Raw genomic sequence first — 72,089 nt, 5'->3', positions numbered from 1 at the left:
AGCTCCATGGATCATCCATGGACTTCCATATAAGCTTAGCCCATTCCAAATGAGTGTTAGCCCACACCATATAAATATAATAGCCCATGATTTAATTAGTCTTCCTTTTAATCACTAAATTAATTCATAATTAATTCAAGATTAAAACTAATTAAGTAACATGACTTTACATTAATATATTATAACTTATAATATATTAATAAATCGTAAGTATACAACTCTCATAAAATTATCCATAACTAGTTCGGGTGAAGTGCAACCCAAATGGACCATGCCGGGTCGGGTCAAGTATATACCAAATAAGTTATGGACTTAGACACCTTATCCAACAGACTCCCACTTGGATAAGTCTAATAACTATATTTGCCTATATTACTTCAGGAACCAACCGGCAATCATAGCTCTCGAAAAATCTTGTGAACTATGAAGCGCCATTTTAGATAAGTGATCATATAATCCTCTGCTCTCATGATATCAGCCGGACAAATACATGGAACAATGTCTTACTTATTGTCTAGCAGTTGTTTCTCGATTTCCGATTTGTTTGACAAAGAACTTAACTGAACACATCAATTTAGTTCTGACCCGGCCCGGTACATGGGTCAACACAAAATCATCGAGGGGCCCAGATATCGCTTCTATTTCTAGAAGGAACAGATAAACTTCGACTCATATGCTTGTTCTACTACTTATTGAATTGCACACAAAGGCACGTTTTATAACATCAAGTTACTGATGCGTTTACGTGCAATCAATGCACAACCAACTCATAGGTAACAACTCATATCTCTAGGTTTGAAGAATTATATGATATTATCGTCTCACGATCACTCGAGATAAATTCCATGAAGTGATACAAGTGAGCGTGGGTTTATTCCAATACTCATAACTTATGAGCACTCATGAACGTTGTAGCAACCATTGCTATTTCTAAACACCTTTAGCCATCTACAAACCCAATTCATGACAATCTTGATTTATACCTACTTCCGACGTATGACCGATTGTGGAGGTTTGAATAAATTAATTATTCTGGAAGTCAAAACATGCAAAACTGAAACAATAGTAAATAATTGACAATGATAGTAACACTTTACTCATAAATAAATCACACATTTTATTCATCATCAAACGTCGATTACATTTTACAAGTTTCAGAAAAATTATCTAATCTGTAAAACTAATATCGTCCCTCAGCCCGATGCGCCTCGCATGCTGCAAATGCTTAACCCTCGTCAGTCCCTTCGTAAGGGGATCTGCAGGGTTCTCATCTGACGATACCCTCTTTGCCACGAGGAGTTCTTCTTCTATCTTGTGTCTTATGAAGTGATATTTTCTGTCAATGTGTCGGGATCTTCCATGATCTCTCGGTTCCTTGGCTAAGGCAACCACACTATTGCTGTCACAGAAAATCTCCATAGGTTCCTTAATGGCTGGTACAACTCCAAGGTCTTCGATGAAGTTCCTCAGCCATATCGCCTCCTTTGCCGCTTCACTCGCTGCTATGTACTCTGATTCACAAGTCGAATCAGCTATAGTCTCCTGTTTGGAACTCTTCCAAGTGATTGCCCCTCCATTTAAGGTAAAGACCCAGCCAGACTGAGAGCGGAAGTTATCCCTATCAGTCTGAAAGCTAGCATCACTATACCCTACTACTCTCAAGTCATCACTCCCACCAAGGGTAAGGATCTAATCCTTAGTCCTCCGCAGGTACTTGAGAATATTCTTTACCGTAGTCCAATGAGCCTTGCCAGGGTTCCCCTGATATCTGCTGACCATGCTCAAAGCGAAGGCCACATCAGGACGGGTACAAGTCATAGCATACATGATCGAACCAACAGCGAAAGCATAAGGTAATCGACTCATTTCAGCTATCTCATCTTCTGTACTCGGGCTCTGAGCCTTGCTCAGTTTGGCATTGCTTTGGATCGGTAATTCTCCTTTCTTGGAATTCTGCATGTTGAACCTTTTCAACACCTTATCCAAGTAGATACTCTGACTAAGTCCAATTAGTCTTTTACTCCTTTCTCTTAATATCCTTATCCCTAGGATATAGGTAGCTTCTCCAAGGTCCTTCATAGCAAAGCACTTCCCAAGCCAGGACTTAACCTCCTGCAAGGTTGGGATGTCATTTCCTATGAGTAGTATGTCATCCACATACAGTACCAAAAAGCTAACTATACTCCCACTAGCTCTGACATACACGCAGGACTCATCTTCACTTCTTGAGAAACCAAACTCTTTGACCTTCTCATCGAAACAAAGATTCCAACTTCGAGATGCTTGTTTCAATCCATAAATGGATTTCTCAAGCTTGCACACTCTATTGGGGTACTCTGCACTGACAAAACCTTCTGGCTGATTCATGTAAACATCCTCAGCCAACTTTCCGTTAAGGAAAGCGGTTTTGACATCCATTTTCCATATTTCATAATCATGAAATGCAGCAATGGCTAGCATAACCCTAATAGACTTAATCTTTGCCACTGGTGAAAAGGTTTCATCATAATCAATACCCTGAGTCTGAGTAAACCCCTTCGCAACCAGTCGAGCCTTATAAGTGTGCACCTTCCCATCCATGTCGGTCTTCTTCTTGAAGATCCATTTGCACCCGACTGTCTTACGGCCTGGTACATTGTCAACCAAGTTCCAAACTTGATTGTCATACATGGACTGTATCTCGCTGTCCATAGCCTCCTTCCATTTAGCAGACTCTGGGCCTGCCATGGCTTCCTTAACACTGTTAGGTTCATCCAGATTTACCAGTGTACTGTCACTGATAAATGTATCACCTTCCGTAGTAATATGAAATCCATAATAAAACTCAGGTGTGTTCCTAACCCTTGTGGAACGCCTCGGAAGTATAGACTCGTCAGCTGGATCAACAGGAATTTCCTCCTCAAGTTGATTGCTAGTGTCTGAGGTTCCTTCACCAATTGAGTCTTGAATTTCTTCAAGGTCAATTTGCCTCCCACTGTCTCCTTGGTTTATAAATTCTCTCTCTAGAAAGACCCCTCTCCTAGCCACAAAGACCACATTCTCACTGGGTCTGTAGAAGAGGTAACCAAAGGATTTTTGTGGGTAGCCGATGAAAATACACCTTTCACTTCGAGGTTCGAGCTTGTCATGAGTTTCGCGCCTCACGAAAGCCTCGCAACCCCAAATCTTGATATGGTCCAAATTGGGAACTTTCCCAGTCCACATTTCATGAGGTGTTTTGGCAACCTTATTTGTAGGGACTAGATTAAGGATGTGGGCGACAGTCTTTAAGGCATACCCCCAAAAAGAGATTGGTAGCGAAGCTCGACTCATCATAGAGCGAACCATGTCCAACAAAGTTTGATTGCGCCTCTCAGCTACACCATTCAGCTGTGGTGTCCTGGGAGGTGTCAATTGTAAGACAATCCCACACTCCTTAAGATAGTCGAGGAACTCAGTACTAAGATACTCACCACCTCGATCGGATCGAAGCATCTTAATGTTCCTGCCCAATTGATTTTCTACTTCCTGTTTAAACTCTTTAAACCTTTCAAAAGTTTCTGACTTATGTTTGATTAAGTAGACATAACCATATCTACTAAAATCATCAATAAAAGTCACATAATAGCGATTAGCATCCCTTGTGGCGGTTTTGAATGGTCCACATACATCAGTATGTGTAAGGTCTAACAAACCCTCACCCCTTGCACAAGTACCAGTGAAGGGTGATTTTGTCATTTTTCCAAGTAGACAAGACTCACAACTATCATCCGACTTGAGGTCGAACGACTCCAAGACTCCATCCTTTTGGAGCTGGCCTATGCGTTTCTTGCTTACATGTCCAAGACGACAATGCCACAAAGATGCTTTATCCAAGCTAGTAGAAGAATCAATACATAATACATTATTTCCTAAATTATCTACAACCGATACAGCTTCATACACACCATCACAAGGTAATGCTTTAAAATAAAGAACATTATTAAAGAAAGCATTAATACTACCAACTTCATTATCAAAAGAAAAGGTAAAACCTTGTTTGTACAAAGCATGAAAGGAAATAATATTCCTCGCCATTTCAGACGAGTACACACATTTATTCAAATCTAACTTTAACCCACTATCTAGCAACAAAGTATAAACTCCAATCTTGGTAACAGGTGCAACCTTCTTGTTCCCCATGATTAAGTTTATCTTTCCGTGCTCCACATCCTCACTTCTTCTTAGGCCCTGCAAGTCACAACAGATGTGAATACCACAACCTGTATCAAGAACCCAAGAATTAGAATATGGTGAGTTATTAGACAATATAGTGTAAATACCTGCATGGGATGGTTTCACTTTCCCATCCTTGACATCGTGCAAGTACTTTGGGCAGTTTCGCTTCCAGTGCCCCTTATTCTGACAGTAGAAGCATTCAGCATCCTTAGGGATGGCAGAAGGAGTGATAGAACCACCTTTGGTTCCAGATGAGGAGCCTTCAAGGGACTTTCCCTTGGTACCCTTCGAAGGGTGCTTCCTCTTCTTCCCTTTGCCTTGCCCGATAGCCAAAACAGGGGTAGTAGTAGGAGTAGGAGTAGCAACCGACTTACTCTTAAGACCACTTTCGGCAGTCTTCAGAAGTCCTTGAAGCTTACTGGGTGTGACTTCCTCCTTGTTCATGTGGTATGTCATACGAAATTGATCATAACATGATGGCAAGGAGTGCAAAATGATATCAATTGCCAACTCCTCATGGAAGTTCACATTCAGTTTCATTAGACGGTCCACATACCTTTGCATTTTCTGCATGTGGCTCGTGATTGGTTCGCTATCCTTCATACGGGTAGTGATCATGGAGGAGATTATTTCATACCGCTCTTGACGAGCACTCTGATGGTACCTTTCCATCAGATCCTGATGCATCTCAAAAGGGTAATAGTCCTCATAGGACTTTTGGAGTTCAGCTGTCATGGTGGCCATCATGATGCATGCCACCTTGGTGGCATCTCTTTCATGTGCCTGATACTCAGCGACCTCCTCAGGAGTAGCAGTGGACTCATCAAGCTCCTTTAGCTCCTTATCGAGGACATATTCCTTGTCCTCGTAACGAGTAACCATCCTGATGTTCTGGATCCAATCCATGAATTTGGAACCATCAAAGATGACCCTCCCACAAAGGTTCATGAGGGAAAAGGAGCCAGTAGGGTTAGAGCCCGAAGCTTTGTTGTTGGAAGACATCTGAAAAGAAGAAAACAAGTTTAGATTAGATATATCGAATCCTTAATAATACACCCAAATGTAATATTAAGGCTAGGATCCAACACAATATATTATAACTTAGAAGAGGGATGCCGTAATCTAAGCTATAATATATTTGAAGGTAGGTGAATGACGATTCACCAATTTCCACCATGAAAACGAAATGAATTATTAGGTTTAATTGGTTTTTGAAATTCCTAGATTCTTTTGAGATTCATTGAACTTTTCAATGGCATGTTTCAATCTCGATTGTGCCCTTCAAGTTTTGTGACTGGGATGCCGAGGATCACAAAACAAGGTGTGAATAACCATGCAAATTCACTTGGTACCCTTAATATTATCACCTAATCAATGTGCCGGTTAACCACACACGCTCCACCGATCTATGATAAACATTAAGTCACCCTTCGTGATCCTTACTAGTCCAAGTTAGTGTGCCGGTTAACCACACACGCTCCACCAACGACTTGGTAAGGTACAAAGTGTGAATTTCATGGGTTAGCACCATATTCACATTTTCCTAAAGTAACTAAGATTTGGAATTTATAAAAGGTTTAGTTACTTTATAATATTCATCATACTTTTAATGAGAATTTATAAGTCCTTGTCCTACCCGTTCGGCTAACGACCCTCCACCAGTCAAGCAAGCGGTGGGTGAGAGTGGACACCCATTAAATTGCCATTTTATAGGCAACAACCTTATACTCACCTTATAGACTGGCTTCGTGAATGAGGCGTACTAGCGGTAAGACGACTTTGATCTTATACATATATATAATAATTAACCATTAATGTTATAAATAGTATAAGGGTTGGATTTTAACTTTTAAAACTCTAAGGGTTTGGAATTAAAGTATATTAAAGTGTGTGTAACTTTACAAATTCCAAAACTTGAGGACAAGTTTTGAAACTATTCAAAACTTTTCATTTCATAACTTATGAATTAAAGGTTCATAAAAATGAAGACTCTTCATTTCCATGTAACTTATGTGTTTTAAGTGTGTGTTTAAAAGAAGTGACCTTTGGATATCCATAACTTGAGGACAAATTATGGACTCCATTAAAACACATAAATGATCAAGAATTAATCCTAAACAATTCAGCAAATAATTCCTATCATCTTCTAAATTCATAAGAACATGAACATGATCATCAAAGTTTCAAGAATTATATGAACACATACAAAGCATGAAATTTTGATATAAGCTATTGTAAATGGATTAGAACAACCATTACACCAACTAAAACAAGTTTTAAAACACCAAAACAGTTTAGGGTAATGTTTCTAGTCCATTTCCAGCAGCAAACGTCGAAAATATGCATTCTGAGGCTCCTACTCGCCGAGTGCACGAACCTACTCGCCGAGTAGGATGAGTTTACTCATGAACTCGGCGAGTCCCCACATGGCCTCGGCGAGTTCATAAGGCAGACAGCAAAAAATTCGACTTTTTTCACTATTTTGCATCAAGTATCAAACAAACAAGCCTAGGCTCTGATACCACTGTTGGGTTTTGAGCATTCTAACACTTCCTAAGTGTACATGCAACCCTATTAAACCTTGGATCTATGTTTGTCTAAGATACATGCAAAATATTATTTTCCAAGATTTATAACCTATCTAGCATGGCATGGGGTACTTTTAACCATAAAAGAACTAGATGAATTACATACCTTTTGTTGATTGTTGATTCCTTGGAGTTTGAGAGCCAAGCACCAATAATGTGAATGCCTCAAATGGAAATCACAAATCACCACAAACTTGGAAAATGTATGAGAGAGTATACTAACTCTTGATTTTGGCCGCCACACTTACACACACATTAGTGTCATTTTCATGCAACATAAGCTTGTTTATATAGTGTACATGGTTAGGGTGAAACCCTAATAACCCATGTCTTTTCCTCTTCCAAGGATCCATGGGTAAAAGCTCCATGGATCATCCATGGACTTCCATATAAGCTTAGCCCATTCCAAATGAGTGTTAGCCCACACCATATAAATATAATAGCCCATGATTTAATTAGTCTTCCTTTTAATCACTAAATTAATTCATAATTAATTCAAGATTAAAACTAATTAAGTAACATGACTTTACATTAATATATTATAACTTATAATATATTAATAAATCGTAAGTATATATTTTAACCCCCAAACCAAATATGCTTTCAAAACTAGTCCTAAGGCATTAAAACTTCAATTAAAATGTACACAACTTACCCCTCTCCTAGAAATGCTTCTAAACCAAGTCGTAAAGCCGAAACTAATATTTCACTTATTTATATTTAACCCTATCATGAGATTTATTTGCAAATAAATCCAAGATTTAATCTTATAAATTAAATGAATCTTTTTTAGTCCTTATTTGGAAATTATGAACACTATTAGTCCATTTAATTTATCTAAATTAGTAATTGGACCCTGTACTTTGGTTAAGTTACCAAACTAGCCTCCACATATTAATTTATGTTAATATTTCCTTACGAAACTAAATCGTCTCAGAGTATCGTGTTCACGGTGATACATCTCGGTTTCTCGTGTCAATTCTCGAAAACAAATCGACAATCACACTAAGATGAGTGTTACGACCCCTATTTTGTATTTACTTATTTTGGGGGAGAACACATGTATTAAGTATTATAAAATTATACAAAAATATTACCACACTACCTTTTGACTACTTATGGTACGAGGAATCTGGTTTCAAATGCCGCATAGGGTTGTTGGATTCAGAACGGCTTAATTGCTAAAATGATCCTGCCTTCCGGTGTTTCATGTCTGGCCCTCGTCTGTACATAGTAGTTGCAAAACATTGTTTAACACGTATATACTATAAGTAAACAATATTGTTTTTAACTTCAATATCCTAGTATGTTATGTTGTTAGAATAATACAACTATTGAAATCACATATGCCTTTTTACTATGGAGTTTATAAAATAAATATACTTTGTTATTAAAGTTAGTGTCTTATACTTTACATACATGTCAGACATACTCGACTTTTATAAACTTGATACCATGAAATTCATTATACCTAGAACTTATCCACAATTAAGTTAGAGTTGAGAGTTATTCAGATACTTTTTAGTTAAAGGCTTTTTAGTGATATGTTATTCATTAGCTGAACACTTAGCATACCCATACTACTACAACCGTTAATCTTCGGAGCGAGATACATATGTATAGATCTGTACGGGGTTGACATCCCCACTTGCGGTTTCTAGCTACAACCTCGACTGATCAATTGAAGCGGGTGATAAGTGCCTATGATCATTACTACAACGCCCAATGAAGCGTTGTAGCAGGGTACACTCAGTCACATAGCTCGGTTATAGAACTCACTATATACATTAACTTAAATCTCTCTCTCTCTCTCTCTCTCTCACGCTAACTCGTAAATTTGATTCATTTAAAAACTGTTTTAAGCATGAATTTACTTATACCAAGACACCTTTTGGATTTTTCAAAATCTTATTTAAATATGGTTTACTTATAATGAAAATACCTTTTGAAATGCTTTTAAAAGTATGATTACTACTGGTAGTAGAAAATTTGTGATATTCACCAGCCTTGTGTTGATCCTCAAAACTACATGTATTCTCAGGGAATCAGTATTCACGCGATTTCAGACGACGAATAGTCATGGATCTCAGGCAATTTAGTTTACTAATTTTTGTTATATCTGCCTACCTATTTAAGGCAATTTATATATTATATTATTATTTGTAAGAACCCTGTATTTAAACTTAAAGATGGAATACATATGTTGTTTTGTTCATTGTTGTAATTGTGCTATATATTCAGTTTATTTGTGATCCATGAACTTAGTCGCACAACCGGCAAGTTCCGCCGCCTTGGTCGGGGGTGTGACAGATTGGTATCAGAGCTAAATTGGCCATAGAGAACTCGTATCCTCGAAAGAGGAAATACAACTATAGAAACAAGCTTCTATTAAAAGTATTATTATTAATTACACTACTTCTTGGCTGCGTACGGTACGAGGAATCTGGTTTTAAGGCATAGTGATCTTGATTATGATGATATGTGCATAATTGAAAAGATCTAGTGAATCATACAAACATCAAGAATACCAAGAATAAATAATCATGTTTAAGCTCTATTAAAATAGTAAGAGTACAAGCGAGTTTGTTCTTTCTCTCATTAAACTAACTCTCCAAATGGGTCTCTAACATAATGGGAGTCACTCACTTCCTAATTATAGGAAAGACTAAACCCATTTACACATACAAGAGTGTAAGCCTACACTCCACATCCAAGGAGAACTTTGCACCCTAACATTCTCCCCCTCAAAGTTAGGATTAGATGTCATGGCTACAGTTTCCAACCGAGATTGCGCGATCAAGACCAACTCCCCCTCGAAGTAACACCGGTGTTCAAATCTGCAAATAAATACCCGAGAAGCTTCGAATACCATTTCTTCATTCTCCCCCTTTTTATAATGAACAAGTGATTATAAAACCCACAAAGGACGAGAAGCACTCAAGGAATAAACTTGTCAAATATCCCCCTCGATGTGTGCCAAAAATGCAACCGCGAAAAACTTGCACGAAAAAGAATCACGAAAAGTCATGAAAAATTTCCAATTTTTGTGAAAATTTTCGACTTTTGGGTGAAAGTTGCAAGAATTTCCAAAATCCAGGTAAAATTTGTCAACTTCGTAATTCTGCAAGGACCCGTTGCGCCAAAACAACTTCAAATGCAAAACTTTACCCCAAATGCAAAACTGGGCATAAAGTGTCAATTTGCATAAACTGCGGGGACTGGACTCGGAAAATCTTCCCATGTCACAGAAAATTACCCCAATGTCGAAACTGGGTAATTTATGCCAATTCGTTGAAACTTCAAGATGCGAAACAAAAATTCTGTATTCTTCTCAAAACTTTACACCAATGTCGAATGTGGGTGAATTTTGCCATTTCGTTAAAAGTTCAGGGACTCAAAATGCAATTTTTTGTTTTCTTCCCCAATCTTGTTTTCCAGATGATAGAAAACGAATCATCACAAGTTGAATGCACATTACCAGTCAAACATGAGTTCGAACCTAAGCCTTGCTTGTTCGATTCTAAGAATTTTCCTGTTCGACTCAAAGCTACAAAGACCAACACCCTACACTTCGAACTCCTCCAATATACACATCGAATATGCTACCCACATGTCGAAACTACTTTCTACAAATCAAACGACTCGTTTGACCATTAGTCTTCGAAGCGAACGATCCCAAAATCAGTCCAATAGCAAACCATCTCCTTCCCATTCGATCCCAAATGACATTTGACATCCAAGCGCAACTTTCTTATGTTGAACCAAATCAACCGATAGCGAAGATCAAATTTTGACTTCCAAGTATAAGCTTTAGATGTCGACTGAAAAATCAACTATTCGAAATCAACCTACTCATTATCAGCCTTCGCGTTCTTATTTATTATTTACCCCAAATTTTCGTTAACATCCATCAACATCAAACAAACACATTCGACCCTGAGAATTGCTTTGTTCGACCTCAACATTCCATCTGTTCGACTAACGAAAAACTCAAAGCACCAATTCAACTCTAATTCTTTGTTTCCAGATTGCTAACAAAACACAGTCGATTCCCAAAACCATATCGAATTCAAGAGACTTTCTCACACATCTAACACACACTCCGCTGATGTGAACTCATAGCGAAGACTCGATTTTGATTTTGACTTCAACTAAAAAATGTTTGACTTGTGCTTAGCACCTATCGCCTTCGAAATCAGGAGACTAGACTCACAAAATCGATACCAACCCAAAATTAACTTCGATCCCAAAAACATAAGTTCCTGCTACAAACGAGAACCAATTCAAACATCGAAATCACAAATCACACTTCGAACTTCCCAAGTCCAATTCCAAACAACATAAATTCGATTTCGATTGCAACCATGACAGGATATCAAAAATTAAAACTGACTTCAAACTCTTTTGATTCGAAATCAATTAACACAAATTTGATTTTGTGATTCCATTTAGAACTCCAACCAAATACGAAACATACGATACGAACAGTCAGAGTCAAACAAAATCAGTTGGACTCCAAACAACTACGCTTTTGAATCAGTCAACGAACAGAAATCGAATTCCAACGAACTCAAAATTCTTTCGATTCATCAAGAACTCCTTCGATTTTGACTTTTAAGGTTGACGGTTCTTCATCGGATTTCATTAACTCTCAAGCAATAGTTCGAGTATGAGATTTAATGTAAGGTGAATTGGGCATGATAAATGTGAAGTATCTGTATTTGTTAAAATGGGCTCGATGAACAGTGAAGGTTTAGGAGTATTGGGCCAAAAAAACAATTGATTTCAAAAGTAAAAAAAAAATTGTGAGAATATGATTTTGATTTTTGGGCTTTGATCTAAACAAAAAATAATTGGATCAACAATGGGGTTTGAAACAGATTATATCCAATGAATCAAAATGATTAAAAATTAAAAACGAAACACACGATTTAAAAAATAAATTGGTTAAATTCGAGTTTTGGGAAAAACCTTGATCTTTCATCGTCGATCTCAACATGATTTATTTGGAATCCCCTTGAGAATTTGAGACATCTTCTTGATGATTTTTTTCCGTTTGACCCACACACAAATCAATCATTCAAGATCTTGGTTCTTTTATTGGAACAATAGAAATCACCAATCTTCACATTGTATCACCCACGATGCGTGTTGTACAACCCGTTCTTCGTGTTCTTCAACGATCTAGCATCATCTTCATAAGAACCATCAACACTTTTGGGTTTTGAATTCAAATTCATTGCAACAATTGATAATTGTTGCTTTGGAACCCAAATTTGTTTAATAGATTGCGGCTTCACAACAATATTTGAAGATTTTTGTGAAGAAACCCATTTATTCTTACTTTTGATCTTCTTCTTCTTTTTCTTCCTTTTCATCTTTTTGGATCTTGAAGTTTTGAATTCACGAACAACTTCATTATTGACAACTTCAACTTTGCAAGTTTGAATCAAATATTTTGGAGTTTGATATTTGTGAATTTCTTGGATTGATGGCTTTCGATAAGGAATCATTCCTTCAAATGAATCACAAGAACAGAAAATATCATCGGTTTGAACTCTAATCGAGCAAAAATCTTTTTCTTCTTCATGAAAATCAACTTGAATCTTCTTATCTTGAACTTCAAGAGCATCATGAACATGAAGAACTTCTTCAAGAACCTCCTTATGATCTTCATGAACATCCGGGTTAATTAAAGCACATTGAAACCATATTTGGGATCATCAATACGAATTCCTTGAATGTTTCATCTTCTTTATTCTTCCTTCTTCTCTCATGATAAGTTGCAACCAAACGATTAAGCAAAAATTTATTCTTTACATGACCAATTTCATATCCAATCATATTTCCAAATCCATATTTTTCACCACAAGAAATGATTGAATAACTTTTGATTGATCCAACTACCAAAGAATAGAGAATTTTTTCAAATTGTATGAATATGGATAACATCTATCTTTCAATACAAACCATTGTTCACAAATTGGTTCTTCCATTTCAAATAAATGATGAAAAATCGGAAGAGCTTGAATTTTTCTAGATAGAGAAAGTGAATTCAAATGGGTTTTTAGAGAGACAAAGTGAAAATCACATGAATTCTTGTGAAGAAAATCGAATTTTTGAATCAAAATTCAAGTAGTAATTCGATTTATAGAACCATAAACTCTCTAAAACACGAAGATCAAATCACAAAGAAGATACACCAAATCAAAAATGTCATCATGGGTCAGTTCTTGAGAAATTCAAAAACAACCTCTCTGATACCAATTGTAGTGATCCTGATTATGATGACTTTTGCAGAATTGAAAAGATCTAGTGAATCATACAAACATCAAGAACACCAAGAGTAAATAATGATGTTTAAGCTCTATTAGAATAGTAAGAGTACAAGTGGGTTTATTCTTTCTCTCACTAAACAAACTCTATAAATTCGTCTCTCACATAATGGGAGTCACTCACTTCCTAATTATAGGAAAGACTCAACCCATTTACACATACAAGAGGGTAATGATATAAACTTTATTGACCATAGTTTTAGAAACACGATAAAACATAAATTATGCAAACTTAATAAGACTTACAGAATAGAAATTGCAATCAGCCCAATTAGAAAACACTTTAGAAATAATCACCAATTGCCTTCTCACCCTTAATAACCACGTCTTTCACATCAACCTAATTCGTATGGCCATTGGAAGTTCAATGTGATCATCAAAATGGATTGGTCATCACCACATTGAACGAAGGTTTAATGATACAAAAAAATCTGTTTGACTACCCATACCAAACGATGAATCCCTTGTGATTTACGAAGACAAGGTAGAAAAGAACCCAAGAGTCATCACTTTCATGAAGGCAAGGAAGTATTTACAGAAGAGATGCTATGCTTTCTTGGCCCACGTGGTGGATATGCAAGACAAGGGTAAGGAAATCATAGATATACCGCAAGTGTGTGACTACCCGGATGTATTTCCAGAAAATCTACCTGGAGTACCTCCAGTCAGACAGGTTGAATTCTGAATCGACCTAACCCCGGGTGCAACACCAGTGGCACAATCACCTTATCGTTTGGCTCCATCGGAAATACAAGAACTATCTAGTCAACTTCGAGAACTTCTTGACAAAAGTTTTATTCTGCCAAGCTTCTCTCCATGGGGAGCCCCAATATTGTTTATCAAAAAGAAGAATGGATCATTCAGGATATGCATCGACTATCGAGAGTTGAACAAACTCACCATCAAAAACTGGTATCCACTCCCGAGGATCGATGACTTGTTCGACCAGATGCAAGGATCCCGTTACGACTCAAAGATCGATATACGATATACGATCCGACTACCATCAACTTAAAGTTCAAGAAATAGATATTCCAAAGACATCATTCGAAACTAGGTATGGCCACTACGAGTTTCTGGTTATTCCATTTGGACACATGGACCTTATGAATCGGGTGTGTAAACCCTACTTGGATAAATTCAAGATTGTGTTCATCAACGACATATTGATACACTCATGAAACAAGGAAGAACATGGCCAACACTTGCGTTTACTTCTGGAGCTGTTAAGAAAAGAGAAACTTTATGCAAAGTTTTGTAAATTTGAGTTTTGGATTAACAAAGTGCAATTCCTCAACCATGTGGTCGGCAGAAAAGGGATTCATGTCGATCCCGCAAAGATTAAAGCAGTTAAGAATTGGAAATCACCAATAACACCATCCGAAATACGCCAATTCTTAGGGCTTACAGGCTACTATCAGAGATTCATCGAGAACTTCTCCCAGATAGCCAAGCCTCTCACCGTACTAACCCTTAAAGACAAAAAGTTTGATTGGTGAGACAACCAATAGTCTGTCTTCCAGAAATTAAAACAATTGTTGTGCAATGCACTAATTTTGTCTCTTCTAGAGGGAACATAAGGCTTTGTAGTATTCTACGACACCTCTCACCAAGGTTTAAGATATTTATTGATACAATGAAATAAATGCATTGCATAAGAATCTAGACAATCTAAGCCAAATAGGACAAACTACACCACCCCAGGAAACGAACTAGACATGAGTAATTCATGTCACCCTCAAACAAATGAACAAAGTAAAAGGACGATACAAACCCTAGAAAACATGCTCCATGTTTGTGTGATAGACTTCGGTAATACATGGGATACTCACTTGCCATTAGTCGAATTTTCATACAACAATAGCTAACATGATAGCATCAAGACCGCTCCATTCGAGGCCTTGTACGGGCACAAACGTTGTTCTCCGCTATGCTGGGCAGAAGTTGGAGATACTCAACTAGATAAAAAGCATGTTGGAGACACTCTACTTACTGGTCCCGAGATCATTCATGAAATGGAGGAGAAGATCGTTCAGATAATGGGACAATTAAAGACCACACATAGTCGACAAAAGAGTTATTTTGACATCAGATGTAAACCATTGGAATTCAAAGTAGGAGACCATGTCCTACTAAAGGTTGCTCCGTAGAAGGGTGTAGGAACCCATTTTTATACGAACGGTGGATGCGGAAGAAAAATATCTCGAGATTTATCGGGTATAAAATATAAACATGAAGAACATATGATGAAAATTCTTAGAAAGATAAGAAACAAAAGAGAGATAATAATAATATTCATGAAGAACAATGGTGGGAGAGATCCCACCACTTTCTCTCTTTTTAGGAATACATTGTAAGAAAAGTGTGTACTTAAGAAAGTGACCACCTCTCCCTTTATATAGGAGGGAGAGATAAAATACACCAACAATACAATAAAGGGAAAAATAAAACCTAACTATCACTCATTATTTGTAGAGCATTTTCATGCTCCAACAATCTCTCCCTAAATGCTTACAAATGATGAGAGATACAATAAGTGATACAAGGCTATACTACAGTAATCCGACTAGCAAGTGTGGTAATAAAATGAAACATAATGAGAACCAAGTGTTGAAATGTCTCTGAAACTTTGAAGTGTCTGTGAAGTCTGAAACTGGCCATGAATCTCTAAACAATGAAGGTCTTCAGCTTCAATGCACAACTAATGAAGCAGAAAAAATAAGATCCAATTCTTCAAAGTAGTCATAATCATCGGAAGAAGAAGATCACCATGAGCAACTAGAAGATCCAATAAAAGAAACACTTCGGCTTCAAAAAGTCTGAAAAACATCTCGAGTTCTCGAATCATAATACACCAAAATTCTTCAAAGAATAACTTGATAACAATGTGAAGCATCCAAAAAGTGAATTCCGGATAATAAATAATGTGAATCCAAAGACATGGTTAGCAATGCTAAAAATTTGATCAACCGATCAAAAATAAGTGCCACGTCACATCGCCAAAATAATCTTCGTCTTCAAAATATCACAAATCCAAACACGAACAATCATAAGATCTGAACCGGATGCAAACACAAAATCATCCTGTGGTGGAGTCCGAATAATAAGTACTTTGGAGCCGGTAAACATCTAGTAATGCCAAAAATTTGATCCGTGAAGACCAAAAATCAGTGTCACATCACATCACTAAATAAATCATCGTGTTCAGAAGTCTTCAAAAATCCAAACTCAAACAATCATAAAACCATATCCGGATGATATCATAATATTATGTCCCTATTTTTTATAACCAAAGATCGGATATCAAAAATAAATATATCATCGGGATGGAGAGTATCGGATACCAAGAGCAAAGAGGGCTCTCCCTAGATGTATGAAGGGTCTCGATAAGACACGAGAAATCGAGTAAAGAAGATACTCTATGGTCATGAGAAGCCGGGTGATTTAGTTACTGGAAGCTGCTTGAACAAAATACCATAGAAAGAAGAATCACTCTACATGAAAAATCGTTGTTGTGTCGAACAAATATCAATATACCCAAACTGCGGTGTTGGAAACTCTCGAAGTGGTCTTCAATAGAAAAATAAAGTCCACATGCTCAAGATACATGATTCGTCAACCAAATATCAAAACCGACAAGTCATAAAATTCCATAGAGTGAAGAATGCGAAACAACTTTGTTGATCAATCGCCGTTGCGGTACAGACATCACCAAGAATAATATGAAGTCTGACTGCGGTATGTAGTAATCATCCAAAATAATCGGCATGAAATGAACCAATGTGACTATCTAAGGTTGTGGCAAAAATTGGTGTTGAAAAAATAATTGGTTTTAAAAAAAAATTGGTTTTTAAAAAAATAATTGGTTTTAAATAAAAAAATTGGCTAAATAAAAAAATTGGTGTTAAAAAAAAATTGGCTAAATACAAAAAATGGCTGAAAAAAATAATTAAAAAAAAGGATGTAGTAGTAAAACGAGCAAACATTGCGAAGTTGAAAAGGGGGCTCAATGTAGTGGGGACCGAAGTTTAGGGGTCAAAAATGAAACTTCGGTATAGGGAAGGTCTGTAGTATAGAAAATGAAAGTGGGACCGCAGGTTTTTTTTTTTAAATAAACTGCCGTGGAGGAGGGGGGCGTTTCTGTGGTATATACCGAAGTGCAGGGGATGAAAAAGAAACTTCGGTATAAATGGGCTAACTGCGGTACAAATATGGAAGTGTGGACCGCAGTGGATTATTTATTTATTTATTTAAAGAGGCTGCGGTATTGGGTAGAAATGAGAAGTCTCAGGTTTAAACGGGTATAAGCCAAAACAAATAAAAGTAAAAGTAAAAAGGTGATGGGAGTTGTCGGGTGGTTGATGAAGAGTTAGCAGGTCACGTGGGTATAGGAGAGGCGTGTGAGGGTAGTCTTCATTTAGTGGAAGATGGGACTAGGCAGGACCATGCGGCTGTCTTTAACTTTTTGGACGCTCAAACATTAAATGCAGGTGGGGCCCGACGTCAAAATGAAATTTCTCTAGAAATAAGGTGGATCTGGATGACGTGTGTGTTGCAAGATCATTGGAACGTGGCTTACACACTTAGATGAAGCAAATGCCGACAACTATTTTCTTGCATGTGTCCCCATTCTTGGAATTAAACAAAAAGCATAAAGCAAGCTAAAGCATTAACAATTTTAACGTATGCATGTATGAGGCTTTCAATACCCACGCATCCAAACCTTGTTCCTCCACCAATGAGACTTGTATTTTCCATTTAAAGTAATACCAGCTATAGATTAAATCCGGAAAAACATACCTTTCGTCGTGATTTTTCTATTCAACGATATGATCTTCAAGAAAAATGTTGGTATCTTCTTTAATAATCAGGTCATCTCCAAAAAATCAAGTCTTCTCCAAAATAACCAAGATATTTTTTGTCTCTTCCATAACATGGAATAAAATCAAGTGAGCTTTTTAGACAAAAATATCATTTTTATCCCTTTCCAGCAGCAAGAAAAATAACTTTATAAACCCGGATTTTCAGTAGAAACTTATGAACGAACATCAGCAACTTTTTATCCTTGAAAGCTTGAATCAACACCCAAAAATAGAAGAACTCATCATAAACTTTCAGGTTTGGACCCGAATTTTTTTGCAAAAACACGAAAAATCTCCAAGATAATCACCGAACGGGAGTCGTTCCCTTGAAATAATCGTGAGATCTTCAAGGTACGGCTCTGATACCAATTGTAGGAACCCATTTTTATACGAACGGTGGATGAGGAAGAAAAATATCTCGAGATTTATCGGGTATAAAATATAAACATGAAGAACATATGATGAAAATTCTTAGAAAGATAAGAAAGAAAAGAGAGATAATAATAATATTCATGAAGAACAATGGTGGGAGAGATCCCACCACTTTCTCTCTTTTTAGGAATACATTGTAAGAAAAGTGTGTACTTAAGAAAGTGACCACCTCTCCCTTTATATAGGAGGGCGAGATAAAACCTAACTATCACTCATTATTTGTAGAACATTTTCATGCTCCAACAAAGGGCGTCATCATATTTGGAAAAAGTGGAAAGCTAAACCCCCATTACATTGGACCTTTCGAAATCCTGGAAAGGGTTGGTCTGGTACCTTACAAGCTCAAATTACCTCAAGAACTCAGCAAGGTTCACGATACCTTCCACGTGTGTAATCTTAAAAAATGTCTAGTTGATGAGAACCTCGTCATTCCACTCGATGAGATCCATGTCAACACTAAGCTTCACTTCGTGGAAGAACAGTGGAGATCATGGATCAGGAAATCAAAAGACTCAAGCAAACTTACATACCTATAGTAAAAGTCCGATGGATCTCTCATAGAGGTTTGGAGTTTACTTGGGAATTCGAGGATCAAATGAAAGAGAAATACCCACATTTGTTAAGTGATGCTCACTCCACTAGTGGAACGACTTAATAATAGAACTTAATAACTTTGGGACGAAATTCCCTTAACGGGGAGGTAATGTGACATCCCGTAATTTAGGTCATAGACTACGAACGACTAAATTACATTAAATCTGTTTGTAATTTAACTCATTCAATTTTAGTGCATCTAATGTAAAATAAATGAGTTCATTTCAAATATTATAAGATGTTAGATGATACCTTACTTCCAAATGTGTAAACTGATGAGTTGAAAAACTCTTAGATCGATTAGATCTTCAACAGGCTAAACAATAAAAGCAAACAAACACAATAAACACGATATAGAATCAAGTAATACTTAATGATTCAAATGTAGTCATGCCTCAGCAGAGTTCGATGAAGAACTTCCACTGTAGAGGCGAGCTAGGGTTTGTAGTACAATGATAAGAATAATAATTAAAGCGCTACCAATAAAGGATGCATGCATGCACCTTAAATACTAAACCCTAATAAAATAAACACGGTTGGATAGGCCCAAACCGGATAACAAAATTGGGCTAAGGACCGAGCCCAAGGACGCAACACTACTAGACCCAACAATCTCCCCCTTTGCGTCAAATGGGGCGAGACTTCACTTCGGTGGAGGTTGAGGAGTTCGCTTCACAACCTTGAACAATTTTGGAATGATGGCAAGAAGAGTTTGTCTGAAAGCCATATACCACCGAAGCATATCTGAGAACAGCTTCTTGTCTTCTTCACTATTTTGATCACACCCATGGATAAGCTCAAGAATGTGCTCCAAACAGGAATTGGAGAATAGATGTTTGTCAGCCAGAGCAAATAAGCATCTTTGACCTTCGCCTCTAAGAAACATGACAGTGTGAGAATGTGGATCAATTTTTCCCTTCACCATTAGCTTAGTGTCACCAGCCTTCCCAACAGGCTTGATTAAGGGCCTCTTGCGTACAGCAGTGGCAATCTCCTGATCCATCTTTGCCACTTCATGAATGTAACACACTAGCATATGCTTGATGTGATCAATGATGGGCTCATATTCTTTCTGATTGGAGAGTAGGATGTTGTTCAGAAGAATCCAATCGTGTGGATTCAGATTTGGCACATCAGCAAGGGAAATCATATGGACCGAACCATCTGATCCTCGGGTCACATTGAACTTGATGTTAATGAACTTCCCTACTGCAGTAGGTTTCAGCACCTTAATTGTTGTGATCTTCTTGTTACTCCAGGTAAGGTACTGAGGTTGAGAGAATTCAGGATAATATTCAAACAAGTCTTGATCAACCTTCGGGTCAGGAGAAGGAACCACCACTATAGACTCGAAGCAGTGAAAGATGAAGGCTCTACGAGTGATTGGCATGTCAAATTGAAAATCTTTAGAATTATCGACATTAAATGAAAGAACGGGCTCCAACCAATGTGAACTTGGAGTTTCAATAACCTCCTTTCGTAGCCTTTCCAACGTCCACAGAGGAAACATCGATTTCCTCTGGTTAAGCAGATTCGCTTCTCTATTCTCATTCTCCTTATTAATGGCATCAGTGACTTTTTCCTTAATCTCATGAGCAGTAGGCTTTGCTTTGAGAGAACTTGGTTTAGGAACCATTTCTTCAATATCAACATCATCCTCATCATCAATATCATCAGCAACTCCTTTTCCTGTATCCTACATGCCCGAACCTGAAGCTTCTTTCCCCTTCGGTTCAGTAACCACCTTCGGTTGTTGTGGTTTCGGTTTCGGTTGTTGAGGGTTCGGTTGATGTGGTTTCGGTGGTTGAGATGAAGACTTCGTCTCTCTCCCCCTTGTTGCGGAGAGACAACAGACTCCGGAACACCCTCTATCCGACTTAGAATATCCAGAGCAGGCCGTAACTTCTTAGCCAAATGACGTCGAACCGGGATGGTAAGAACGGAATCGTAGGCTTCAAGAAGATGAAGGAGAATAGAGTGAACATTACCAATAGAGCTTTTAACCACAAACCGCTCCGAACGCAGTGCTTCAAGTTCCTTGTTCGCTTGATTAAGCTTGAGAGTCTGGGTTTTGAGTTGAGTGGTCCTCAGAGCAAGTTCATCCATCACTCTGTTTTCCAAGGCAAGATCTGCCTGAAGTTTATTCAAATGTTCAGAGACAGAAGCTTGATGTTTGATGTGATCAGAGGTGAGGTTCTTGCGAAGCACCTCAAATAGCTCTTTCTCTTGTTGAAGAGATTGAGTGAGGGTCTGAACCGAGGCATTGACCTTGTTAGCATTCTGCTCTGCAGCTCCGTGTAAAGATTCAAGGAAAATGTTTGCGTTAGAAATTAGTTTATCGACTTTTTCGGTCGCCTCCGTGCATACTTTTGTTGAAGCATCAATAGCGGAAGTGGATTTGGTGATGGAACTTGGAAGCTTCGTGTTCTTTGACCCAGGTGGCCATCAAGCCTTTTATAGCAGACTCAGAAGAGGAATCCTGAGTAGAGGAGGAGGCCATCAGCTTATCTAGCTTCTCATTCAGCTCCTTGAGATGGTGCTTGGTGACAGGGGCATCATCATCATCGTCGCTTTGCACCCTGTAGGGACTATAGTAGAAGGTGTCATAATCAACATTTTCACCACCAAGAACAGTATTGGTCTCTGTCGATTGGGTAGGTGATGGAGGTTTGGTCGTAACAGGGGTTTCGGGTGCTGAAGTACGAACCCCCGTATTAGATACGTTGGTCTGAACTCCAGTGGTGGTTGTAGTTGTAGCTTCAGAGAAAATAGGTGTAGGAATGGGAATGGTAGAGGAAGGTTGAGATGTGATTATTGGGAAAGTGTGAGGTAAGTAAATAGGAATGGAAACAAGTGGAGAAGAAGGTGCTTGGGAGAGAACATGTACCTCTGGTGTAGGCGAACGAGGTGGTGTACCACCACGAGCCGAACCTTCATCATCTGAGCTTTCGCTCTCAGATTCGCTAGGAATGGTGGGTTGATGACCAGTAGGCACGTACTCGGAGTCGGAGTCGCTTGATGATTGAAGAATAAGCTTCTGATCAGGTTTCTTGAACTTCTTCTGTTTGGGCTGGGAAGGTGCTGCCTTCTCAGACTTTTGCTTCTTTGGAGTCTGAACCTTTGATACTCGACCTCCTTTATCCCCCTTTTTCGCTTCTTGCTTCTTGCCCTGCTTAGCAGGTTTGTCTGCTTCCTTAATAGATTTTAACATTTCAGGAGTAAGTTCCCTTGGACCAGAAGAGGGGAGCTTCTTGTACTCCTGAATAATCTTGCTCGCAGGGAACACACAAGCATACATTGACTCAGGAATTGAGCCAACGAAGATAAACTTTGACGGATGAGTGACAATGATGTTAGTGGTATGAAATGTAGCAATGGAGGAGAGTAGTGAGTCTGCCATGATAGGAACATGATAACGCTCCATAATCCATTGAGTGATAATGGTCCAAAACCGAGCACATGAAATTTCTGTGTGGCGAGAAGCAGATGACAAACTTTGGACAAGTTGAAGCCACAAAACCAAACCATAATCAAGGTTGACACCATGGTACAGCCCATAAAGCAGAGTCATGAAAGACTTGCTAGCACCATCAGATCCTGCACTTCGTTCGGAAAGTCCTTTGAAAAGAAGGGTGAAGAGGCCATTCCATTGAGGAGGAAGGCATGATTTGTTGAACTTGGTCACAGTAGTTAGGGTTTCAATGTACCCCACGTTGTAGAACATCGAGAAAAGCTGACCTGTGGAGATGGAATCAGGATTCACCATGGATTCGTCATAAGTGAGCCCTAGCAACGAGCAAAATCGGCTCTTGGAGATTGAAGCCTTCTGGTTGAGAATGTCGAAGTAAATCTTCTCTGCACCTTTGTCGTACGTAGCAGTGGAATAGATTTGTGAGAGGCATGCCATTGGTACGACTTCCACCGTTGATAGAGCTTTGATGAGTGGGGAATACTTTAGACATTCCACCACTTGATACATGTAAGTATCATAGAGGAACGGTGTAAGATCGATCAACAAGTTCTGGTTGGGCTTGATTGCGAGAAGAGTGGAGCGTGCAGTGGTTTCTTGAACGGAGGAAGATTCTGCCATTGTTGAAGCTTGATGAAGAAGAAGATGAACAGTGAATACTAAATCGCCTTCTTTTGCTTGAGAGAGGTGAAGTGTGGTAGAGAAGAATCCTACAGAAATCAATCCCTTATATACAATTTTGAAGATAGAGAAAAATCACGAGCAATGATTCCATTAATTTGGGAAACGACGCCTAAAAGACGTGATTGGACAACTAGCAACCCCGATAAAATAGCCGATGAAGCATGATTAGGTAACGATTCAAGTTCACGCGCATTTCCATACTTATCCTCTTTCCAAATCACCAATCGATTAGACTTCCTGCTGTGTCACCGCTTGAACCTTTAATCGAATTTTTATTACCATAATTACCAAAGGCTTTATACCGACGCATCCCTTCGTTTGGAAATAACTGCATTACATCGTTAGGAACCGAAGCTATATATTTATGAATAGCTTATGAATAACCAAACAAGACTTTTGGAAAATTCAAGATTTTCGTGCAAGATAGTGTCAAAGATAAAGAAATAAATCAAACTATTTGTGGGAAATTGTGATGTCATTTAAGACATAAAGCAGTGGATCCCGGGCACGAATCTCTTCCTTCAAAGTCAAGAGAGACTTCAAAGTGCTTGTTTGGATTCCCGTTGAATTACGATCAAGTACTTGTTGAGAAGCATTGAAAGGCATCTTTTATATATAAGGCTATTAAGGGTGGCTTTCGCTTCAATTCTGGTTTCCGATACTTGACATAAGACCGAAATAGAACGAAGTACTTGTGAGACCGATGTGGCCTGTTAAACAAGTAGGTTTGGAACATATTCAGTGACTTGTTGATAACTGTTAATTAGAAACCTTAAAAAAAACCTGGATCCTTTGGGAAGAAAAGTCTTGGTGAAAGACATTTTCATAAGGATCTCTCAAAAATAAAAGGAGATTTCAGGGTACTTTCATATAAGTGGTTTCGTTAATTTAAAAGGTGAAATCCAGAACATTTAATTGTTCACCGTCAATGCTTTAAAGGTTTTGAATTTTGGGTTTCACTTAGCACGTAGTGGCACGAAACTAAGATCATTAACACAGAAGTTGTGTAACTGTAAACCTCAGTGGTAATGCTGAGAGTCTCAAGGGTTACATTTATGAGATGAAGTATGATGGAGAATAAATAGGAGGTGGTTAAAGAACCGAATGTACCTCTGCTATAAAAGATAGACTAAGCAGAAAAAATCTTAACTCAATTTGAGAAGAGTAAGGTAGCTCATGATTAGAGTGAATTTGACAGCCTGATTGGGAAAACATGATTTGTATATATCAAGTCATTAAGGCTTCACTCAAAATCTTTTGAGGCTTGGGTCAACATGCAGCAGCATGCTTCTAGGGACACTTAGCTAGTACATAGATAAAGAATTATACCTGACCCAGCTCCATCATTGAGAATAGTCCTTATACACAAATTATATTAAGAGTGAAGCAAATTGCAATAAAATGAAAGAAAATATTTTTAAGTTTTGAAGTTTCTGAAAAGAAATAAAACAGAAAAGAAAAATGTTTTTGGATTTTATAAGATTTTCTGGAAAGAATTAAAACAAAAAGAAAAATATATTTGAATTTTCTGAAAATAAAAGGAAAAACATAAAATAAATTGCGAGAAAAGAGTATACATACTATACAACCGAAACCATCATTTGGAGATGAGAGGCGAACCGAGCCCGGTGAGACCGAACCTGAAATAGGCCGACCGTTCGGTTCATTTCGGTTCCCGGAAGAACCGAACCCGAAATGGACCGAGCGTTCGCTCTATATCGCTTCCAACTTTTATTGAGACAAAAGAGATTTCGGTACAGATTCAGCTTCCATCATTCCTAAGCCTTGTAGGATTTTATTAAAACTTGCTTCAGGAAAGGCCTTAGTGAAGATGTCAGCCAATTGATCAGTGGTTCTTACGAAATGAATTTCAACGTTACCATCTTCCACATGATCTTTGATAAAGTGATACCTCAGTGCTATGTGTTTCGTCTTTGAGTGTTGCACTGGGTTATGACAAATCCTAATTGCACTCTCTGAGTCACAATATAGTGGGATTTTCTTCATGTTCAGGCCGTAGTCTCGAAGTTGACTTTGTATCCAAATGACCTGAGATGTCCATGATGTTGCGGCTATATATTCTGCTTTGGCAGTGGAGAGTAACACACAAGTTTGTTTCTTGGATTGCCAGCTAACAAGTTTGCCGTCCAGAAGAGAAACACACAAGTTTGTTCCCAAGAAGTTCATCACTTCTTCCCTATCTCTTTGCAAATAAATTGTTTCATCCCTAGACCTAATCAACTCCTTCTCCTTCTTCTCAATCCATATACGCCTCTCCTCACTCTTCGATGATACCCTGCTGAATTGATCAGTTAGGTTAGAGTTTGTGACGCGAATTTGAGTTAAACTACCACTTATACTAGAAAATTTAGATTTTAATCCATTTAGTTCTTTTTCATAGTTTGTGATGGGAATTTGTAAGGAAACAAGAATAGATTGTACCTTCTTGATCAACTCATCACATTCGTTGATCTGCTCACTGACAGGTTTCACTGCAAAACACCTGTCTTCTCGCTCCTTTGCTTCATCCAGTCCCCCATCAGTGGTATAGCCTCTCATTTGTGACACCCCAGAAGTCACCATTAGACACTTTCCTGCAACGTCCTCTTCTTTCACCAACAAAGCCCTGCCATGAGTGAGCTTCCTCACTTCTTCATCTTCTGATTCAGTGGACCAAACTTCAACACCTCCGAACCATCGTCAACAATATTTCCCTGTACAATAAGAGCATTCATAGTGTTATTAGATCCGGCTTTCTTCTTCTTGATTTCTTCCAAATATCGTGTGAGGTTCGCTTCCTCGTCCTCATCTTCATTCTTTTATGACATCTTTCTCAGCATACAATCTTTGGCGAAGTGATTTTTGCCTCCGCAGTAGTGACAATTAATGCCCGAGTCATCACCAAGTTTTACTTCCTTCTTTGGTTCTTCAGTCTGAGAAATACTCTTCGGTTCCTCCTTTGCTTTCTCGGCACTGTAGCTACCTTGCCAGTTTCGGTTCTTATTTGTTGGGAACCTTCTTTTGATGAACTTCTTGGGATTTGACACCATCAAAGCATACTCTTCACTTGTTAGATAATATTCAGAAAGATCCAAATCTTCTTCTTCTTCAGCAGCATTCTTTTCTTTGGAGATTAGGGCCAAGGAACCCATGCCAGAGACCACATTCGTTTCTTTAGTCACGACACTCTCATGTGACTTTAATATTCCCAATAGTTTTGCTAGAGAATAAGTCTTGAATTGTTCATCTGCCTTCACAGTAGACACCACAACCATCCATTCGGGTCTAAGGCCATTCATGAATGTCACCTTCTGTTCAATAACTTTCCTTTCAATCCCATGCTTTATCATCTTACTAAGGAGATGATTGAAGCGATCGAAGGCTTGAATAAGCTTCTCTTCGGGCTTCTGCTTGAAGTCACCAAATTCTGAGAGCAACAATGTTTGGATTGAATGCTCAAGATCTTCATCCGTAGAATACAATTCCTTCAATCTGTCCCATATTTCTTTTGCCGTTGTGCATGAGCTTACTAACCGAAACGTGTCCGATTGTCAAGCAAACCTAATCATTCTTAAAGCTTTGATGTTGCACTGAAACTTTTCCTTCTCATCTTGGGGAATGTCTTTCACATCATTGACGAGTTGATTGTACTCCTTTTGAGTTTTAACAATTCTTGAAGTGCTTGAGTGAGCGAATGGACCTACAGTAATCGTCTCCCAGATCAAGTATCCATTGTCTTCTGAGCCAATCACGTAGTCTTCAAAGTGATGCGTCCAGACCTCATAATCCTGAGTGTACAATATAGGAATCCTTGTCGTCGATCCTATGCTGTTGGAGATATTGATTGGGTTTGACTGAGAATCATCCATGGACATGACTATGTTTGTTCAAAAACCTGCTTAAGATCAGACTTGTAAATAACGTTAGGGTAAGATCGAATATTTAAAGAACTACGTCAATAGCAAATGATGGCTTTAACAATATCAATCAAAGCGGAAAACCCTAAGTTCTTCTTCAACAGAAGAGATGTGTATAAATTACACAGTCTCCTGCTCTGATACCAATTGATGAGTTGAAAAACTCTTAGATCGATTAGATCTTCAACAGGCTAAACAATAAAAGCAAACAAACACAATAAACACGGTATAGAATCAAGTAATACTTAATGATTCAAATGTAGTCACGCCTCAGCAGAGCTCGATGAAGAACTTCCACTGTAGAGGCGAGCTAGGGTTTGTAGTACAATGATAAGAATAATAATTAAAGCGCTACCAATAAAGGATGCATGCATGCACCTTAAATACTAAAACCTAATAAAATAAACACGATTGGATAGGCCCAAACCGGATAACAAATTTGGGCTAAGGACCGAGCCCAAGGACGCAACACTACTAGACCCAACATAAATTGTCAAACGAATCAAACAACTTAAACTGCAACACTAGTTAATGCGTATGAAAAACTGAAAAATTGTATTAAGTAGTTATGAACCAGGAAAACATTAAAACCTTATCGTACATGTTCCCTTCTTTCCGAAAATATAAAGAACGTCCAAAACGGAGTTCGTATGCAAAAGATACTACAGTTTAAGAAAACAGACAGTAAAACACAGAGTTTCTTTAATCGAGGAAAACCGAATCGATCCGTTGAGGCACTTACACACCTCTGATGGAAATTTCGAGAGCGTTTTTGGACACAAGATATAGCCTAATATTTAATTTCATATTCAAAATATTTTTAGCAAAAGTATTCGCGAAAATCACTAAAATCGAGCGTTACAGGCTATTTAGACGCATAACTTTAAACGCGATTTCCCGGAGTTCCGTAACTCGAAAAATTAATCCGTTTGAGTTTTTGGAATCCTTGAATCAAAATCTATTGAACGACATGTTCGAGAAAAATTCTTGACAGTTGGATCCCGATGCACCCGATTATGAGTGTTTTTGAGCACTTAATGAGGGTATACCCTCATGTGGAGTCAAAATATGATCCAAGAAGCTAAATGATCAGATTTTTGGCCTCTACTCTTGTCTATTCCGACATGGTTTCTTTCCTTCCTCTCCCCTTGCTTGCATACAACACCAAAAGGGTACAAGGTATGGATGTGTGAGGTACGAATCAAAAAGGGTAGCCTCAAGACACACACCGCAACCTGCAGCTTCTCTTCTAACTCTCTCAATCCCGATCTCTCTCTCTCTAAACTCTCTCTAATCTCTCTCTCGGTATACTAATTAACCCCACCAACACACTAATTAACCCCACCAACACACCATCATTTAACCGGTAACTTGCCTAGCATATCAGGGTGCTGGCCTACCCCTTCGGTCCTCTCGACCGGTACCTTGCCTAGCATATCAGGGTGCTGGCCTACCCCTTCGGTCCTTTCGACCGATACCAGGGACTGTTTCACCCCCTACTTCTACCATATAACATCCTAGTACATAATCACCTAAGTCACATACTGCCTAGCATATCAGGGTGTTGGCCTACCCCTTTAGTCCTTTCGACCGGTACTGGGGCCTATCCTACCCCTCCTACCACTATCACATAATATCATAACATACTAGCATATAAAGCATAACAGATAGTGGCATACCAGATAATTATCACAAAGACAATCATCTCTACTATAACACTTACTAGTGGGCCGATATTTGTGCCTTCGACCCACTCTTACTGGAAGGTAATTCACCTAAAATGTCGTGAAGTAGTTGAACTGTCCTCGACTCTGGAAATCAACTCCCTCAAACTCCTACACATAAAAATCTCCTTTAATTACACTTTCAAACTCATAACCCTTTTAAGGGTCACTCTAGTCAAAGTCCAAGTCAAAGTCAACCTTCTGGTCAAAGTCAACGTTCTGGGTTGACTCAACTAGCCGAGTTGGTCCATCAACTCGCCGGGTTACATAAATCATAAACCCTAAAATCGCAACCCAACTCGTCAAGTTCTTTCCTGAACTCGCCGAGTTCCTTCCTGTAAAAGAATCAGGACATTTCGCTATAACTCGTCGAGCCCTTCCTTGAACTCGTCGAGTTCTTTAATCTTCAAAACTCGGAAAACCTTAACCAACTCACTGAGTAGTCTACTAAACTCACTGCGTTTGCTCAAGAATCAGAAAGGTTGGGGGACTGTCACAACTAGCAATTGAGGGTTAAGATGTGAAGCTTGTTGACAACAAATTCCTCTATTTAACCTTGTTGCATCCTATTAATAAAATTCAAACTACAATGTTATTTGAATTCATACATGCATACATTGTGATTCAAGTCGAAATAGCCTCATGTAAGCCCAAAAACCCGATCCAATGGCTAAGCCCAATCAATTTTGGACCTTGATCCAAGAATTCTCGGCCTAACACCCTATTGGGCCAAAAACTCTTTCTTGGGCCTTATTGGGCTTAAAACTTCTCCTTGGGCCTTATTGGGCCGAAAACTTCTTTGGAGCCTTCCATTTGGGCCGAAAACTTCTTTGGAGCCTTCAAAGTCAAGAGAGACTTCAAAGTGCTTGTTTGGATTCCCGTTGAATTACGATCAAGTACTTGTTGAGAAGCATTGAAAGGCATCTTTTATATATAAGGCTATTAAGGGTGGCTTTCGCTTCAATTCTGGTTTCCGATACTTGACATAAGACCGAAATAGAACGAAGTACTTGTGAGACCGATGTGGCCTGTTAAACAAGTAGGTTTGGAACATATTCAGTGACTTATTGATAACTGTTAATTAGAAACCTTAAAAAAAACCTGGATCCTTTGGGAAGAAAAGTCTTGGTGAAAGACATTTTCATAAGGATCTCTAAAAAATAAAAGGAGATTTCAGGGTACTTTCGTAAAAGTGGTTTCGTTAATTCAAAGGGTGAAATCCAGAACATTTAATTGTTCACCGTTAATGCTTTAAAGGTTTTGAATTTTGGGTTTCACTTAGCACGTAGTGGCACGAAACTAAGATCATTAACACAGAAGTTGTGTAACCGTAAACCTCAGTGGTAATGCTGAGAGTCTCAAGGGTTACATTTATGAGATGAAGTATGATGGAGAATAAATAGGAGGTGGTTAAAGAACCGAATGTACCTCTGCTATAAAAGATAGACTAAGCAGAAAAAATCTTAACTCAATTTGAGAAGAGTAAGGTAGCTCATGATTAGAGTGAATTTGACAGCCTGATTGGGAAAACATGATTTGTATATATCAAGTCATTAAGGCTTCACTCAAAATCTTTTGAGGCTTGGGTCAACATGCAGCAGCATGCTTCTAGGGACACTTAGCTAGTACATAGATAAAGAATTATACCTGACCCACCTCCATCATTGAGAATAGTCCTTATACACAAATTATATTAAGAGTGAAGCAAATTGCAATAAAATGAAAGAAAATATTTTTGAGTTTTGAAGTTTCTGAAAAGAAATAAAACAGAAAAGAAAAATGTTTTTGGATTTTATAAGATTTTCTGAAAAGAATTAAAACAGAAAGAAAAATATTTTTGAATTTTATGAAAATAAAAGGAAAAACATAAAATAAATTGCGAGAAAAGAGTATACATACTATACAACCGAAACCATCATTAGGAGATGAGAGGCGAACCGAGCCCGATGAGACCGAACCTGAAATAGGCCGACCGTTCGGTTCATTTCGGTTCCCGGAAGAACCGAACCCGAAATGGACCGAGCGTTCGCTCTATATCGCTTCCAACTTTTATTGAGACAAAAGAGATTTCGGTACAGATTCAGCTTCCATCATTCCTAAGCCTTGTAGGATTTTATTAAAACTTGCTTCAGGCAAGGCCTTGGTGAAGATGTCAGCCAATTGATCAGTGGTTCTTACGAAATGAATTTCAACGTTACCATCTTCCACATGATCTTTGATAAAGTGATACCTCAGTGCTATGTGTTTCGTCTTTGAGTGTTGCACTGGGTTATGACAAATCCTAATTGCACTCTCTGAGTCACAATATAGTGGGATTTTCTTCATGTTCAGGCCGTAGTCTCGAAGTTGACTTTGTATCCAAATGACTTGAGATGTGCATGATGCTGCAGCTATATATTCTGCTTTGGCAGTGGAGAGAGACACACAAGTTTGTTTCTTGGATTTCCAGCTAACAAGTTTGCCGTCCAGAAATTGGCATCCTCCAGTGATACTCTTTCGGTCCAGTCCACATCCCCCAAGATCAGCATATGAGAATGCTTGGACAAAGAACCCTGATTTGGCTGGGTACCACAAACTGAGAGAAGAGGTTCGCTTCAGGTACCGAAAGATGTTCTTCACAGCTAGCAGGTGAGGTTCACGTGGATTAGCTTGAAACCTGGCACAATAACCAACAGAGAACATTATGTCTGGTCGACTTGCTGTTAGATACATTAGAGACCCTATCATATGATGATAAAGGGTCATGTCAGCAGCCGGTTTGTCCAGAGAAGGTGTTAGCTTTGTGCCAAACGCCATAGGAACCTTTACTTTCGAATCTCCCATCATTCCAAACTTGGCGAGCAAGGTCTTCGTGTAAGCCTCTTGATTAATGAAAATGCCTTCGGGTCCCTGTCTTATATTCAAGCCAAGGAAAAAGTTAATAGGACCCATTGAGCTCATTTCAAATTTAGTCTCCATCAACTTCCGAAATTCAGCTGTTAAGCTAGGATTTGTGGAACCGAAGATGATATCATCAACGTAAATCTGAACGATCATAAGGTGGTCACCCACTTATTTGTTGGGAACCTTCTTTTGATGAACTTCTTGGGATTTGACACCATCAAAGCATACTCTTCACTTGTTAGATAATATTCAGAAAGATCCAAATCTTCTTCTTCTTCAGCAACATTCTTTTCTTTGGAGATTAGGTCTAGGGATGAAACAATTTATTTGCAAAGAGATAGGGAAGAAGTGATGAACTTCTTGCCAGTTTCGGTTCTTATTTGTTGGGAACCTTCTTTTGATGAACTTCTTGGGATTTGACACCATCAAAGCATACTCTTCACTTGTTAGATAATATTCAGAAAGATCCAAATCTTCTTCTTCTTCAGCAACATTCTTTTCTTTGGAGATTAGGGCCAAGGAACCCATGCCAGAGACCACATTCGTTTCTTTAGTCACGGCACTCTCATGTGACTTTAATATTCCCAATAGTTTTGCTAGAGAATAAGTCTTGAATTGTTCATCTGCCTTCACAGTAGACACCACAACCATCCATTCGGGTCTAAGGCCATTCATGAATGTCACCTTCTGTTCAATAACTTTCCTTTCAATCCCATGCTTTATCATCTTACTAAGGAGATGATTGAAGCGATCGAAGGCTTGAATAAGCTTCTCTTCGGGCTTCTGCTTGAAGTCACCAAATTCTGAGAGCAACAATGTTTGGATTGAATGCTCAAGATCTTCATCCGTAGAATACAATTCCTTCAATCTGTCACATATTTCTTTTGCCGTTGTGCATGAGCTTACTAACCGAAACGTGTCCTATTGTCAAGCAAACCTAATCATTCTTAAAGCTTTGATGTTGCACTGAAACTTTTCCTTCTCATCTTGGGGAATGTCTTTCACATCATTGACGAGTTGATTGTACTCCTTTTGAGTTTTAACAATTCTTGAAGTGCTTGAGTGAGCGAATGGACCTACAGTAATCGTCTCCCAGATCAAGTATCCATTGTCTTCTGAGCCAATCACGTAGTCTTTAAAGTGATGCGTCCAGACCTCATAATCCTGAGTGTACAATATAGGAATCCTTGTCGTCGATCCTATGCTGTTGGAGATATTGATTAGGTTTGACTGAGAATCATCCATGGACATGACGATGTTTGTTCAAAAACCTGCTTAAGATCAGACTTGTAAATAACGTTAGGGTAAGATCGAATATTTAAAGAACTACGTCAATAGCAAATGATGGCTCTAACAATATCAATCAAAGCGGAAAACCCTAAGTTCTTCTTCAACAGAAGAGATGTGTATAAATTACACAGTCTCATGCTCTGATACCAATTGATGAGTTGAAAAACTCTTAGATCGATTAGATCTTCAACAGGCTAAACAATAAAAGCAAACAAACACAATAAACACGATATAGAATCAAGTAATACTTAATGATTCAAATGTAGTCACGCCTCAGCAGAGCTCGATGAAGAACTTCCACTGTAGAGGCGAGCTAGGGTTTGTAGTACAATGATAAGAATAATAATTAAAGCGCTACCAATAAAGGATGCATGCATGCACCTTAAATACTAAACCCTAATAAAATAAACACGGTTGGATAGGCCCAAACTGGATAAGAAATTTAGGCTAAGGACCGAGCCCAAGGACGCAACACTACTAGACCCAACATAAATTGTCAAACGAATCAAACAACTCAAACTGCAACACTAGTTAATGCGTATGAAAAACTGAAAAATTGTATTAAGTAGTTATGAACCAGGAAAACATTAAAACCTTATAGTACATGTTCCCTTCTTTCTGAAAATATAAAGAACGTCCAAAACGGAGTTCGTATGCAAAAGATACTACAGTTTAAGAAAACAGACAGTAAAACACAGAGTTTCTTTAATCGAGGAAAACCGAATCGATCCGTTGAGGCACTTACACACCTCTGATGGAAATTTCGAGAGCGTTTTTGGACTCAAGATATAGCCTAATATTTAATTTCATATTCAAAATATTTTTAGCAAAACTATTCGCGAAAATCACTAAAATCGAGCGTTACAGGCTATTTAGACGCATAACTTTAAACGTGATTTCCCGGAGTTCCGTAACTCGAAAAATTAATCCGTTTGAGTTTTTGGAATCCTTGAATCAAAATCTATTGAACGACATGTTCGAGAAAAATTCTTGACATTCGGATCCCGATGCACCCGATTATGAGTGTTTTTGAGCACTTAATGAGGGTATACCCTCATGTGGGGTCAAAATATGATCCAAGAAGCTAAATGATCAGATTTTTGGCCTCTACTCTTGTCTATTCCGACATGGTTTCTTTCCTTCCTCTCCCCTTGCTTGCATACAACACCAAAAGGGTACAAGGTATGGATGTGTGAGGTACGAATCAAAAAGGGTAGCCTCAAGACACACACCACAACCTGCAGCTTCTCTTCTAACTCTCTCAATCCCGATCTCTCTCTCTCTAAACTCTCTCTAATCTCTCTCGGTGTATACTAATTAACCCCACCAACACACCATCATTTAACCGGTAACTTGCCTAGCATATCAGGGTGCCGGCCTACCCCTTCGGTCCTCTCGACCGGTACCTTGCCTAGTATATCAGGGTCCTTCGGTTCTTTCGACCGATACCAGGGACTGTTTCACCCCCTACTTCTACCATATAACATCCTAGTACATAATCACCTAAGTCACATACTGCCTAGCATATAAGGGTGTTGGCCTACCCCTTTAGTCCTTTCGATCGGTACTGGGGCCTATCCTACCCTCCTACCACTATCACATAATATCATAACTGATGGGTTTTCAACATTCTAACACTCCTATGGTGTACATGCAACCCTAGAAACCTTGGATCTATGTTTGACTAAGATACATGCAAATAATTATTTTCCAAGGTTCTTATCCTAACTAGCATGGCATGGGGTACTTGGATCAAATAAAACTAGTAGAATTACTTACCTTGTAGTAGTAGTTGATTGCTTGGAGTTTGAGAGCCTAGCACCAATAATGTGGATGCCTCAAATGGAAGTCACAAATCACCACAAACTTGGAAACTTGAGAGAATAGTCACAAACTTCTTGAAATCGGTCCTCTTAGTTTACACACATCAACTAGTGCAATTTCAAGAACCAAAGCCTCCTTTATATAGTGTGGTGGATTAGGGTTACATCCATGTAAACCCTAATACCCATGTCTTTTCATTTCCATGAGATCCATGGGTTAAAGCTCCATGGAGTATCCATGGACTTTCCATGCAAGCCTAGCCCATTCCAAATAAGCATTAGCCCACACTATATAAATACAAGAGCCCATATTTAATTAGTCATACTTTTGATCTCTAAATTAATTCTAAATTAATTATAGATCAATACTAATTAAATAATATGATTTTATATTAATATATTAGGACTTATAATATATTAATAAATCATAACTTATACTATTCTCAAACGATTATCCATAAATTGTTCGGGTGAAGTGCAACCCAAATGGACCATGCCGGGTCGGGTCAAGTACATACCAAATATAGTTATGGATTTAGACACTATATCCAACAGTCTCCCACTTGGATAAGTCTAATAACTATAGTTGCAAGTATGACTTTAGGAACCGATCAGCAATCGTAGCTATTTAAACTCTGTTGAACTATGAAGCGCGATTTTAGATAAGTGATCATATAATCCTCTGTTCTAGATATCAGCCGGACAAATACATGGAACATGGTCTTGCTTATTGTCCAGCATTTGTTTTCCGATTTCCGATTTGTTTGACATAGAACTTAACTGAACACATCAATTTAGTTCTGACCGGGCCTGATACATAGGTCAAAACAAAATCATCGAGGGGCCCAGATATCGCTTCTAATCCTAGAAGGAACAGATAAACTTCGACTCATATGTTTGCTCTACTACTTGTTGAATTACACACAAAAGCACGGTTTATAACATCGAGTTACCAATGCGTTTTCGTGCAATCAATGCATAACCAACTCATAGGCAACAAATCATATCTCTAGGTTTGAAGACTTATATGATATTACCGTCTCACGATCACTCGAGATAAATTCCATGAAGTGATACAAGTGAGCGTGGGTTGAATCCAATACTCAGAACTTATGAGCACTCATGAGTGCTGTAGCCCCGCTTTGTCTAATATCTTAAACCTCTACAAGCTAACCCATGACAGTCTTGATTCATATCTACTTCCAACATATGACCAACTGTGGAGAGTTTGAATAATATGATATAAACCATAACATAATTATTCTGGAAGTCAAAACATGCAAAAAAGAAATAATAGTAAACGATTGACAAGAGATAGCAACACTTTACTCATAAATAACAACTTTTATTTATCATCAAATGTCAATTCCATTTTACAAATTTCAAGATTATCTAACTACTAAAACTAATATCATCCTTCAACCCTATGCTCCGAGCATGCTGGAGATGCTTAGCCTGAGTCAGTCCCTTCGTGAGGGGATCTGCTAGGTTCTCATCCGATGATACCCTCTTTGCCACGAGGATTCCTTCTTCTATTCGATGTCTGATGAAGTGATATTTTCTGTCAATGTGTCTAGATCTCCCATGATCTCTTGGTTCCTTGGCTAAGGCAACCGCACTATTGCTGTCACAGAAAATCTCCATTGGCTCCTTTATAGCTGGTACAACTCCAAGGTCTCCGATGAAGTTCTTTAGCCATATAGCCTCCTTTGCTGCCTCGCTTGCTGCTATATACTCTGATTCACAAGTGGAATCAGCCACTTTCTCCTGCTTGGAACTTTTCCAAGTAATTGCCCTTCCGTTTAGAGTAAAGACCTAGCCCGAATGAGAGTGGAAATTATCCCTGTCAGTCTGAAAGCTAGCATCACTGTACCCTACAACTCTCAAGTCCTCACTGCCACCAAGGGTAAGGACCCAGTCCTTAGTCCTCCGTAGGTACTTGAGGATATTCTTTACCGCAGTCCAGTGTGCCTTGCCAGGGTTCCCCTGATACCTGCTAACCATGCTCAAAGCAAAGGCTACATCAGGTCGAGTACACGTCATATCATACATGATCGATCCTACAGCTGAAGCATAAGGTATTCGACTCATTTCTGCTATCTCAGCCTCAGTACTAGGGCTTTGTGTCTTACTCAATCTGGCGTTACTCTGGATGGGTAACTCTCCTTTCTTGGAGTTATGCATGTTGAACCTTTTCAACACTTTGTCCACATAGGTGCTTTGACTAAGTCCAATTAGTCTTTTACTCCTGTTTCTCAAAATCCTTATCCCTAGGATATAGGCAGCTTCTCCAAGGTCCTTCATAGCGAAACACTTCCCAAGCCAGGACTTTACTTCCTGCAGGGTTGGGATGTCATTTCCTATGAGTAGTATGTCATCCACATACAGTACCAAAAAGCTGACTATACTCCCACTAGCCTTGATATAGACACAAGATTCATCTTCACTCCTTGAAAATCCAAATTCTTTGACTTTCTCATCAAAGCAAAGATTCCATCTGCGAGGTGCCTGTTTTAATCCATAAATGGATTTCTCGAGCTTACACACTCTACTGGGGTACTCTGTACAAAACCCTCTGGCTGAACCACGTAAACATCTTCAGCCAACTTTCCATTAAGGAAAGCGGTTTTGACATCCATTTGCCATATTTCATAATCATGAAATGCAGCAATGGCTAATAGAACCCTAATAGACTTAATCTTGGCCACTGGTGAAAAGGTCTCATCATAATCAACTCCCGGAGTTTGAGAATAACCCTTTGCAACCAGTCGTGCCTTATAAGTGTGTACATTACCATCCATGTCGGTCTTCTTCTTGAAGATCTATTTGCACCCAACTATCTTACGATCAGGTACATTGTCAACCAAGTTCCAAACTTGATTGTCATACATGGACTGTATCTCGCTATCCATAGCCTCTTTCCATTTAGCAGCCTCAGGGCCTGCCATGGCTTCCGTGTAGCTGTTAGGCTCATCCAGAATTACCAGTGTGTTATCACTGATAAGTGTCTCACCTTCTGCAGTAATATGAAAACCATAATAATGCTCAGGTGCATTCCTAACTCTGGTGGAACGCCTCAGAGGTATAGATTCTTCAGTCGGCTCAACAGGAGTTTCCTCCTCAGGTTGAGGGCTAGGGTTTGAGGTTCCTTCACCACTTGACTCTTGAATTTCCTCAAGGTTAATTTGCCTCCCACTGTCTCCTTGGCTCATGAATTCTCTCTCTCGAAAGAATCCTCTTCTTGCTACAAAGACCACATTATCACTGGGTCTGTAGAAGATGTAACCAAAGGATTTATGTGGGTAGCCAATGAAAATACACCTTTCGCTTCGGGGTTCGAGCTTATCGTGAGTCTCGCGTCTCACGAAAGCCTCGCAACCCCAAATCTTGATGTGGTCTAGATTGGGAACTTTTCCAGTCCACACCTTGTGAGGTGTTTTGGCAACCTTCTTTGTAGGGACTAGATTAAGGATATGGGCTGCAGTCTCTAAGGCATACCCCCAAAATGAGATTGGTAGCGAAGCTTGACTCATCATGGAACAAACCATGTCCAACAAGGTCCGATTGCGCCTCTCAGCTACACCATTCAACTGTGGTGTCCTAGGAGGTGTCAATTGTGAGACAATCCCACATTCCTTAAGATAGTCAAGGAACTCAGTACTAAGATACTCACCACCACGATCGGATCGAAGCATCTTAATGTTCCTGCCCAATTGATTCTCCACTTCTTGCTTAAACTCTTTGAATTTCTCAAAGGTTTCTGACTTATGCTTGATTAGGTAGACATATCCATATCTACTAAAATCATCAGTAAAAGTCACATAGAACCGATTAGCATCTCTTGTGGAGGTTCTGAAGGGTCCACACACATCCGTGTGTATGAGGTCCAACAAACCTTCACCCCTAGCACAAGTGCCAGTAAAAGGTGACTTTGTCATTTTACCAAGCAAACAAGATTCACAACTATCATCTGCCTTTAGGTCAAATGACTCCAAGACTCCATCCTTTTGGAGTTGGCCTATGTGTTTCTTGCTTACATGTCCAAGACGACAATGCCATAAGGATGCTTTATCTAAGCTAGTGGAAGAGTTAATACACAATACATTATTTCCTAGATTATCTACAACAGATACAGTTTCATACACGCCATCACAAGGTAATGCTTTAAAATAAAGAACATTATTAAAGAAAGCATCAATACTACCATTATTATTATCAAAATAAAAGGTAAAACCTTGTTTATACAATGCATGAAAGGAAATAACATTTCTTGCCATTTCTGGTGAATAATAACATTTATTCAAATCTAATGTAAACCCACTATTTAGCACTAAGGAATAAACTCCTATCTTGGTGACAGGTGAAGCTTTCCTGTTTCCCATGATCAAGTTTATCTTTCCCTGCTCCACATTCTCACTTCTTTTTAGTCCCTGCAAATCACAACATATGTGAATACCACAACCTGTATCAAGGACCCAAGACTTAGAATGAGGTGAGTTATTAGACAATATAGTGTATATACTTGCATGGTTGGGTTTTACTTTCCCATCCTTCAAATCTTGTTGGTACTTTAGGCAGTTTCGCTTCCAGTGCGACTTTTCATGGCAATAGAAGCATTCAGCCTCATTAGGGTTAGCAGAAGGAGTGACAAAACCGTTCTTGGTTTTGCTTGAAGAGGAGCCTTCAAGGGTCTTACCCTTGGTACCCTTAGAAGGGTTCTTTCTCTTCTTCCCTTTTCCATGCCCGATTTCCAAGACATTGGCCGCAATTAGAGTAGGAGTAGGAGTAGTAACAACCGACTTACCCTTTAGACCACTTTCGGCGGTCTTCAAGAGTCCTTGAAGTTTGCTGAGGGTGACTTCTTCCTTGTTCATGTGATATGTCATGCGGAATTGATCATAACACGATGGCAAGGAGTGCAAAATGATGTTTATTGCTAACTCCTCAGGGAAGTTCACATTCAGCATCAGTAAACGGTCCACATACCTTTGCATTTTCTGCATGTGGCCCGTGATGGGTTCACCATCCTTCATTCGGGTTGTTATCATGGAGGAGATTATTTCATATCGCTCTTGACGAGCACTTTGATGGTAGCGGTCCATCAAGTCCTGGTGCATCTCAAAAGGATAATAGTCCTCATAGGACTTTTGGAGCTCGGCTGTCATGGTGGCCATCATGATGCATGCCACTTTTGTAGCATCTCTTTCATGTACCTCATATTCAGCAAGCTCTTCAGGAGTAGCAGTTGGCTCAGGTACCTTCAGCTCCTTGTCGAGAATATATTCTTTGTTCTCATACTGAGTGACCATCCTGATGTTTCTGATCCAATCTGTAAAGTTGGACCCATCAAAGATGACTCTCCCACAAAGATTCATGAGAGAGAAGGAGCTAGTAGGGTTTGAGCCAGAAGCATTGTTATTGGAAGACATCTGAAAAGAAGAGGTTATAGATTAGATTAGATATAGAGATAGTCCTTAACAAAACACCCAAATGTAATATTAAGGCTAGGACCCAACACAATATTTTATAACTTAGAAGAGGGATGCCGTAATCTAAGCTATAAGATATTTGAAGGTAGGTGAATGACGATTCACCAATTTCCACCATGAAAAACAAAATATTTAATTAGGTTTTAATTGGTTTAGAAACTCCTAGATTCTTTGAGATTCATTGAACTTTCTTCAATGGCATGTTTCAATCTCGAGTGTGCCCTTCAAGTTTTGTGACTGGGATGCCGAGGATCACAAAACAAGGTGTGAAGTAACCATGCAAATTACTTGGTACCCTTAATGTATTACCCCTCAATCGATGTGACGGTTAACCACACACGCTCCATCGATACTATGATAAACATTAAGTCACCCTTTACCTACCTTGGTAAGTTCAAGTTAGTGTGCCGGTTAACCACACACGCTCCACTAACGACTTAAACAAAGTGTAAAGTGTAATTTCATGGATTAGCACCTTATTCACATTTTCCTAAAATAACTAAGATTGGGTATTTAATAAAGTTTAGTTACTTTAGTATTATCATTATACTTTTAATGAGAATTTATAAGTCCTTGTCCTACCTGTTCGGCTAACGACCCTCCACCGATCAAGGAAGCGGTGGGTGAGAGTGGAGACCCATTAAGTTGCCATTTTATAGGCAACAACCTTATACCCCCCTTATCGACCGGCTTCGTGAATGAGGCGTACTAGTGGTAAGACGACTTGATCTTATACATATATAAATATTATTAAACTTATAATATTATAAAGTATAAGGGTTGAATTTTAACTTTTAAAATTATAGGGGTTGGAACTAAAGTTTTTAATATGACTTTACATGTTCCAAAACTTGAGGGCAAGTTTTGTAAACTTTCAAAACTTTTCATTTCTCATAACTTATGAGTTAATGGTTATTAAAAATGAAGACTCTTCATTTTTTGTAACCTATGTGTTCTTTTAATGGTTATTTATAAATGTGACTTTTGGTTATCCATAACTTAAGAACTAGTTATGGACTCCATTAAAACACATAAAGATCAAGAATTAATCTAATCAATTATTAGCACATAATTTCTATGATCTTCTAAACTCATATGTTTATGAATGTTCATATCAAAAATTTCAAGAATCGTAAGTACATATACAGAACTTGAAATTTTGATACGAGCTTTTAAACAAAACTTCGATTTTCAAGGTTTTTTTTTTTTGCATCAAGTATCAAATAAACAAACCAGGCTCTGATACCACTGATGGGTTTTCAGCATTCTAACACTCCTATGGTGTACATGCAACCCTAGAAACCTTGGATCTATGTTTGACTAAGATACATGCAAATAATTATTTTTCCAAGGTTCTTATCCTCACTAGCATAGCATGGGGTACTTGGATCAAATAAAACTAGTAGAATTACTTACCTTGTAGTAGTAGTTGATTGCTTGGAGTTTGAGAGCCTAGCACCAATAATGTGGATGCCTCAAATGGAAGTCACAAATCACCACAAACTTGGAAACTTGAGAGAATAGTCACAAACTTCTTGAAATCGGCCCTCTTAGTTTACACACATCAACTAGTGCAATTTCAAGAACCAAAGCCTCCTTTATATAGTGTGGTAGATTAGGGTTACATCCATGTAAACCCTAATACCCATGTCTTTTCATTTCCATGAGATCCATGGGTTAAAGCTCCATGGAGTATCCATGGACTTTCCATGCAAGCCTAGCCCATTCCAAATAAGCATTAGCCCACACTATATAAATACAAGAGCCCATATTTAATTAGTCATACTTTTGATCTCTAAATTAATTATAGATCAATACTAATTAAATAATATGATTTTATATTAATATATTAGGACTTATAATATATTAATAAATCATAACTTATACTATTCTCAAACGATTATCCATAAATTGTTCGGGTGAAGTGCAACCCAAATGGGCCATGCCGGGTCGGGTCAAGTACATACCAAATATAGTTATGGACTTAGACATTATATCCAACAATAACATACTAGCATATAAAGCATAACAGATAGTGGCATACCAGATAATTATCACAAAGACAATCATCTCTACTATAACACTTACTAGTGGGCCGATATTGGTGCCTTCGACCCACTCCTACTGGAAGGTAATTCACCTCAAATGTCGTGAAGTAGTTGAACTGTCCTCGACTCTGGAAATCAACTCCCGCAAACTCCTACACATAAAAATCTCCTTTAATTACCCTTTCAAACTCATAACCCTTTTAAGGGTCACTCTAGTCAAGGTCCAAGTCAAAGTCAACCTTCTGGTCAAAGTCAACGTTCTGGGTTGACTCAACTCGCCGAGTTGGTCCATCAACTCGCCGAGTTGGTCCATCAACTCACCGGGTTACATAAATCATAAACCCTGAAATCGCAACCCAACTCGTCGAGTTCTTTCCTGAACTCGCCGAGTTCCTTCCTGTAAAGAATCAAGACATTTCGCTATAACTCGTCGAGCCCTTCCTTGAACTCGTCGAGTTCTTTAATCTTCAAAACTCGGAAAACCTTAACCAACTCACTGAGTAGTCTCCTAAACTCACTGAGTTTGCTCAGGAATCAGAAAGGTTGGGGGACTGTCACAACTAGCAATTGAGGGTTAAGATGTGAAGCTTGTTGACAACAAATTCCTCTATTTAACCTTGTTGCATCCTATTAATAAAATACAAACTACAATGTTATTTGAATTCATACATGCATACATTGTGATTCAAGTCGAAATAGCCTCATGTAAGCCCAAAAACCCGATCCAATGGCTAAGCCCAATCAATTTTGGACCTTGATCCAAGAATTCTCGGCCTAACACCCTATTGGGCCAAAAACTCTTTCTTGGGCCTTATTGGGCTTAAAACTTCTCCTTGGGCCTTATTGGGCCGAAAACTTCTTTGGAGCCTTCCATTTGGGCCGAAAACCCTTCTATTGGTTCAAATAAAACCCAAAGACACAAACACACTGTAACAACCCATTATTTCACGTCAAACATGACTTTTTGATAAAGGATTATTTAGAATAAATAATCTTATCTAAGTTGTAATATATCTCACAAGGTTTCCGTACATATAAAGAACGCCGAAATCCGAGTTATAACGAAGAAGTTATGACCAATCGAAGATCCGCGACAGAACCGGCACAACGCTGTGTGACGTAAAAATTGAGTTTACAGTCGAATGCTTTTTAGCCTTAACAATAAAAATGAAAGTCGTAGAATATGTTAAACCGAAAGTTCACTTAAAAAGAACGTCCAAATATGACTTCATATGAAGAAGTTATGAATTTTTAAAGGACTTTTCCTGTCCTGGCCGGTTAAAAATATAACTTTAAAAATAAATTCAAAATTTGCCGACGGAGTCTAAACGAAAGTTGTAGAGCTTGATCTCACCTCCGCGTGGATATAAAGACCGTCAAAAATGGAGCTCGTATGCAAAAGTTATGACATTCAGAAGATACAACTGTCTGAGAGCATGACGCGTGTCAGAAACCCTAATTTAACTGAACTCACAACGTGAGCATCATTGCTCACGACGTGAGGAGTCAAAACGCAACTTTTCAAACCTAGAGGACACACAACATGTCTACGTTAAAGGCTCACGACGTGAGCCTTAATTCTCACGACGTGAGAAGTCACCTGGACACCTTTCGGAGCTAGAAACGCGCATGGCAAAACTACGAGATGATCAGGACCAAAATCACGACGTGAGCCATGCAAGCTCACGACATGAGAGTCAAGATTTCAGACTACAAATAGAGGGCTCGCCATCTTCATTTTGGTTACGAAATTTATCTCCTTTTTACACCCTTTTAACCCCTCTAAAATCCCCGAAGCCTAGAAATACCCCCTAACACCCGAAGAAAGCCCGAAGCCTTGAATTCCTTGAGAAAATAATCTTTTCCTGTCGAAACTCTGCCCGAATAGAGCCCAGTTTTTCATCAGAAACTCGCGATTTCTTCAAGAAAGATCATTTATAGAAATGAAACGCTGCCCAAATCACCCCTTATCAGGTGAGTTCATACCCCTACATTTTCATGATTTTTAACTGTTTTAAGGGGGGGAATACCAGTTGAACACAATGAAAATTGTGTTAATATCTAAAATGCTTTTAAATGTTTTTAAAGTTTTTAAATTGTTTAAATTATCAAACGTTGCATACTTAATTATGTGTAAATTATATAATTTGGATTCATAAAGATTTAGAATATATAATTTGACCTCATTTCATGTTCCTTGTGTGGTTGTGGGCTTGGTGTAAAGTTATATAATCGAAGGTCTAATTAATCACAATTATATAAATAATACGTTTATATAAATATAAAACGGTTTTCTAACTGTTTGGTACAAATAATGAACTTCATGGAATAACAGTATTACCTAATGGAATAGCAGTATTACCGATTTCTTATTAACAGTTACACTGTAATAGGTATAGTTTAGAGAACACATTCATTGGTATTTAACAGAAAACGAAAAGAAAACATTCTTTAGAAAACATCAATTAGAAAATAACCATATAAACAATATCTTATATGGTTTATGAAACTGACCTACTGAGTATTTATTACCTAGTAACTTATCAATATTCTATACATAATCATCAATATAACACTTGTGAGACTACCTTCATGTACTTTTCCAAGTACCAACAAAAGCCCTGAAATTATAACCAGAATCTCCTTGAGTGGGAGCGTGACAATTGTGTATAGATCTATACGGGACTGACAATCCCGCACCAGAGCTGCTTGCAACAACTAGGTCGGTAGACCTGTGGTGACAAATGTTGTAGCTTTTGCGACGCCTGAAGAACGTCGTGTTCAGGCCATCTAGTCATAGTATGGTTATAATAACTCACAATTTGGTATTGAATTTAATGATTAGTGTTTGAATAAGTAAAACTTCACATAGTTTTATTTTTATAAAACTATAATATAGTATTTTACTAGTTTAAATACGAAAAATACTATTTTCGTATTGGAAAACGCCTTTTCTTTATGATTTTATGTAAACTATAATACAGTATACCACTTAGAAACCAGAAACTTTCACCATGTTTGCTTACCGTATAATACATCAGAAAATATAGGATTTTCTGGGGAAATACGTTTTTACTTTATCAAATAATGAGAAAACGGATTTGAGTTATAAACTAATACTTACGAACTCACCAGCTTTAATGCTGATCCTCTCTTTCAAAATAACTTGCATTCTCAGGAATCCAGTAGACAGGTTTACTTCCGGAGCTTTTGAGAAGACAGCCTAGTACCGTGCTGTGTCTTTTGTCATTTACTATATCTACTTTTGATGTATGAATATGTAATGTTTAAACACTTATGTAAAAACTTATACCTTATTAATGCAATGGTTGTTGTACTTTGATTACTATAATGCATGTGTTGTGATACTTGACATGACGTCCTCCGCCCTTGAACGTTTCCGCCGTTCTGGTTTAGGGGTGTGACAGATTGGTATCAGAGCATTGTTTATAGTGAACTCAGTATATCAATTCATAAAAGATATACAACTATAAACACATTGGGATAAAAACACTCTAACCAAGAGTTATACTTTAAAATATAGAGTAAATTACACGAATAGTCCCTATGGTTTGGGGTAATTTGTACGTTTGGTCCCTAACTTATTTTTTTAACTCGGAAGGTCTCTATTGTTTGTTATTGCTACACACTTGGTCCCTATTGTTTGTTTTTGTTACACGTTTGGTCCCTATCTTACGTAAAACGGAAATTATTTAAATAGGGAAAAAAGGGTAGGGTAGGTAAGGTAAGGTGAGGGGGTGGGGTTGGGGGTGGGGTTATTTAAATAAATTAAAAAATCAAGGGAAAAATATACATTTTATGTAAGACAGGGACCAAGCTTGTAACAAAAATAAACAGTAGGGACCTTCCGAGTTAGAAAAATAAGTTAGGGACCAAACGCGCAAGTTACCCTAAACCGTAGGGACCATTCGTGTAATTTACCCTAAAATATAACAATATTTTATAAAAGTATGAGTACATGCAGAATATATATATACTAGAACGAGTATCACAAGAAGAACAAAACAAAAGTATTTGCATGTTGGACACAACAGTTAAACCTGGACAGTTATGTAATCATATCTGGGATCAATATAGCCTGATCAACTATATTTATTTGAGATGTGAACAACATGTGTTTGGGAGTGATTGTAGTGTTGCAACAAGTCTAAAACTTACCTAGGTACCAGAAGAATACTATAACCAAATATAAAGTTTAAAATACTATAGGAGTATTTTATGATGCTATCGCAACAAGAACTGAAAACTTATCAACTTCATATATCAAGAAGTTCAAGAATCAAACATATAATTAAAATGCTATAGGAGTACTTTTGGTACCATAAATAACTTTTGTGAAAAATTTAAAATATCTTTTCTGGTAGGTCTATAATTACTAAGTGTATACGTTAAGGTTATATATAATTGAGATTTTATAGACTTAGAATAGGTGATTTTCACTTTACTTCATGTTCCTTGTTTGGTTGTGGTTTTAGAGTAGAATCACTTTTTCGAAGGTCTATTTGATCTAGATTATATATAATCTGTACACACTATGTGATTATAGAAAAACCGGAAACGATCACTTTTGGAAAAATTTAATTTTTATTAATCTCATAGATTCCTTAGACATTCCCATTCTCGTATAAACCACTTAGATAGATGTAGCCATTCCGACAATCAATAGAAGAGTCAACGAGTATCCAGCAAAATTTCATTAGGAGGATTCCGATAAAGAATCAGATATGGAGTAAAGAAACTATAGAAATCATTTAGTGTGTTTACCTTATTAAGGGCACCGATGAGAAGTTCGCATGAACTTCTGGGATTCGAACTCTCCATTACGAAGTAATGGGGATCAGTGTCAGAATCGGAAGTAAAACGACACAAGAATTCATTATACCTACGGAGGAGAAGGACACCCTATAGATACCAGGAGCGAACGAATCATTACCGCCCAGAGTAGAACGAAGAACAAAGGAAAGCCACACATGATACATGCGAAGTGGTTGAGTGCCTTTTCGTTAGATTAATAACTAATAAATTGATACAACCTAATAAGTTAGTGATTACATTACTCACATTAGGTATTAAGTTTATTGTCTTTTTCCGACACAACTAATAACAGTAAATCAGATCATGAAATCTTAATTGAGAGTGATTATTTTTCAAATTCATAAGTCTAATTTATGTAGACTCTATTATGAATTATTTTTAAATCTTTTCGAAAGTTGGAACATGATATCCACCAATCAAAGATAACTTAGTTTGGATGACACTCGTCTTATAACCATTCTACAAACTTACTTCTACTCTTTACCAGGATAAACTTAGTTGACTGACTTAAAAAAGTTTTCCTACAGTCGTCAAAATTCGAGTCGGTTTTAGATTTGACTAAACTTAGTTGCACATATAGGCACTACACATACTAGACTTAGTAACTAGAAGCTAAGTTATAACCTACTAGAAACTTGGAAACAATTAGAATCAATGGATAATGTGCATAGATTTCACATTGATATGTGAATTCTATAAGTACTTAACTGTAGAGACTATCCATATTCGGGTCACTCTTTGACTCAAACACCTTTTCATGAATCATATACACACATCATGCACTTGACCTAGTGGTAGAAATTAGGTTAAAGTCTCATAGAAACTTAAGTCAAAGTTGAAGACTAGGACTAGTATACTTGATTCCTCAATTTCGCTTGAATCTCGGAATCACTACATAGAATGCCAATAAACCGATAAAAAAAATAAATTACAAACATTATTTATAACTATAAAAGAGTTATAATACCATAAGATAATTTAAAGTCTCAAATATTCTATTTATTTTGATATTCAAAGTTTATTTAACTCCAAAACCCTAAAAGCCATAAAAAAACTCATATTTATGAACTTTAACCTTAAAATTTCTATAAAAATAATTATGAAACTTATAATATTATCTTATAATAATTAAAATTAGTATAATATATTCAAGGCAAATAAAATTTAACTCATTAGCATTACCCTTAATTTATAAATCAAAAATAAAGGTTTTATGAATAAAAACTTGATTTTAGTGTATATTTTATAAAAGAGTTTGATATTTTTATAAATGATTTGAATTTTTATAAAAATAAAAGAGAGGGAAACCCTTTCTTATCCCCCAAAACCGGCCACCCGCTTCCCAAGACACTCCCCCTCTTCCCAAAACACATAATCACTTCTTTCTCTCTCACACTCCACCTTCTCTCTCATTTTCTATCATTTCTCTCTACCCTCACCACTCCATTTTCTCTCTTCTTTTCTCTATACCCACGAAATTTTCCAGAGAATAAGTCCAAGAAGACACCTCAAACTCAAAATCTTCATCATCTAGTGGTTTTCATTAAGGTAGAACACGATTTCCTTTCATTTTCCTCCATGTTTTCAAGGTTTTTCTTGCATTTCCTTCTTCTTCTACACCTTTCTCTTAGAAAATATGTGTGCATGTTCATTCACTTCAGTTTTGATGATGATGGTGGTAGGATTTCACCCAAAAACAACATGCATGTTGTAAATGGTGAAATCCAAGGACCTAAACCTAAGTCAAGATCATGAAAATGCACTTTTCTACAAGTTTTGGTGGAAAATCACCACATGCACTCTAAGTTTTCTTTCAAAAACGATTTTTGAACATTTTAAACTCATGAATGGTCTTCAAACAAACATGCATGTGATGATCTTCAAGCTTAGATGCTAGATCATCAAAGTATGTTGTTAAAAGCTTTCAAATATGTTCATGAAGGATTTATTTCCAAATAAATATCTAAAACTCCTTTTCTGACCAAATCCGATTTTTCCCAGATTCTCATCAACAAAATGAGATGTTCAACAAATTTTCAGAAAATAATTCATTCTTCTCGAATTATTATAATTGTTGAAATAAAATAGGGCAATAAATCATATAAAATACTTTCTGATGTCTATAAATCCTAGGTAAATTCGTGGATGACCCCTATGCTAAATAATGATCCCTCATTAAATTTCCTCGGTTTTTGTTACTGTTTAATATGGTTTTGAATTTTCTTTTTGTTTGGCTCCAAAAAATCATAAAAGCACTTTAGAGAATCTTAAAATGATATATAACAATTTTGGCAGTTGCTACCAGAGGTATAAGACTCAAAAAAATATTTTCAGAATTTTTCATAGTGCATTCTTATTTTTCCCCGATTTTTGTATTTATAATGGCCTAAAAATAGAAAAAATAGTTCTCTTCATCCAAAATTCGTGAAAATTTACCAGAACCCCTTATAGTACATTAGGAGGCTACATAAAAATTGTGATGATTTTTCTCATCTGTATACTATTTTTCTCTTATTTTCTAAGATTAAATACACTTAAATACACAAAATCGAATTTCAGTATATACAAACCACAATTGGTATTTTTCCCAGATTATTTACTCTGTAAATGAAGTGTACAAAATTTTTGGTAATTTACTTTAACTGTTTAATAGTTATTATTCAATTAATGATTATTTAAGAGGATTAAACAAGGAAAAATAGAAACACTAATTGAAAAATATCTTTTATATTTTTCACAGCTTCTATATATGTAATAACAGTGTTACAAAAATTTTGGACAATTTTGGAAACTGTTTTCTATTTATCTCCATTTGTATTAGAATAAATGCACAAAAATCATAAAATTGGGTTAAACAGTTTAGAAATCCATTTTTATATTTTTCACAACTTAATAATATTTAATAACAGTAATAGAAAAAGTTTGGGAATTTTTGGAAACTGTTTTCTATTTATTTCAATTTTTATTAGAATAAATGCTCCAAAATCATAAAATTGGGTTAAATAGTTTGGAAATCCATTTTTATATTTTTCCCAGCTTAAGTATGTCTAATGGAAGTATTATAAAACGTTTGGGAATTTTTATCATCTGGATCCTATTTTTCACGAATTTATATTGTTATGAAGGCTTAAAAATTGGGAAAAATAGTTAATCACAACAAAAATTCAAGGGAAAATTTCTGGAAGACCTCTACTGTGTTTAGAATGAAAATGCAAAGTTTGAGAATTTTTGGAAATTGTTTGATAATATTTTGGCTTTTTAAGAGCTTAAAACACATTTAAATGTGTTGAAATACCATCAATTAATATTACAAAAATCTGGAAATTAATATCCAAAATTGTCTTAATCACATGAGCTATAAAATTTCACCATTTCAGAAAAATGTTTGTAACTTATCAATATTAAATTTTGACACAATATTGGCATAATTCTATTGTAGTAGTAAGTATACTAGTGTTAGATTTCGATTAGAGACTCACTAGCGAATACCTTTATTGTAGGAATCGGTAGTGGTACACGTGGAACGTAGTTCAAGGCATCATTTGCATCATCTCAATGCATTGTGAGTATTCACGCACTCCCCTATTCTCAGTTTTTATGTTTTGGGGTGAAAAAGCATGTCCTGAAAAACTATTATTTGTTCGTTGTATTTAAATTGATTTGTATCAAACATGATTGCTATTTTATTGCTATATCTCTCTATGTATGTCTATGCAACACGGAACATGAGAACTTATCGTATTAAGGCCCTTCCCTTACACTTTTCTCTAACCATTAACTCTTTGAGCCAATGGTCATTGTGGATAGCGCTATTAGGAATTGACAACTCCTCACTCGCCCGATTGCTGGAGTGCATGATACCATATAATCTATGGAACGATAAGCATAGATCTTGATAGGGCTTCAGTCATAGGTTTGGTTGAGAACTCATTGTTTGCTCATACACATACAAACTCGTTACTTATTATAGCAATAAACTAGTTTATTAATTATAGTAATGAACTTTGTTTCTCATTACAACAACGAACTTTTATTACTGAAAACTTATATACATGTTTTAGCAATGAAATTGTTTGCTCCTTGTAGCAACCAAATTGATTGCTCATTTTAGCAATGAAACTTGTTTACTCGTTTGAGTAACGAACTTTATCTTCCATGAGAATATGAATGTTGCATCTTATTTGGGCAACATACCTTATCTCTCATGATGACAAAGAACTTTGTTTTTACAAACTTATTTACTCATTTTAACAATATACTTTTATTATTGGAAACTTTTATCAAAACTTTGATTTCAATTCATGGAACCAGTATTATTTTGTTTATCTGTGAGTACTCACCAGCTATTTTTATAGTTGACGCTCGTTTTACATGCTTTTTCAGGAATCATCGAGTAAGTGGCACTTAGGGACACTTCACTTTTAGGAGCATTCGCATGTGTTGTATTTCAATTTACATTGTAATTTCGTTTAAAAGTTGTTCAAACCCATTGTAAATTTGTAATGATTTTTAATACTATGGTTGGTGTTGTCTTTTAACTTTTGCTATGAAACCCTTTATACTGTCACGCCTCGTGTTTCCGCTTTAGCGGGGTGTGACAGAAAATGGTATCAGAGCCGAAGGTTATAGAGAATACCGGTTTTCCTTTGGAGAACCACAACTATAGCCAAAAAAAAAAAATTCAAAATGTTTTTAAAATACTGAACATACTACTAGTATAACTAATTCGAGTACACATTATTAGACTTTAATTAAGTATATCCTGGCCAACTATGCTTAATTAAGGAAAATTAATGCGAGGCTGGAAACGGTTATAGTAGAATTATGTTCAAAACAATTTTCAACTTAAACTTTTGAAAAACAAATTTTTTCGGTGTGCGTACGGGAATTGCATATTATAGGCATTCATCTAGATACACTTAGAAACTAAGTGCACTTTTATAACAACGCCTTTATTTAGAAATACTCTTATCTCTTATCAAGTGATAGGTTAACCACTTAGGTTGTATCACTAGCCACTCTAGGAGCAATGCACTTAGTACTGATAATGGGTATTCCTCGGTAGCTATTGACTTTAGATGTAAGGTTAGTAGCTAGATATACACTAGTAATAATCTTAAGTCGAAACCTATACCAATTATTCCTCAATACCTCTTCATCGTCTTCGTACTAGAGTTACAACTAGGAAAGCGTTCCGATACTAACACGGATGAAAATTGGAGCATCGCGTAAGGAGGTAGATGAGTCGTTTCTAAGTAATCACTTGGATACCATTGGTGGGCATTCCAGATTCGACTCACAAGGAGACACGGAGGTTTAACGCATACGTGAGACCTTATTACTACGTTACGACTTAGCTCTAGGTTGTTTCCACCTTGAGCTTAAAACTTAACATAAGATGTCCCTTTGACCTCTATAAAAGGTCGTAAACTACATTGACACCATAAAATGTTTTTCAAACAATTTTCTTGTCCTTTATCTTTGGGAAAAAGACATCGGTACTCGTCTTATACTCGCCTTAGTATTTAGGTACGATCAGCTACACTAACATACTTATTCCTTACTTCTTAATCTTCCATCGAATTTTTTTTTTCGCTTCATCGGTTTTATTTATCATTGATAGAATATTTTATAACCACTTCATTTAACTTAGTAGACATTTCCTAACAATGTAAGCCATATTCTCGCTAAAACTCTTTTGACAACTTGCTTTAATTTAACACTTTTCTGCAAAACTCAATTTAACCAATATTTGTTTTAACATTGCTATTTCAATTTCATCTCAATCCATTTCAATGGATAGATGTGCTTTTGAGGGCACATAAACCATTTTAAACATTGCTTACCATTTTGACACGTCTTTGAAAAACTAGAAACATTTTCTTTTATAATCGTGTTTAAACTCTTTGCTACAAAACATAGACCTATGACATTGAAGTTCATTTTATGTGTAAAAGCTTCATTGAATCTTCAAAACACTTTTGTTTGACATTTTTAACAGCTTTCTCATTTAGACATTGTAATTTACTTTAATGTGTTTTCTCGAAACCCAACATGATATTTATGCAAATTTCTACTTCAAACATGTTTATAAGACATCTCTAATGCTTGTATTTCAAAACATACATTATTCGTGTACTTTGCTTCAATATAGTTTTATAATCTATAAAGTTTTTAAAAATTATAGCATTTGAAAACTTGGTGTTCACTTTTAAATTTCCAGTGATACACTCTCAACAATGAATAGTTATTCTTCTAAATATATTGAGTTTTTACCATATCCATTTTAATCATTGTTGGACTTCCGTTTAAAAAGTCAAAATTGTCAGATTTTCAATTGTCATTTGTAGGGCTTCTTCTTTTTCATAAATGGAGTTTAACTTAATATGTAACTTATGAATTTTTAGCAATCCTTAGCAAACACTTTAGAACTCCCACATGTCTATTTAATCATCAATATACATCAAATATTGAAGTTTGAAATATATCTCAACCTGGTTTTAAATCTACCTATAGGTATTGTTCTTATAATTTTAACAATATCAATCATTGCCGCCGATATCTTCCTTTTTCTTTCCCCCGAACTTTATTTCTCGCTCTCCTTCCGATTTTAGATCTCGCACGCCATAATATTAACATAATACATTGTCTAACTTTATTTCTGTCTATTTTGCCCCTCCTGGTATCATGTTCGTACACATAAAGACTAGAAGTCTACCCTTTCGTTTTGAGCGATTAATACGTGTATAGTCGTGATGCATACTTTTTATTTAGTCAGCTTTGATATATTCAATTACACCTTTTATTATATACATCTTGTTTTTATTTTGAAATCTCTATAAACAAGTGATCCTTATTTACATTGCTCTTTCGTTCTAGATTCGGAAACTTGATTTAAAATGTAATTTTCATTGTATTTTTCTTACAATTAATACACAAGAAGAATACCATTGTTCTTATTATTTTTCTAAATCCATAAAATATATGTGAAAGAATACATTTTCTTATGCTTCTTCTTTTCTTTAAATACATCAAAAGTCTTGAATTTTACTATTATATATATTCTCTAAATGATTGTTTTTGTAGAAACACTAAATTAAGAATCCACTATTTTCAATGATCGATATTTTTACACCTTTCTTAAAATAACATTCTACTTTGTAATTTTCATTGAGTTCCTAAACTCTCAACTTTGTTTTTATAAATATTCTGACTCATAAGCTTGAATTTGTCCTGACTTAGAGAATTAGACAATTTTTCAAAAGAGTAATCAAAATATTTTTGTATAAATTCCCTTATTGATGACTTAAACCTGTAACCTTAATTAATCTTTATATTATTTTACTACTTCGTTTGATCGCCACACATGTATTTTCGTTATCTTGGAATTATTACATATTTTGATAATAGTGAGATTAATTATCATTTCTAAACACACATTTTGATAACAGTGAGATTTTTATCACTTCTAAACACCTAAAATGCTATCTACACAATGTGATTTAATCGCCTCCATTTGCAACATTGACTCTCTAAATATATATATTCTTCGAATATAGATATATTATTGTAAGAGTAACCGTAGTAGTAATTATAGCCTCGGAGATCCTCAATCATTTCGTAATTTATTTTGTAGCCGACACTTAAATAGCCTTTACATTGAAGATGTACCAAAACTTCGTTGCCTACCCTTAGTACGTTTTTTTTAGGAACTTACCCTCGATCGCTTCCCTTTCATTCGTGTTACCCCTTCTTATTTCGGAACATATATTTTCCAGATATAGTAGCCAACCCGAAAGTGAACAAATTGTTCCTAATCTCTTCTTTATTAGGCGGCGAATTTACACTTAGTGCTAATTTAGAACGCGACTTAAGGATCAATGCGGATTTAACGCTCAGTGCAGTTAGTGCTTCAGCAAAACTTATAGCTCTCTTAATTCAGATAATATCTAACTAGATGATCTTTTTCGACTAGGTCGCCATGTTTGGATCATGATTTCCATGATCCTAATTTCTCGCAATCTAAATTGTAGAACTCGAATTAAGGAAACATTAATTTGACTATAGCTAAAGAATTGGGTTCCTCCTTTGAGGAAATAAACCCGAAATAATCAAAGAACACTGCAAGTCACCACCTCTCCAGCTATATAATTGTATTCGGTTGAGTTCTAATAGAATACGTCACGAATTGAATTTCGGGACGAAATTCTTTCAACCGGGGGAGACTGTGACAGTCGTCAAAATTCGAGTCGGTTTTAGATTTGACTAAACTTAGTTGCACATATAGGAACTACACATACTAGACTTAGTAACTAGAAGCTAAGTTATAACCTACTAGAAACTTGGAAACAATTAGAATCAATGGATAGTGTGCATAGATTTCACATTGATATGTGAATTCTATAACTACTTAACTGTAGAGACTATCCATATTCGGGTCACTCTTTGACTCGAACACCTTTTCATGAATCATATACACACATCATGCACTTGACCTAGTGGTAGAAATTAGGTCAAAGTCTCATAGAAACTTAAGTCAAAGTTGAAGACTAGGACTAGTATACTTGATTCCTCAATTTCGCTTGAATCTCGGAATCACTACATAGAATGCCAATAAACCGATAAAAAAAATAAATTACAAACATTATTTATAACTATAAAAGAGTTATAATACCATAAGATAATTTAAAGTCTCAAATATTCTATTTATTTTGATATTCAAAGTTTATTTAACTCCAAAACCCTAAAAGCCATAAAAAACTCATATTTATGAACTTTAACCTTAAAATTTCTATAAAAATAATTATGAAACTTATAATATTATCTTATAATAATTAAAATTAGTATAATATATTCAAGGCAAATAAAATTTAACTCATTAACATTTCCCTTAATTTATAAATCAAAAATAAAGGTTTTATGAATAAAAACTTGATTTTAGTGTATATTTTATAAAAGAGTTTGATATTTTTATAAATGATTTGAATTTTTATAAAAATAAAAGAGAGGGAAACCCTTTCTTATCCCCCAAAACCGGTCACGCTCTTCCCAAGACACTCCCCCTCTTCCCAAAACACATAATCACTTCTTTCTCTCTCACACTCCACCTTCTCTCTCATTTTCTATCATTTCTCTCTACCTTCACCACTCCATTTTCTCTCTTCCTTTCTCTATACCCACGAAATTTTCCAGAGAATAAGTCCAAGAAGACACCTCAAACTCAAAATCTTCATCATCTAGTGGTTTTCATTAAGGTAGAACACGATTTCCTTTCATTTTCCTCCATGTTTTCAAGGTTTTTCTTGCATTTCCTTCTTCTTCTACACCTTTCTCTTAGAAAATATGTGTGCATGTTCATTCACTTCAGTTTTGATGATGATGGTGGTAGGATTTCACCCAAAAACAACATGCATGTTGTAAATGGTGAAATCCAAGGACCTAAACCTAAGTCAAGATCATGAAAATGCACTTTTCTACAAGTTTTGGTGGAAAATCACCACATGCACTCTAAGTTTTCTTTCAAAAACGATTTTTGAACATTTCAAACTCATGAATGGTCTTCAAACAAACATGCATGTGATGATCTTCAAGCTTAGATGCTAGATCATCAAAGTATGTTGTTAAAAGCTTTCAAATATGTTCATGAAGGATTTATTTCCAAATAAATATCTAAAACTCCTTTTCTGACCAAATCCGATTTTTCCCAGATTCCCATCAACAAAATGAGATGTTCAACAAATTTTCAGAAAATAATTCATTCTTCTCGAATTATTATAATTGTTGAAATAAAATAGGGCAATAAATCATATAAAATACTTTCTGATGTCTATAAATCCTAGGTAAATTCGTGGATGACCCCTATGCTAAATAATGATCCCTCATTAAATTTCCTCGGTTTTTGTTACTGTTTAATATGGTTTTGAATTTTCTTTTTGTTTGGCTCCAATAAATCATAAAAGCACTTTAGAGAATCTTAAAATGATATATAACAATTTTCGCAGTTGCTACCAGAGGTATAAGACTCAGAAAAATATTTTCAGAATTTTTCATAATGCATTCCTATTTTTCCCCGATTTTTGTATTTATAATGGCCTAAAAATAGAAAAAATAGTTCTCTTCATCCAAAATTCGTGAAAATTTACCAGAACACCTTCTAGTACATTAGGAGGTTACATACAAATTGTGATGATTTTTCTCATCTGTATACTATTTTTCTCCTATTTTCTAAGATTAAATACACTTAAATACACAAAATCGGATTTCAGTATATAAAAACCACATTTGGTATTTTTCTCAGATTATTTACTCTGTAAATGAAGTGTACAAAATTTTTGGTAATTTACTTTAACTGTTTAATAGTTATTATTCAATTAATGATTATTTAAGAGGATTAAACAAGGAAAAATAGAAACACTAATTGAAAAATATCTTTTATATTTTTCACAGCTTCTATATATATAATAACAGTGTTACAAAAATTTTGGACAATTTTGGAAACTGTTTTCTATTTATCTCCATTTGTATTAGAATAAATGCACAAAAATCATAAAATTGGGTTAAACAGTTTAGAAATCCATTTTTATATTTTTCACAACTTAATAATGTTTAATAACAGTAATAGAAAAAGCTTGGGAAATTTTGGAAACTGTTTTCTATTTATTTCAATTTTTATTAGAATAAATGCTCAAAAATCATAAAATTGGGTTAAATAGTTTGGAAATCCATTTTTATATTTTTCCCAGCTTAAGTATGTCTAATGGAAGTATTATAAAAAGTTTGGGAATTTTTATCATCTGGATCCTATTTTTCACGAATTTATATTGTTATGAAGGCTTAAAAATTGGGAAAAATAGTTAATCACAACAAAAATTCAAGGGAAAATTTCTGGAAGACCTCTACTGTGTTTAGAATGAAAATGCAAAGTTTGAGAATTTTTGGAAATTGTTTGATAATATTTTGGCTTTTTAAGAGCTTAAAACACATTTAAATGTGTTGAAATACCATCAATTAATATTACAAAAATCTGGAAATTAATATCCAAAATTGTCTTAATCACATGAGCTATAAAATTTCACAATTTCAGAAAAATGTTTGTAACTTATCAATATTAAATTTTGACACAATATTGGCATAATTCTATTGTAGTAGTAAGTATACTAGTGTTAGATTTCGATTAGAGACTCACTAGCGAATACCATTATTGTAGGAATCGGTAGTGGTACACGTGGAACGTAGTTCAAGGCATCATTTGCATCATCTCAATGCATTGTGAGTATTCACGCACTCCCCTATTCTCAGTTTTTATGTTTTGGGGTGAAAAAGCATGTCCCGAAAAACTATTATTTGTTCGTTGTATTTAAATTGATTTGTATCAAACATGATTGCTATTTTATTGCTATATCTCTCTATCTATGTCTATGCAACACGGAACATGAGAACTTATCGTATTAAGGCCCTTCCCTTACACTTTTCTCTAACCATTAACTCTTTGAGCCAATGGTCATTGTGGATAGCGCTATTAGGAATTGACAACTCCTCACTCGCCCGATTGCTGGAGTGCATGATACCATATAATCTATGGAACGATAAGCATAAATCTTGATAGGGCTTCAGTCATAGGTTTGGTTGAGAACTCATTGTTTGCTCATACACATACAAACTCGTTACTTATTATAGCAATAAACTTGTTTATTAATTATAGCAATGAACTTTGTTTCTCATTACAACAACGAACTTTTATTACTGAAAACTTATATACATGTTTTAGCAATGAAATTGTTTGCTCCTTGTAGCAACGAAATTGATTGCTCATTTTAGCAATGAAACTTGTTTACTCGTTTGAGTAACGAACTTTATCTTCCATGAGAATATGAATGTTGCATCTTATTTGGGCAACATACCTTATCTCTCATGATGACAAAGAACTTTGTTTTTACAAACTTATTTACTCATTTTAACAATATACTTTTATTATTGGAAACTTTTATCAAAACTTTGATTTCAATTCATGGAACCAGTATTATTTTGTTTATCTGTGAGTACTCACCAACTATTTTTATAGTTGACGCTCGTTTTACATGCTTTTTCAGGAATCATCGAGTAAGTGGCACTTAGGGACACTTCACTTTTAGGAGCATTCGCATGTGTTGTATTTCAATTTACATTGTAATTTCGTTTAAAAGTTGTTCAAACCCATTGTAAATTTGTAATGATTTTTAATACTATGGTTGGTGTTGTCTTTTAACTTTTGCTATGAAACCCTTTATACTGCCACGCCTCGTGTTTCCGCTTTAGCGGGGTGTGACAGAAAATGGTATCAGAGCCGAAGGTTATAGAGAATACCGGTTTTCCTTTGGAGAACCACAACTATAGCCAAAAAAAAAAATTCAAAATGTTTTTAAAATACTGAACATACTACTAGTATAACTAATTCGAGTACACATTATTAGACTTTAATTAAGTATAGCCTGGCCAACTATGCTTAATTAAGGAAAATTAATGCGAGGCTGGAAACGGTTATAGTAGAATTATGTTCAAAACAATTTTCAACTTAAACTTTTGAAAAACAAATTTTTTCGGTGTGCGTACGGGCATTGCATATTATAGGCATTCATCTAGATACACTTAGAAACTAAGTGCACTTTTATAACAACGCCTTTATTTAGAAATACTCTTATCCCTTATCAAGTGATAGGTTAACCACTTAGGTTGTATCACTAGCCACTCTAGGAGCAATGCACTTAGTACTGATAATGGGTATTCCTCGGTAGCTATTGACTTTAGATGTAAGGTTAGTAGCTAGATATACACTGGTAATAATCTTAAGTTGAAACCTATACCAATTATTCCTCAATACCTCTTCATCGTCTTCGTACTAGAGTTACAACTAGGAAAGCGTTCCGATACTAACACAGATGAAAATTGGAGCATCGCGTAAGGAGGTAGATGAGTCGTTTCTAAGTAATCACTTGGATACCATTGGTAGGCATTCCAGATTCGACTCACAAGGAGACACGGAGGTTTAACGCATACGTGAGACCTTATTACTACGTTACGACTTAGCTCTAGGTTGTTTCCACCTTGAGCTTAAAACTTAACATAAGATGTCCCTTTGACCTCTATAAAAGGTCGTAAACTACATTGACACCATAAAATGTTTTTCAAACAATTTTTCTTGTCCTTTATCTTTGGGAAAAATACATTGGTACTCGTCTTATACTCGCCTTGTACTCGCCTTAGTATTTAGGTACGATGAGCTACACTAACATACTTATTCCTTACTTCTTAATCTTCCATCGAATTTTTTTTTTCGCTTCATCGGTTTTATTTATCATTGATAGAATATTTTATAACCACTTCATTTAACTTAGTAGACATTTCCTAACAATGTAAGCCATATTCTCGCTAAAACTCTTTTGACAACTTGCTTTAATTTAACACTTTTCTTCAAAATTCAATTTAACCAATATTTGTTTTAACATTGCTATTTCAATTTCATTTCAATCCATTTCAATGGATAGACGTGCTTTTGAGGGCACATAAACCATTTTAAACATTGCTTACCATTTTGACACGTCTTTGAAAAACTAGAAACATTTTCTTTTATAATCGTGTTTAAACTCTTTGCTACAAAACATAGACCTATGACATTGAAGTTCATTTTATGTGTAAAAGCTTCATTGAATCTTCAAAACACTTTTGTTTGACATTTTTAACAGCTTTCTCATTTAGACATTGTAATTTACTTTAATGTGTTTTCTCGAAACCCAACATGATATTTATGCAAATTTCTACTTCAAACATGTTTATAAGACATCTCTAATGCTTGTATTTCAAAACATACATTATTTGTGTACTTTGCTTCAATATAGTTTTATAATCTATAAAGTTTTTAAAAATTATAGCATTTGAAAACTTGGTGTTCACTTTTAAATTTCCAGTGATACACTCTCAACAATGAATAGTTATTCTTCTAAATATATTGAGTTTTTACCTTATCCATTTTAATCATTGTTGGACTTCCGTTTAAAAAGTCAAAATTGTCAGATTTTCAATTGTCATTTGTAGGGCTTCTTCTTTTTCATAAATGGAGTTTAACTTAATATGTAACTTATGAATTTTTAGCAATCCTTAGCAAACACTTTAGAACTCCCACATGTCTATTTTATCATCAATATACATCAAATATTGAAGTTTGAAATATATCTCAACCTGGTTTTAAATCTACCTATAGGTATTGTTCTTATAATTTTAACAATATCAATCATTGCCGCCGCTATCTTCCTTTTTCTTTCCCCCGAACTTTATTTCTCGCTCTCCTTCCGATTTTAGATCTCGCACGCCATAATATTAACATGATATATTGTCTAACTTTATTTCTGTCTATTTTGCCCCTCCTGGTATCATGTTCGTACACATAAAGACTAGAAGTCTACCCTTCCGTTTTGAGCGATTAATACGTGTATAGTCATGAGGCATACTTTTTATTTAGTCAGCTTTGATATATTCAATTACACCTTTTATTATATACATCTTATTTTTATTTTGAAATCTCTATAAACAAGTGATCCTTATTTACATTGCTCTTTCGTTCTAGATTCGGAAACTTGATTTAAAATGTAATTTTCATTGTATTTTTCTTACAATTAATACACAAGAAGAATACCATTGTTCTTATCATTTTTCTAAATCCATAAAATATATGTGAAAGAATACATTTTCTTATGCTTCTTCTTTTCTTTAAATACATCAAAAGTCTTGAATTTTACTATTATATATATTCTCTAAATGATTGTTTTTGTAGAAACACTAAATTAAGAATCCACTATTTTCAATGATCGATATTTTTACACCTTTCTTAAAATAGCATTCTACTTTGTTATTTTCATTGAGTTCCTAAACTCTCAACTTTGTTTTTATAAATATTCTGACTCATAAGCTTGAATTTGTCCTGACTTAGAGAATTAGACAATTTTTCAAAAGAGTAATCAAAATACTTTTGTATAAATTCCCTTATTGATGACTTAAACTTGTAACCTTAATTAATCTTTATATTATTTTACTACTTCGTTTGATCGCCACACATGTATTTTCGTTATCTTGGAATTATTACATATTTTGATAATAGTGAGATTAATTATCATTTCTAAACACACATTTTGATAACAGTGAGATTTTTATCACTTCTAAACACCTAAAATGCTATCTACACAATGTGATTTAATCGCCTCCATTTGCAACATTGACTCTCTAAATATATATATTCTTCGAATATAGATATATTATTGTAAGAGTAACCGTAGTAGTAATTATAGCCTCGGAGATCCTCAATCATTTCGTAATTTATTTTGTAGCCGACACTTAAATAGCCTTTACATTGAAGATGTACCAAAACTTCGTTGCCTACCCTTAGTACGTTTTTTTTAGGAACTTACCCTCGATCGCTTCCCTTTCATTCGTGTTACCCCTTCTTATTTCGGAACATATATTTTCCAGATATAGTAGCCAACCCGAAAGTGAACAAATTGTTCCTAATCTCTTCTTTATTAGGCGGCGAATTTACACTTAGTGCTAATTTAGAACGCGACTTAAGGATCAATGCGGATTTAACGCTCAGTACAGTTAGTGCTTCAGCAAAACTTATAGCTCTCTTAATTCAGATAATATCTAACTAGATGATCTTTTTCGACTAGGTCGCCATGTTTGGATCATGATTTCCATGATCCTAATTTCTCGCAATCTAAATTGTAGAACTCGAATTAAAGAAACATTAATTTGACTATAACTAAAAAATTGGGTTCCTCCTTTGAGGAAATAAACCCGAATAATCAAAGAACACTGCAAGTCACCACCTCTCCAGCTATATAATTGTATTCGGCTGAGTTCTAATAGAATACGTCACGAATTGAATTTCGGGACGAAATTCTTTCAACCGGGGGAGACTGTGACAGTCGTCAAAATTCGATTCGGTTTTAGATTTGACTAAACTTAGTTGCACATATAGGCACTACACATACTAGACTTAGTAACTAGAAGCTAAGTTATAACCTACTAGAAACTTGGAAACAATTAGAATCAATGGATAGTGTGCATAGATTTCACATTGATATGTGAATTTTATAACTACTTAACTATAGAGACTATCCATATTCGGGTCACTCTTTGACTCGAACACCTTTTCATGAATCATATACACACATCATGCACTTGACCTAGTGGTAGAAATTAGGTCAAAGTCTCATAGAAACTTAAGTCAAAGTTGAAGACTAGGACTAGTATACTTGATTCCTCAATTTCGCTTGAATCTCGGAATCACTACATAGAATGCCAATAAACCGATAAAAAAAAAAAATTACAAATATTATTTATAACTATAAAAGAGTTATAATACCATAAGATAATTTAAAGTCTCAAATATTCTATTTATTTTGATATTCAAAGTTTATTTAACTCCAAAACCCTAAAAGCCATAAAAAAACTCATATTTATGAACTTTAACCATAAAATTTCTATAAAAATAATTATGAAACTTATAATATTATCTTATAATAATTAAAATTAGTATAATATATTCAAGGCAAATAAAATTTAACTCATTAGCATTACCCTTAATTTATAAATCAAAAATAAAGGTTTTATGAATAAAAACTTGATTTTAGTGTATATTTTATAAAAGAGTTTGATATTTTTATAAAAGATTTGAATTTTTATAAAAATAAAAGAGAGGGAAACCCTTTCTTATCCCCCAAAACCGGCCACCCGCTTCCCAAGACACTCCCCCTCTTCCCAAAACACATAATCACTTCTTTCTCTCTCACACTCCACCTTCTCTCTCATTTTCTATCATTTCTCTCTACCTTCACCACTCCATTTTCTCTCTTCCTTTCTCTATACCCACGAAATTTTCCAGAGAATAAGTCCAAGAAGACACCTCAAACTCAAAATCTTCATCATCTAGTGGTTTTCATTAAGGTAGAACACGATTTCGGAAACTTTGGAAACTGTTTTCTATTTATTTCAATTTTTATTAGAATAAATGCTCAAAAATCATAAAATTGGGTTAAATAGTTTGGAAATCCATTTTTATATTTTTCCCAGCTTAAGTATGTCTAATGGAAGTATTATAAAACGTTTGGGAATTTTTATCATCTGGATCCTATTTTTCACGAATTTATATTGTTATGAAGGCTTAAAAATTGGGAAAAATAGTTAATCACAACAAAAATTCAAGGGAAAATTTCTGGAAGACCTCTACTATGTTTAGAATGAAAATGCAAAGTTTGAGAATTTTTGGAAATTGTTTGATAATATTTTGGCTTTTTAAGAGCTTAAAACACATTTAAATGTGTTGAAATACCATCAATTAATATTACAAAAATCTGGAAATTAATATCCAAAATTGTCTTAATCACATGAGCTATAAAATTTCACCATTTCAGAAAAATGTTTGTAACTTATCAATATTAAATTTTGACACAATATTGGCATAATTCTATTGTAGTAGTAAGTATACTAGTGTTAGATTTCGATTAGAGACTCACTAGCGAATACCTTTATTGTAGGAATCGGTAGTGGTACACGTGGAACGTAGTTCAAGGCATCATTTGCATCATCTCAATGCATTGTGAGTATTCACGCACTCCCCTATTCTCAGTTTTTATGTTTTGGGGTGAAAAAGCATGTCCTGAAAAACTATTATTTGTTCGTTGTATTTAAATTGATTTGTATCAAACATGATTGCTATTTTATTGCTATATCTCTCTATGTATGTCTATGCAACACGGAACATGAGAACTTATCGTATTAAGGCCCTTCCCTTACACTTTTCTCTAACCATTAACTCTTTGAGCCAATGGTCATTGTGGATAGCGCTATTAGGAATTGACAACTCCTCACTCGCCCGATTGCTGGAGTGCATGATACCATATAATCTATGGAACGATAAGCATAGATCTTGATAGGGCTTCAGTCATAGGTTTGGTTGAGAACTCATTGTTTTCTCATACACATACAAACTCGTTACTTATTATAGCAATAAACTTGTTTATTAATTATAGCAATGAACTTTGTTTCTCATTACAACAACGAACTTTTATTACTGAAAACTTATATACATGTTTTAGCAATGAAATTGTTTGCTCCTTGTAGCAACGAAATTGATTGCTCATTTTAGCAATGAAACTTGTTTACTCGTTTGAGTAACGAACTTTATCTTCCATGAGAATATGAATGTTGCATCTTATTTGGGCAACATACCTTATCTCTCATGATGACAAAGAACTTTGTTTTTACAAACTTATTTACTCATTTTAACAATATACTTTTATTATTGGAAACTTTTATCAAAACTTTGATTTCAATTCATGGAACCAGTATTATTTTGTTTATCTGTGAGTACTCACCAACTATATTTATAGTTGACGCTCGTTTTACATGCTTTTTCAGGAATCATCGAGTAAGTGGCACTTAGGGACACTTCACTTTTAGGAGCATTCGCATGTGTTGTATTTCAATTTACATTGTAATTTCGTTTAAAAGTTGTTCAAACCCATTGTAAATTTGTAATGATTTTTAATACTATGGTTGGTGTTGTCTTTTAACTTTTGCTATGAAACCCTTTATACTGCTACGCCTCGTGTTTCCGCTTTAGCGGGGTGTGAACCACCAATATTGGAACCAATCCAATATGCCACCTTTGTGGTGAAATAGGACATTTCAAGAATGACTATCCAACAGAGAAGAATAACGGGGGAGCAGGAGGAGTTTGACCCCAGTGCATGGGGAGGCATCAAAGAACCCTACTATATTTTTGGTACGCTTCCAAATCCCAATAATTAATTATAATTATACTTACTCTCTCGTTCGAACCAAATCGCAGCACTCATATAAAACTAGGAACCCTAACAGGTAAGCTATGATAGCTTAGTGTATACATTAGAGTCATTTATAATTAAGATTTGTAGATTTAGAGTGGGTGATCCCGCCCCATTTCCTGTTCCTTGTTTGGTTGTGGATTTAGGGCAGGATTGCTCAGTCAACGGTCTTACCAATCTTAATTATACATGACTTGTGTACACCAAGTAGTTATAGAGAGACCTAGTAGGGATCATTTCATAAAAATTCATAATTTTAAATTGCCAGAACCCTCGTATTATTAGTACTCGTCATGTTCGAATCAAAAAGGGGTTCGTAGCAATAATAACAGAATAAAACCGGAAGCGCTGAAAACTTATGTACATAGGATAGCTCATCATCCTGGTAATCATTTCTTCCAGAACGACTTAATATCTATTTCGTCGAGAAGTTCTGACATCCTCATCCGACATGGTTTGGCTTGGTCCTTACCATGCAAAATTCTCTTGCTGTGTAAAAGAACTTTTTCCTTAATCAGCCATCAAATGAAATTCTGTCAACCCATAACGCGAACCCTTATATCATCTCTCAGTTCAAGACTTCAGAAGTACCCATGCGAGCGGTACTGCACCTTCTATCCTGCTCAGTAGATAGAAAACTTGAAGCAAAAAGCACCAAAGAAGTCTCAGAAGTCAGTAACCACCCGTATTATAACCAATAGATCTCCGAGGAAGACACTTGTATCGCAGGTCAAGTTCAAGAATAGAGTATAAGAACTCATTAGGTTAATCTATCTCTGCTAAGTGTATACGCAAGAGTGGCATATAATTTAGACTCAAAAAGATTTAGGATGTATGATTCCGCCCTATTTCCTGTTCCTCGTCTGGTTGTGGACTTGGGGCAGAGCCACCCAACCGAACGTTTTGTCGATCTAAAATATATATGACTCGTATACACGATGTGATGATGGATGAGCCAAGTATGAGTCTTATCATGAACTTTAGAGCAAAAACCCATAGTCTTACCACGACAACCGGAGATACTTGAGTGGAAGTGGTAGCGGATTACAATGGGCTTCATAATCAAGTTACCCAAGGCAACAGGTGGACTTGATACCATTTTGGGTGAACGTCGACAGATTAACCAAGTCTGCACACCTCCTGCAAATTGAAGGAAACATGCAAAATAGAGAAGCTAACTAGAACGTGTGTCCGAGAGATTAGTTAGACTGCACGGTGTTCTAATATCTTTTATCTCCATTCAAGATAGTAGAATCATCTCCCAGTTCAGTCAGTCACTTTAGAAATCTTTGGGAACTAGGCTAGTCATGAGCATAACCTACCATCCACAAACCGACAGACAGAATGAGAGAACGATTCAAGCATTAGAAGTCATGTGAGAGCATATGTGATCAACTTTGGTAAATCATGGGATTCCCATTTACCAACTAGTCGAGTCCTTTACCATGCTAACATTTAAAGTTGCTCTATTCGAAACCTTCTATGGTCGCAAGTGCAGATCCTCTCTGCACTGGACTAAAGTAGGTGACACGCAACTAGCTAGAGGTCCAATTTCTAGACAGCACCTTCGCTGGTCCGAAAATCATCCGAGAAACTACCAAGAAGAGAGTACGAATCCAGGAGCGACGTGAAGCTCCCAAAGTTAGATAGAAAAGCTACGACTTTAACAAGAGAAAAACCATTGGAATTCCAGGTTGGTGACCACGTCATGTGAAGGTCTCACCCCGGAAGGGAATGATACGCTTCGGAAAGCGTGGAATACTAAATCCAAGGTACATAGGACCATTCGAGATTCTTACTAGAATCGGTCCAGTTGCTTATAAACTCAAACTACCACAAGAACTTAATAACATTCATCCCACCTTCTACGTATCTAATCTAAAGAAGTGTCTATCCGATGAATCACTTTTTATCCCACTCGATGAAATCAAGTTAAATAAAAGTCTACACTTTGTAGAAGAACCAGTAGAAATAATGGATAGGGAAATTAAAAGAACCAAGCAAAGTCGTATCCTGATAGTGAAGGTTCGCTGGATTGCAAAGCGGGGACCTGAATTCATTTGGGAGCGGGAGGGATCAAATGAAGCAAAAGGATCAAAATCTTTTTTTCCCTAGTCCTAGATTATCTCTGTAGTTTTAATTTCGGGACGAAATTCCCTCTAACGGGGGGATAATGTAACAACCCATTATTTCACGTCAAACATGACTTTTTGATAAATGATTATTTAGAAAAAATAATCTTATCTAAGTTGTAGTATATGTCACAAGGTTTCCGTACATATAAAGAACGCCGAAATCCGATTTATAACGAAGAAGTTATGACCAATCGAAGATCCGCGACAGAACCGACACAACGTTGTGTGACATAAAAAGTAAGTTTACAATCGAATGCTTTTTAGCCTTAACAATCAAAATGAAAGTAGTATAATATGTTAAACCGAGAGTTTACATAAAAAGAACGTCCAAATCTGACTTCATATGAAGAAGTTATGAATTTTTAACGGACTTTTCCTGTTCCGGCCTGTTAAAAATATAACATTAAAAATAAAGTCAAAATTAGCCGACGGAGTCTAAAACGAAAGTTGTAGAGCTTGATCTCACATACGCGTGGATATAAAGACCGTCAAAAACGGAGCTCTTATGCAAAAGTTATGACCTTCCGAAGATACAACTATCTGAGAGCATGACGCGTTTCAGAAACCCTAATTTAACTGAACTCACGACGTGAGCATCATTGTTCACGACGTGAGGAGTCAAAACGCCACTTTTCAAGCCTAGAGGACACACGACAAGTCTACGTTAACGGCTCACGACGTGAGCCTTAATTCTCACGATGTGAGAAGTCACCTGGACACCTGTCGGAGCTAGAAACGCGCGTGGCAAAGCTACAGGATGATCAGGACCAAACTCATGACGTGAGCCATGCATGCTCACGACATGAGAGTCGAGATTTCGGACTATATAGAGGGCTCGCCCTCTTCATTTTGGTTACGAAATTTATCTCCTTTTTACACCCTTTTAACCCCTCTAAAACCCCCAAAGCCTAGAAATGCCCCCCCCCCCAACACCCGAAGAAAGCCCGAAGCCCTGAATTCCTCGAGAAAATAATTTTTTCTTGTCGAAACTCTGCCCGAATAGAGCCCAGTTTTTCATCAGAAACTCGCGATTTCTTCGAGAAAGATCATTTATAGAAATGAAACGCTGCCCAAATCACCACTTATTAGGTGAGTTCATACCCCTACATTTTCATGATTTTTAACTGTTTTAAGGGGGGGGGGGGGGGAATACCAGTTGAACACAATGAAAATTGTGTTAATATCTAAAATGCTTTTAAATGTTTTTAAAGTTTTTAAATTGTTTTAATTATAAAAAATTGCATACTTAATTATGTGTAAATTATATAATTTGGATTCATAAAGATTTAGAATATATAAATTGACCTCATTTATTGTTCCTTGTTTGGTTGTGGGCTTGGGGTAAAGTTATATAATCGAAGGTCTAATTAATCATAATTATATAAATAATACATTTATATAAATATAAAACGGTTTTCTAACCGTTTGGTATTGTTTGGTACAAACAGTGAACTTCATGGAATAACAATATTACCTCATGGAATAGCAGTATTACCGATATCTTATTAACAGTTAAACTGTAATAGGTATAGTTTAGAGAACACATTCATTGGTATTTAACAGAAAATGAATAGAAAACATTCTTTATAAAACATCAATCAGAAAACAACCATATGAACTATATCTTATATGGTTTATGAAACTGACCTACTGAGTATTTATTACCTAGTAACTTATCAATATTCTATACATAATCATCAATATAGCACTTGTGAGACTACCTTCATGTACTTTTCCAAGTACCAACAAAAGCCCTGAAATTATAACCAGAATCTCCTTGAATGGGAGCGTGACAATTGTGTATAGATCTATACGGGACTGACAATCCCGCACCAGAGCTGCTTGCAACAACTAGGTCGGCAGACCTGTGGTGACAAATGTTGTAGCTTTTGCGACGCCTGAAGAATGTCGTGTTCAGGCCATCTAGTCATAGTATGGTTATAATAACTCACAATTTGGCATTGAATTTAATGATTAGTGTATGAATAAGTAAAACTTCACATAGTTTTATTTTTATAAAACTATAATACATTATTTTACCAGTTTAAATACGGAAATACTATTTTCGTATTGGAAAACGCCTTTTCTTTATGATTTTATGTAAAATATAATACAGTATACCACTTAGAAACCAAAAACTTTTACCATGTTTGCTTACCGTATAATACATCAGAAAATATAGGATTTTTTGGGGAAATACTGTTTTACTTTATCAAATAACGAGAAAACGGATTTGAGTTATAAACTAATACTTATGAACTCACCAGCTTAAATGCTGATCATCTCTTTCAAAATAACTTGTATTCTCAGGAATCCAGTAGACAGGTATACTTCTGGAGTGTTTGAGAAGACAGCCTAGTACCGTGCTGCGTCTTTTGTCGTTTACTATATCTACTTTTGATGTTTGAATATGTAATGTTTAAACACTTATGTAAAAACTTATACCTTATTAATGCAATGGTTGTTGTACTTTGATTACTATAATGGACGTGTTGTGATACTCGACATGACGTCCTCCGCCCCCGAACGTTTCCGCCGTTCTGGTTTGGGGGTGTGACACACACATCAAAACCCGCAAACACTTTAGGGAATTAGGGTGTTTTTGGACACCTTTAAAACCGAAAACCCTTGAGAAGTTTTAAGGCCGCAAACCACCCTTAGTTTTGGCTAAGGATTGAATAAAACAAAAAAAAAAAGAAAAAGAAATGGGGAAAAACTCTTGCCACCTCATATTTGTTTAACATACAACAATGTTATTAACCAACATATTTCCATGCAAGCTTCACATCAACATTAAAAAAGTTCAACCCTCTTCTCTCTCTCCCCCCCCCCCATCTCTTATTCTCGGCCAAGACACATAACCACACACACATCAAACATTTTTCCAACTTCACTCTCAAGAACTTCCTCTCATCTTCTCTCTAAAATTCATGGGTGCCATCCTCAAGAGTTCTATCTTCAAGATCCTCACAATAACTATGTAAGTTTATTGTGAAACTCAAAGTGTTTTTATACATGGTTGTCTTAAGATCATTCCATTTACACACTCATTTTCGTGTGTATGATCCTTAGAACATCAACTTTTCTAGAATCACTCCAAGACCAAGCTTGGCTCGAAAACTTCTTCCTATCACACGAAAAATTCCAAGGTGAGCTTCATACCCCTACATTTTCATGTTTTCTTCAAGTTTTAGGGGGGCGGATACAAGTTACAACACCAAAACATAATCTAAACTTAAGCATCAGCTTTCAACAGAAAAGTTATGGTCTATTCACGAACTGGTTTGACCATCTTAAACTTAATATTTTTCAAAACTGTTCAATATGAAAATAGTTCAGGTTTATACCTTTCTAAAGACTACTCGCACACATTCATACGATTTTCCTATAGGTTTTGACGATTTTTACAAAACTGCGTATCATTTCAGAAATGATTACGGCCCAGTCTGTGAAGATGAACATTTTCACACGGGTTTGAGACCACTAAAAATTATAATAAAAATTATGAACAAAGTAGACTCATATTCTAAACTCTAAGAGTTTACGGATCCAAATTTCGAATTACGATGATTTTCCTATAATTTTTCTAAAAATATGGACAGAAAAGTCAAAAACTAGAAATTGTCTTTATCATACTAAAAGTTTTTTTACTTGTGTTAGATGTAAGTTTATATGATATATTTTTTTAAAACATCTAGACATGTTAACTTATATGTATTTATATATATGATTATATAAATTGTCTTGACAAACAAACATAATAAACTATAATCGGTGTAGTTTGGATGTCACAACCCACACTTTTCAAAGGTACACATAATTATTTAAAGGCATAATTATATTATTTTGCAAGTAAAAGGGAGTCATAGTTCAGTAAATTTGTTAATGCTCTTGTGAGACTTTCCTTCACC

The sequence above is a fragment of the Lactuca virosa genome, chromosome 7, assembly GCF_052849685.1.
Source record: "Lactuca virosa cultivar CGN04683 chromosome 7, Lactuca_virosa_CGN04683_v6, whole genome shotgun sequence".
Classification (NCBI taxonomy): Eukaryota; Viridiplantae; Streptophyta; class Magnoliopsida; order Asterales; family Asteraceae; genus Lactuca; species Lactuca virosa.
Note: the sequence above shows the minus strand (reverse complement) of the source record.